Source organism: Glycine soja, chromosome 20 (genome assembly GCF_004193775.1).
Source record: "Glycine soja cultivar W05 chromosome 20, ASM419377v2, whole genome shotgun sequence".
Taxonomy (NCBI): domain Eukaryota; kingdom Viridiplantae; phylum Streptophyta; class Magnoliopsida; order Fabales; family Fabaceae; genus Glycine; species Glycine soja.
The window spans coordinates 9,469,281-9,541,369 of record NC_041021.1 but is presented as its reverse complement, the minus strand read 5'-3'; the positions used below and the strand labels follow the sequence as shown (position 1 = coordinate 9,541,369).

The following is a 72,089-nucleotide window of genomic DNA, read 5'->3' as shown; positions in this document are numbered from 1 at the left end:
ACTCCTCCAGCTGGTCCCTGATTTCTTGCGCCAGCTGCTCTAGGTCTTCGGGAGCCATGGACGAAGAACTAGGGGAGGTCCTTGGAGCCGGTCCAAAGTATTGTTAGATCGTGACACCTACTCTAGCGGTATGCACACGACTAGGGTGTTCTGGTTGCCCAATGGCAACAGTCAGTACATCCTAATGTCCTGTGGGGCTTGCTCCTCCAATGAATCCTGTAATGAACACATTTATTGGTTTACTGAATCACACAATAAACATAAATATTTGCAATTAACAATTGAAAGTGACTTACAATCTTGTCTGCAATTTCCTTTGCTGCCTCAGACGTCATTTGACCATTTTTCTTGGTGCGGGCCATTTTCCACTTCACGTGTCATCTGATGGGAGATGAAGGATCAATCACGGGGTCAGTGCTTCCAGATTGAGCAGCTTCCTCCAGTTGTTTCTTTTTCATCTCGTCCATCAACTTCTTTTCAAGAAACTCATAACCCCCACGAGACAACACGTGAGGGGCAGTGTTTTGTTTCTAAATGGCCTATGCCTTTTTTCGCACATCCTTTAACAATTAAACATTATCCAAAGTTATTATTACTAACAATAATAAGTAAATTTAATGTTTAAAATAATGAAAATGACAAAGTACCTCCCACGAAAGGTCTTTGCGGCTCTGACAAAATTGGGTTCACTTTTCCTTACTAATGTCATACTTTTCGCAAACAGTGTCATTGACACCGTCCTTGTTGGTTGCAAGTGCCCATTTCGAAGTCAAATCAGACTTAAACTGTCTCCACCGGTCCCCCATAGTCTGAAGTATTTTCTTTGTTGTCCTCATATCAGATGCTTTAGGGATATCAAATTCAGCATGACAAATGAAAATTACATTTTATTGTTACTAAAATACAATTTTATTGTTGATCAACAACATGCAACATTTAAGTTAAATACCTAAATATCCTCCCATATCAAATCCTTCTGGGCAGCAGGGACTTGTTTCCAATTCTTGTATGTCACATCTACCTTATCGCGAGCGACGATCCCTAAATATGTTCTTAACTTCTTTCTGTGGGGACCGTCAGCTTTCCCCATTGCAAGATCCACATGGACCAGAGGTCTCTCTGCCCTAATTGGCCTTGTCCGCTTCAAGGTATAAGGGGAATGTAGTGCTGCATCATTAGGATGAGGAAGAGGAAAACTGGGTGGTGTAGTCATTTGCCTGTAAAGAATAAAAAACATTAATTTTCAACATAATCACAAAACTCAATAACTTATGTAATTGAATGGACTAAAATGAAGTACATAATAAAAAAATTACATTAGACAATGTTAATTAATTCTCCTTCATCGTGATCATTACGATTAGCATGAATGTCGTCAGCTTCTTCTTCTCCAACGACATTAGGAGACATTTGTATGGACAAAGGAATAACGTAAGTATCAATGTATTAATCATCATTTTCAACATTAACACCAATTGTTTTCCCGTGTAGAACCACAGACCACCTTTCATCACAAGGGTCTTGAAAATAAAATACTTGTTTAGCTTGTTCTGCCATGATGAATAGGTCATTCTGGTAAGCGAGTTTCTTAAGATCTACCAATGTAAACCCCACATCATCGGTCCGCACACCGATATTGTTTTCAACCCACTTACATTTGAAAACACAGACGATGAATTTCACATAGTTAAGCTCCCAGAATTCTTCAACGAAACCAAAGTAAGAGATGAAAGCTACACAGGAATTGTCATCATGTACACTAGCGAAGTGTTAAGATTCAAACCTTAGGGTAACCCCACTGTTTTGCGTTGTACTTTTCTCATCTTGGGCTTTTGTATAGAAGGAATACTTGTTTATATCGTATCATTGCCAAGTTATAACATTTCTTTTAGGCCCATCTGCTAGCTTTTGTCATACCCTAATTTCGTCCGGGGACCATCCGTTGTTGGGATGCGACCCTCGTTTGACCACTTCGAGGTACTTGACACCCATTGTTAGGCAATTCGTTAAGTTCTGAGACATGCCGAAAGTCAAAAGAAAGTGTTAGTGTGCAATCCGTAAAGTTCCGTAACATCCCAGAAGCCAAAAAAAAAGGATGATTACGTGATCCGTAAGGTTTCATAATATTACGGAAAGAAAACAAGTATCGTTACGTAATTTGTAAGATTCTGTAACGTTACGGAAAAAGAATCAGCAAAAAAAGGCAAGGGTTGTATTTAGTAAACAGGGGGTGCAAATAGCAACCAGGCCCACTTGGGCCTTCCAAGAAGTTCTCCAGAAGGCACCGCCTTCTGGAGGAAGCAACCTAGCTCGCCTGGGCGAGCTGGGTGGCAAGCTCCTCCCTCATTTGCCTATAAATAGGGGGAGGAGGGAAGAACAAAAATGTTCAACCCTCCTAGTATCTGAGATTCACTTAAAATTAGTGAGAAAAATTGTTTCCATGAAGAAAATCCAAGCCGAAGCGCTTCCGTAACGCTTCCGTGACGTTTCCGTGGGTGATTTCGCGAAGATTTTCAACCGTTCTTCGTTCGTTCTTCGTCGTTCTTCGGTCTTCAACCGGTAAGTTCCCGAAATCGAACTTTTCAATTCATTCTATGTACCCTTAGTGGTCCTCATTTGTTTCGCGTGCTTTTATTTTTATTTCATTTATTTTCCGTACCCTCTTTTGACGTGTTTTAGTCATTTATTTAAGTCATTTTCTCGCCTAATCAAAAAATAAAATAAATTTTCACCGATCATTCGTATTGTAACATCTTTTAATTTCTGTTAAAATGAAATTTGACCGTTCGGTCATGCCGTAACCACGTTTAAAACCAAAAAAGGGCAAAATAATAATATAATAATCAAAAAATATCTTTTAGTAAAATAATAAAAAAAAAATCAATCGGACGTTTTTCTTTAGGATTTTTCTTTCTTAATCGAATTGACTAATAACCAAAGTAAAACTAAGGCCAAAATCAATTCATAAATTAAACTTTTTTCATCACCTAAAAAAGCCATTTTTTAAGGTCCAACACCTTGAAATGATCTTTTCCGCTTTTATTAGTTAAACGTAGATTTTCTAAAGGCCTAAGATCAACATGTAGCTTTATTACTTCTTTCAAAAAAAAATAATAAGAGATCATTAATGGTCCAAATGCCTTAATGTTTTTCTCTCCTTTTAAAAAGAATCAAAAGATTATTTAATGGTCCAACGCCTTAAATGACCTTTCATTCAATAAAAACATCTTGCAAAATAGGATAAAAAACAACTTAACCAACGCTTAGTTCTCGAAGAACTACGTAGGTCTGATTTCCTTATCACAATTGAGGAATACGTAGAAGCAAAGGGAAACACCCTTGTCGACCACAAAAAAATAAAAATATAAAAAGGCATAAAAAGATATAAGAACGTAAAAAAGGGAAAATAACATAAATTGAAGTCATATTTGCACATTTAATTAAAGGTTGTCATCTCTTGTGACGGACGTGTGGGGTGTTAATACCTTCCCCGTGCGTAAATACAACTCCCGAACCTTTTCACTTAAAGTTCGTAGACCACGTCTTTTCCGGTTTTTCCGACGTTTTCCTCAAATAAACGTTGGTGGCGACTCCGCGCGTATTCCTTTCTTAGAAGACGCACCCGCGAGTCACGCGTCGCCCTCCCGCCAAAGGGGAGGTTGCGACAGCTTTCTTAACATTTCAGAAGCATTATCATCAGCAAAGGTTCTATCTTTAAACCAATCCAAGAAAGTCTTGTTATGCTCTTTCAAGACCCAGTTCTTTGACATTTTTGGATTACTTTCCTTCACTAAACCTTCATGGCGAAGTATGTATGGCAAAACTTCATTACCATTATTCAATACATACAAATGAGCTTATTATAAACCTTCTACACTTGGAGTTATAACATGTAGTCCTCTTGAACCCTTACCTCTCACTCTTTCGTCATGCCGAGACTCAAGAAGCCCAACAGGCTTTGCTTTTTCAATGTACTCTGAACAAAATTCAATGGCTTCTTCTGCAATGTATCTTTCCACAATAGATGCTTCTGGACGGTGTAGATTCTTTGTATACCCTTTTAAGATCTTTATGTATCACTCAACCGAGTACATCCACCTCAAATTCCCATATGTTGCAAAGTCATTAATGGTACAAAAAAGCATTGCACGTAAATGAAAAGTCTCATTTTGAAACCCATCAAACACTAAAACCCCCTCGTCCCAACACTTTGTCAAGTCTTCAATCAAGGGACTGAGATAAACATCAATGTCATTTCTTGACTGTCTTGGGCCAGATATCATCATAGACAACATCATGTATTTTCGCTTCATGCACAACCAAGGAGGAAAATTTTAAATTACTAGCAAAATTGGCCACAAACTATGTTGAGTGTTGAAACTGCCATATGGATTCATTCCATCAGTGGCTAGTCCAAGCCTAAGATTTCTTGCCTCTTTGTCAAAACTCGGATACAAACAATCAATCTTCTTCAACTGGGAGGAATCAGTCGGATGACGAATCATTCCATCGCAGTTTCTCCCATTTGCATGACATGTAAGATCTTTTGCGTCATCTCCATTAGCAAACAAACGCTTAAACCTTGGAATGATCAAAAGATACCACAGCACCTTCGTTGGGGGGCCCTTCTTTGAGTTTTTGTCACTACTACACTCGTCATCATCCTTTACTTTGCACTGTGATACCCCACACCTAGGGCATTTGTGCATTTCTTGAAACTCATGTTTGTACAGTATGCAGTCATTAGGGCAAGCATGAATCTTCTGATACTCCATACCCATCAGACACAATATCTTCTTGGCCTGATAATAACTTTTTGGCAACGTGTTTTCCTCTGGAAGCATATCTTGCACTACTTGAAGTAGTGAACTAAATCTTTTGTCACTCCACCAATATATGGCCTTCACATTAACCAGATTTAACACCGCTGACCACAACGTCAAGGAATTCTTGCACCCTAGATACAAAGGCTTCTTTGAATCAGTTTCCAATGTATCACACATAGGGGCATGTGCTTGTTGAAAAGACTCTTGTCCAAGATCATGAATCGTATCCTCCAAACGATCTCCCATTTGTACATAAAACGGTTCAGATTGGGACCCACTCTGCATGTCTATCAATTCACCATGTCATATCCATATTGTATAATTCTTCTTAATCCCATCACCCAACAGATGCTCCCGTATGGCGTTGAGTATTTGTCGTCTCCCGTTTAAACAATTTATGCACGGACAAAAAAATTTCCCGTATTCATCCGGTCAACTTTTTTCCGAAGAAAATTGCAGGAACTATTCCACGCCTTTCTCATACGCAAGGTTCATGCGACTTTCATTCATCCAACTTCGATCCATCTAAATAATAACACCTTGATACTCCGAAAGTTATTTGATGCATGAAAATCTCACTTTTCCATTTAAGGTGTGGCCCTATCCAGTCCAGGAAGACATTTTTTTATGGTAGATTCATACGTCAAGGTTAGGCTTATTTTGTTAAATTTGACTAAATTTAGGCAGCATTTTGCATTGATCTCTAAGTACATGACATGAAAGCGGTGACATTAATTGCTTGACAATCAAGTATGCACTCAGAGAACAACTAGAAATGCATTGTTTTGAAATTTCATCAAATTCAACAAAATAATCTTAACCTTAATGCATGAGTCTACCATAAAAATATGACTCTTCTCAAACTTTCCAAACAGACAATTCAAGATTCAATACAACGATTAATGCAAACTATCCACAAGAATCATTGTATTCAATCTCAAACGGGAATCTAAGGTTCACTCGTGATGAACAAAAGTTGTATATAAAGCAAAGTACATTAATGGCAGACAACGTAACAAAAATAAGCATCAAAAGTTTATGAAAAACTTTCATATCTGTGATGATGATAAGTATAGTGTCCAGCAATGAATGTCATGATCACGATGCAAACAAGACAAATAGTGCCAACAAATTAAATATTTCAATGCTTAGTGATATATAACACAAACTTGGATATATCAAGTAAAATTCAATCATATATATATAACTATGAATTCAAGGTACAAAATTCACCTAAATTTATTAAAGTACATTTTAAGAGATACATTTTACAAAAAATATCACTTTATACTTAATTTAAATATGCAGTTGCTTCACAATCTTGAAATCAGATTCAATTTTAGGATTATGTTAGTCAAATCTGCATTTTCCATGAGTTACATCTCTAGAGTTAAAGTGATGTAAGCTCCATTGGAGCTTGTAGGCCTAGGATCTTCTTCATCAATGGATTCCTTTGCTTCTTGGAAGATGAATGGCAGCGGAATGGAGAAAGGAAGAGAGAGAGGAGACGCCACTTCAAGGAGAAGATGAGTCTAGAAGAAGCTCATCACCATAGGAGGCCATGGATAAGAGCTTGGAGGAAGAAAGAGATGAATGAAGGAGAGGGAGAGAAGAGCACGAAATTTTGTGCTCTAAATGAGCTTTGAAAATCTGAAGTTTAATATTCAAATGATCAAAGTTCCAAAAAAATGCACACACATGACCTCTATTTATAGCCTAAGTGTCACACAAAATTGGAGGGAAATTCAAATTTCACTTGAATTTGAAATTGAATTTGTGGAGCCAAACTTTGGAGCCAAAATTTCACTAATTATGATTAGTGAATTTTAGTTATGGTTCAGCCCACTAATCCAAGATCAATTTCAAGATTCTCCACTAAGTGTGCTTAGGTGTCATGAGGCATGAAAAGCATGAAGGACATGCACAAAGTGTGACTATATGATGTGGCAATGGGGTGTAGTAAGCAAATGCTCACCTCCCCCTCTAAAATTTAATTGGATTGGGCTTCTACCAATTCAATTAAATTTATTTCCAACCACACACATCAAATATCCACTTAGTGCATGTGAAATTACAAAACTACCCCTAATACAAAAACTAGTCTAGGTGCCCTAAAATACAAGGGCTGAAAAATCCTATATTTCTAGGGTACCCTACCTACATTATGGAGCCCTAAATACAAGGCCCAAAATTAATGAAACCTTAATCTAATATGTACCAAGATAAGTGGGCTCATACTTAGCCCATGGGCCCGAAATCTACCCTAAGGCTCATGACAACCCTAGGGCCTTCTCTTGCATTTTTGGCCCAATCTTCTTGGAGTCTTCTTGGAGTCTTCTCTAGAGTTAAAGGAAAGACATAGTTAGTTTTGGAAACTAGAGAGAGACTAAACTTATGCTAGATGGCTACCAATACTGAACTATGGTTATCTTAGAGGGGTGATGACATTCAATATGTTATCTAAAGAATACGTAGTCTCCATCTGTCAATTGAAAATATGCTGATATCCAGTGCAAAAACTCAAATATTCCATGCCCCTGACTAAGTTGGTCACTTCTTGATGAGGACATGACCAAGAGCAAGGGCAAGGATCCACTTGAAGGACTTGGAGGACCTAAGACAAGGGCTAGAGCAAGGAAAGCCAAGGAAGCTCTTCAACAAGTGTTGTCCATACTATTTGAATACAAGCCCAAGTTTCAAGGAGTAAAGTCCAAGGTTGTGAGTTGTATCATGGCCCAAATGGAGGAGGACTAAATGACACCACTTTGTCTCAATTTTTAGAGTGTTTAGTTTGTCTAAATAATGGCCCAATCCTTGTAAAGTTGGCTGACCAAAAATATGTTTTGGGTTAATCAATTAAAAGGGCTTTAGTTAGGTTTAGTTCAAGTTGTAATAAGGGCCCAATTGGCAACCTAGGCATCAGCCTTTTGGGAGACCAAATGGTGGCTGACTTGTTGGCTGTTGGGGGTGACTTTTGGTTGCCACAATTTCAGTTACACTCAGCCATTAAGTTTTTTTTAATTCCCTAGGTTAATGGCATTAAGTTATTTTAATTCTAGGTTAGTGGGTCATTACTAAAATCTGTTGTAAAGCTTCTATATAAGCTGAACCATTTTATCAATAAACACAAGTTGAGTTTTATTCAGAAAATTAGAGTTTATCTCTTTTATCTTAGTGAGAGTGATTCTCCTAAATTCTTGAGTGATTCAAGAACACCTTGGCTGTATCAAAGGACTTTCACAACCTTTGTGTGTTGCCCTCGCTGGAAAGAGTGATTCTTTCCTTCCTTTCATCATCACCCTTGTTCTTTCAAACCACAATTCCAGAAAATCCACCTCTGCCCAGAATTATCTCGTGGCCATAACTCCCATTTTACGCACTCAAATTAAGTTATTCTTGAGCCTAAATTGAATTTCAAAACGAGACCTTTCACCTCGTTTTGGAATCACCTCATTTGGAGCCCTGTAGCTTCAGTTATTGCCATTTCTATATTTCTGTTCAGCCACCACTTAACCTACGTTTTACCATCCCATTCATCCATTTTATGCCAAGAACCTCCTTATTAAGACCCACGAAATTAGCCACCTTATTTTCCATCCTTTCCTTAATCAATTTCCGCATTTTCCATCAAGGTTTAATCCTAGACGATCCTAAGTCAGCCCTTGTGCCATGTGGGTTCATATCACTTCTCCTTTCATTTTTCACTAATTCAAAAGTTAGTGCAGCATGAGGTTTCTCTTTAGTTGGTTCTATATCTAACATACTGAATGTCATCACCCCTCTAAGATGCCTACTGAGTTAGAAAACAATGAGCCTAATCACAAATCTGAAGCTATTTTTCTTGCCAACAATAGACATTCTACATACTACATGGAAACATTCTACATTTATTCCCCTACCCCTCCACCACCAAATTTTCTCCACTCCACTATCGTGACACATGTAATATTTTAAATAAGTAGGAAAATCATTTAAATTTGTAAAGTTGTTATCTTATTCAATGACCAATCGTGCAAACAATAAGATCTTAGTTACAAGCATGATTTTGAGTGTTCAGTAGCAAGTATAATAAACAAATCCAACATAAATGGATATAAATTCAGGTGGGTTAATTACAACATACTACTGCAATTGAAATAGTCCCAATGTAACACCAAGAGCAGTAGAGAAAGCCAAGTGGTTTGGCTTATATATATAAATTCTTGCAATAAAGAGATAATCTTCCATAATTGGCTTCCTATAGGAATAATTATCATTTAGTTTGAACATATGAAAGAATGTGATCATGACTTCCATTGGCAACCACACACACGCTCACTCTCATCTCTATTTACAATTTAAAAGCCTTTTCTGTCCAATGATGTTACACACACTCGTGGCAGCACACCAGAGACAAATCACACAACACTGGATTAAAGTCATAGAACTCTACTAAGGAGTAGAAAGCAAGTGTGGCCAGCCATGGGAATTAAAAATCACTAGCTCATAGGTAAATTTATTTAATAAAAAGATTATGATATTGTTGGGAAGCATAGGTTTGGGCAGGTCTATACTAGAAGAAATAGGCATGACAAGGGTATGGGCCATAATATAGGCCAGGTTGTAAATAATTCTGAAATAGCATAGGCTAAGAAGGGAAGTAGTTAAGGAGAAAGACTTTTGGAGGGAAAGTAGTTGTAAAGGCAAATATAAGAGTGTAACAGAAAGGAGGGTTGTTAATTTTGATCATTTTGTGGATTAAGCATGTAGGCAAAATGCACGGACAAATTCTTTTCAACTAATGCACCATTTTTAATTAAATTTTGCACTAAAAATTCTTTTATGCTAATACAACAACAAGCTATCATTTAAACAGTTGTAACTTTTTCACTATGGTAGAACGGGGGATTCTTCCTTTCTTCCTCAACAAGACATGCGACACATGATAAGTGTCAGGAACATAAAAAAACATTAACAGATTCCATCCTCTTGAGTGTCTTGATGAAGTAGATAGCAACTCGAAAGGGGAAGCTGACTTGTTGTTTTTCTTCTTGGATTTCTTAGGAGCATGAGAAACCCCTGCAGATGGGATGCCTTTGTAAATGTTTGATGTTGGTTGGATTCCTGTGGACACTTCAAAATTTGTTCAAAGGGTTCAAGTAAGGAATGATTATTATATAGAAAAATAATAAATAACATCCAAACAACAAATAAATTCATCGCACTAGGTAACCCAGCAAGATCTGATTTACATTTATATAGTTCCTACTCCAACAAACAATTTTGAAGAATATAAAAAGATGATATGTCTATTGCTCATTATTCTCTCCTAGAATTAGAAGGAAATATAATCACATTCACAAACAATGGAAATAAAATAAATTCTAGTATGTAACTGCATAATTGCAGTGGAATCAATAATGTACAGTGACTATAGTCAAAGGTAACATGGGTGGAAAACAAACAAATCCCGGAAAAAGAAAATCACCCTGCAGATAGAAAAGCTATTTTAAACACACAATTATGGTTAAAACTAATTTCTTAGCATATGAAACTAGTACTTCAGAGTTCTAAGCATAGAATACAGCTTTAAAATAGAGAATATCACTACATTCAGTACATTGTTTTTAGTTAAATTCTTATTTTTGAGGAATCAGATACTCCAAATGCACCAAAACCCACCCTTGAACATATTGCTTATGCAATAACACAGCCAATACTTTCCCCTTCAAGAAAGGCATAGTAGCTCAGATACCAAACCTCAAAGGTGAAGACTAAAGACAATATAATTAAAATTAAAATTTTCAAACAAAAGAGGGGAAAAAGAAAAAAAAATTATTTGACATAAAAGTAATTATATATTTATGTAACAACCTAGCTAGTTCCTTCATACATAAGATAAACTTATAGTATTGATCAAAATATGAAATTGTTTCCTCATGTTGAAGGTACGTAATTAACAGTACTCCCTTCCACCTCTACTCTACAATGGAGAGAGCTAGGGATTCCATCTTTCTAGCATATATATACTTAATTTGATGGGCCTGCAAAGTTTCAAATCAAAATGATTTTAAGTTAGTTGCAGATAGAGACAAGTATCTTAATGAAGCCAAGTGGACATCAAAATCATGTAACTAATCCTATTCAAAAACCATTCTTAGAAACAACAAAGTAAAACATTTCATGGAAATTTCACACACTAGGTTCCCACCCGAATATCTCACTTTCAAGATTCAAGTGTGAAGTGAAGGACATGCATCATGGGCTCCACCTGGAAATTTTGTTTGGGCCCCATGTCCTACATCTACTGACCTTCATGGGTCCAATATCATTCGGGGTTTTACCAACAAGGGAATCTATTCGGATTATCTCCTATTCCATTATTAGTTTCTTTTATTATTTATCAAGCACTGATCGTACTACAAGAAACAACACTAACTTAAGAATGTTAAGCTTAGTTGAAAGCTGGCTAATGGAGGCACCTTTTATGGGCCTTATGATGTCAAACTTTGATTACATTAAGCCTAGTAATTAGTAGTAACCTAGAATGGTAAATTAAGTAATTCCAACTCCAAATTAGGATCCAACAAACATTGTCACTAGCAACAGCTTCTCATACAAAAGCCTTTGTCTAATAGTGTGGACGTTAGGTGTTTAACAATAAATAGCTTCATAATTTATTTTCGACCTTCCCTTTTTTCCCTTCCCTTGAAGCAAAGGATAGTATTACACTAAATAAGTTTTTTTGAAAGCTATTAGTTCCTTTCAAACTCTTTTATCTTAATTTTATGTTAGGGAACTAATTAATTTTTCTAATTCAGATGACCTCATAATAAAGCCACAGGAAAGTTCTTGGTGTAATTGATGTAGTTCCATGTGGAGCTTGTAGGCCTTGGATCTTCTTCATCAATGGAGTCCGTTACTTCTTGAAGTTCAATGGCAGCATAATGGAGAAGGAAGAAATATGATTGGAGAAGCCACTTCAAGGAGAATATGATTCAAGCACAAGCTCACCACCATAGGAAGTCATGGATAAGAGCTTGAAGGAGGAGAAGATGAGGGGAGGGAGAAGGAGAGAAGGAGCACGAAATTCTGTACCTCAAATGAGGTCTGAACTTTGAAGTTTAATTCTCAAAATGATCAAAGTTGAAAAAATGCACACATATCGCCTCTATTTATAGCCTAAGTGTCACACAAAATTAGAGGGAAATTTGAATTTCTAATCAAATTTCACTTGAATTTGAAATTGAATTTGTGGAGCCAAATTTTAGAGCCAAAATTTCACTAATTATGATTAGTAAATTTTAGCTACGGTTTATCCCACAGATCCAAGATTAAGTTCAAGATTCTCCACTAAGTGTGCTTAGGTGTCATGAGACATGTTAAACATAAAGGACATGCACAAAGTGTGATTATATGATGTGGCAATGGGGTGTAGCAAGCAAATGCTCACCTCCCCCTCTAAAATTTAATTGGATTGGGCTTCTCCCAATTCAATTAAATTTATTTCTCAACACACACATCAAATATTCACTTAATGCATGAGAAATTACAAAACTACCCCTAATACAAAAACTAGTCTAAGTGCCCTAAATATAAGGGCTGAAAAATCCTACATTTCTAGGGTACCCTACCTACATTATGGAGCCCTAAATACAAGGCCCAAAAATAATGAAATCCTAATCTAATATGTTCAAAGATAAGTGGGCTCATACTTAGCCCATGGGCCCAAAATCTACCCTAAGGCTCATGAGAACCCTAGGACCTTCTCTTGCCTTTTTGGCCCAATCTTCTCGGAGTCTTCTATCCAATGCCCTTGGGGGGTAAGATTGCATCATTCCCTCCCCCTTGAAAAGAATTTGACCTCAAATCTAGATGTTCTTGAAACTCATAGATTCTTTCCTCAATACTTGTAAAAAAGAATAAAAACATATGTATTAGTGGTGTTGAGTATGTTAGAGTAGGGTAAGGACTAAAAATCCCTTTCCTTGTCATCTTCCCATGAGAGAACATGGTTCCTCACCAACTCAATGAGTGGTGCTACAAGTATAGAAAAATATGGCACAAACATTTTGTTAAAGTTTGTTAAGTCATTGAAACCCCAAATTTCCCTTATACTTGGTAGAGTGGGCCACTCAGGAATGACCTTTATTCTCTTAGGGTCCGTGGAAACCCCTTGATCACTATTTAAAAATTTAAGGAATGTAATGGAATAAAACATACCTTTTTCTTTATTTTCATGTTGATTATTCCTACAAAAAATTACGACAAACCTAAGGTGTCCCATATGAGTAGGCATGGCACCCGCGCGGGGTGGGGGCGGGGAGTACTCCCCCGCCCCCCGTCCGCGAACCTTACCCTGCTCCCCACTCCCCGTGGTCGAGGTCTTTTTTGCCTCGTCTATGGCAGCAATGTTTTCCAAGTTTATTTTGATGATGCCAAAGACTCAAGTCAAGAATCAAGAGTCAAGCAAGTTTCAAGAATCAAAGAGTCATTCAATCAAAGTAAGTTTCAAGAATCAAGATTAAAGTGAAGATTCAAGAGAAGACTCAATTAAGATAAGTATTAAAAGAGTTTTTCAAAATATTGAATAGCACAATTTTGTTCCAGAGAATTTTTCAAAGAAAAATCTTTTACCAAGAGTTTTCCTCTCTGGTAATAGATTACCAGTAGCCAACATTCTTTTCAAACTGATTTACAAAGCTGTAATTGATTACCATAAGCATGTAATCAATTACCAGTGTTTTAAAATGTTAGATTTCAAATTTCAAGAGTCACAACTTGTGATAAAATATTTTCAAATCATTTCAAACTTGTGTAATTGATTACACACTACTTACAATCGATTACCAGTGTTTCTAAACGTTTTGATTTTCAAATTTAAACATGAAGAGTCACATCTGTTGATGTGTAATCGATTACACTATGATGGTAATCGATTACCAGTGACTTATTTTGAAAAATAAATTACCAAAAGTCACAATTTTTAAAGTGACTTGTTTCTGAAGATTTTTTCAAAAGTCGCAACCTTTAAGTGACTAGTTTTCAAAAAGAGTCACAACTTTTAAAGTGACTAGTTTTTCAAAAGAGTCACAACTTTTAAAGTGACTAGTTTTTGAAGAAATTGTCAAGAGCCGCAACTTTTAACTTGGTTTTTCAAGAGCCATCAAATGGCTATAAATATGTGACCATGGCTCGAATTTCAAGTGACTGATTTCATTCAATTATTCTCAACATCTTTCTAAGAGTTTTTGTTCAATACTTTCTTTGTCAAGAAAATTTCATTGGCCAAAAACTTGTGTTATTCTTTTTCTTCATTCCTTCTCTCTCTTACCAGAAGAATTCAAAGGACTAGCCGCCTGAGAATTCTTTTGATTCTTCCTTCTCCCTCTAGTCAAAAGATTCAAAGGACTAACCGCCTGAGAATTCTTTTGATTCTTCCTCTTCCCTTTAAACAAAAGATCTCAAAGGACTAACCGTCTGAGATATCTTTTGTTTCCGCTTACAAAGATTCAAGGGACTAACCGCCTAAGAATTCTTTATCTTAACACATTGGAGGGTACATCCTTTGTGGTACAAGTAGAGCGTACATCTACTAGGGTTGTAATACTAAGAACAAGAGAGGGTACATCTCTTGTGGATTAGTTCAAGTGGAGTGTACATCCACTTGGTTGTTCAAAGAGAACAAGGGAGGGTACATCCCTTGTAGATCTTTGCTTGTAAAAATTTTTACAAGGTTATTGGAAATCTCAAGAACCGGTGGTTGCTTGGGGACTGGATGTAGGCACGGGTTGTTGTCAAACTAGTATAAAAACTTGTTTTTGTTTTCTTCTTCCCTACACTCTTTACTTTTCCGCTATGTACTTTTTATTTGCGCTTTACTTTTCTCTAAGTTATTGTTTCTGTTCTTTACTTTCTCATAACTCAGTAGTAAAGCCTAATTGAATCTAGTAATATTAAGAAGGATAAATTTTTAATTAGTCAAGACACTTTCATAATTAATTCAACCCTCCTTCTTAATTATTCCGAGGCCACTTGATCCAACACCGTCCTCGTTCCCCGGCTCCCCACGGGGACCTGTAGGGACCCCGTTTTACATTAAAAAATGTCAAAAATTATATAAAAAAAATACAATTCTTTTGTTTTATCTCAATTTTTCAACAATAATAAATTTAAGGTTTAATTCTAAGTTTAAAACATGACTAAAAATACCAAAATAAATCAATAATAATAGTAATAAAATCACACAAGCATAAAAGCATCCAAGAAATATCCAAGTACACATTAATGTTACAGTATTATACAATAAAAACAATAAAACTAGCATAACATTACAAGTCTTCATACAATAAATTAACATTATCATACTGAATCAAGTCTTCATACTTCCATCCAAGTGCAATGAAACATCTTCAACATCAAACCTACACAATGAAACATGTAAATATGTGTTTAGAAAATATAAAAAAGTCATGAATTAATATAATAATTTTTATACCGTTGGCGTTGTTGTGTTAGCATTGTGAACTATTGAGCAAAATTCCATCTTTAATTTTAAAGAACCTAATGACACAATTCTACAATCATTAAAATAAATTAATTGCTTAGAAGAAAAATTTACAAGTAAAATTAAATTTATTACCTTCAATCTCATTACGCAACCAATCTTGACAGCACATCAATGCCTTAACAGTGTCTTCATTTAATTTGCTATGATGTGGAGTAAAAAATTGTCCACCAATGCTAAATGCAAACTCTGAAGCAACCGTTGAGATAGGAATAGCTAGAAAGTCTTTAGCAATCGTTTGCAAAGTAGGATACTTGACTCCAATGTTTTTCCAATATCCCAAAATGTCAAAGTTACTAATATTTGATTGATTAAACAATACAAGCTCCTCCAAGTATAAATCTAATTCAGATTTAACACAATCACCAGAAGAAGTTTCTTGAACATATTTTAAAAAGTCAGAACTCCAATCAACCTTTCCACCATTATTATCCAAACCAGGCACTATTGAAGATGAAGTGGAAATAGAAGTAGTCCTCTTTTCCCTAGATTGATATTCAGAAACCAAATCTTCTAATAATTTTGTCACCTTATTCAATTGATTTGTGCTTTCACTTCCATACATGAGAGGGAAAAAATAATTTAGCAACTTCATTTTCAACCTAGGGTCCAAAATAACCCTTATTGCCATCACCCCATTGATCATGCCCCAATACTTCTCAAACTTGGCAATCATACTGTCAACTATACCTTGAATGGTGCTATTAGAAGAAAAAATCCATTCATTCAAAGCCAATCGAATTTCACACACTTTTGGAAAATAAACATTTGAAGTTGGATATTGTGTACCCGAAAATAACTCAGTGACTTTATAAAAGATTTCCAACTTCTCACAAATTTCAGTTGCCATTTTCCAATCATCATCACTTGGCAAAGACTTATATTGAGGCTCTCATTGAGTCAAACGCTTGAAAACTTCAAGATATGGCAATGCAGAAACAAGCATTAAATAAGTTGAATTCCATCTAGTTCTACAATCCATCCTAAGTTTCTAATGGAGCAATACTATTAACGGATGGATCAATAGGCGTACCCATTTTCTGTACAACAAAAAAGTAGCAAAATTTACAAATATGAGTCATGTAAAATTGTAAATGAACAAATCTGACTATTATTGCTAGATTATAAATTTTAAACTCAATGAATTAGCCAAATCAAAACATCACAATAAGCTAGCAACAGAACAAAGAATTGAAAATATAACAAAAATAAATAAATAAATAAATAAAACAGAGGAAGAACATACAACAGAGGAAGAACAATTTGAAGTTGCGAAACCCAAAAATGCATGGTGCGACTCGAAGAAGAAAAAAGTGCAACGAAGGCTTCCACGAGTTCACGGTTGAAAAGAACAGTGAAGAAGGAACGATGAAGAAGGAACGATGAAATGAACGGTGAAGAAGCGAAGAAGTGAAGAGGGTGAAGACAGTGTGAAACAGTGAAATGAACGGAGAAGAAGTGAAGAAGGAACGAAGGTGAAGCAGTGAAGAAGGAACAAAGGTGAAAAAGGAAGTCAAGGAACAAAGTCTGAATGTTTGATGCGACATTTTAGGGTTTGGGTAATGTTTGTGTCTTTGTGACTTGTGAGATATTACTTATATATATGATAATTTTATTTTGTATTTTTTTTACTAGTAAAATACTATATTAACCCTTATATTTATGTTATACATATTATAAGTTATGAGGGTATATAAGTAAAATTCTATATACGCAGGGATACGGGGACCCTACGAGGCGGGGAACATAGTCCCCATCCCTGAATTAGCTGTGGGGGGTTTTTCATCCCCATCCCCATCCCCGCAGGGAATTTTCCCCCGACCGCAGGGCCCCGAATGCGGCAGTCCCCGCGGGGATCCCCGAGTTGCGGGGAGAATTGTCATGCCTACATATGAGCACCTAGGTTTGTATTGAAACCAAAAATAAGAACAAACCTACCTAATAAGTTCCTATCTACACGAATCTTGAAGATGTTGGGCGCATGAGTGATTTTACAAAAGAGGGTTGCACCACTCAAAACATTCATCATATCACCTATTTTAGGGATTTGATGCCTAATAATACCTATTTTGGGCACCAAAAAAGCACAAGGATTTAAGCTCTTACGCACCAAACTCTCATCCAACAACTCCTTTACTTGAGGAATAATATCAAGCCCAAGAGGTGTGGCAGTGCTAACAAGTGTCTTGGACGAGACACTTACCTCCTTACACTCCTCCCTAACCATTAAAGGTTGTCCTTCTTCTTGGGGGTAGATTTCTTCGCTAGATCCTTCCCCTTTTGCTTCTTCACTTTCACTAAAGGAAGGTGAAGTAGTAGCCTCATCTTGGCTACTATAAATGTCTTGGCCCCTCATAATCATAGTTTTCTCCGTGGGCATTGAGAAGTAATGTGTCCTCTTCCAAGACATTTAAAGCACTTTATAGAGCTAGTCTTCTCTTGCATACTAGCCTTAGGGGGTTGCTTTTCTATTGTCTTCCCCTTATCATCTTTGGGCTTACAAGGTGCCACCCCTAAGATGCCTAGACTTTGGTCTTTCTTTAGATAAGAGTGAGAGCCATAAGATTTTGAAGTAGACTTTCTTTTAAGTTGTTGTTCTACCATTATTTCTCAATCTAAGTAAGCCTCTACATTGTCCTTCCCATGGAAGTGTGGGAGGTTAATGTTAGCCTCTTGAGGCTTTCTTTCCTTTTCTCTCCTATGGGAGTCAGGTCTAACATGTGGCCTATGCCTTCCTTCATAATAGTCACGAAGTTCTTCACTTATGCTTTACAAGAGTCATGACTACCATAGGTGGCATGTTTTTCTTTTCTTAACTCTTTTAGTATTTTCCTTCTTTCTTCTTCCCTTATTTTTTCTCTTTCATCTTGACTTATTTCTTCCACTCTTTTTTTTTCTTTTTCTTTTCTCTCTTGTTTTTCTTTCCATAACTTAAGGGATCTCAACTCATCTAATATATTATACAAGGGGTCCTTAGGAGTAGAACCCTCACCATTAACACTAGATGAAGAATGAAGACTCATGTTGGTTCCTAAGTTGTGGTTATTTCTTGTTGGGGGTTTGAAAACAAAAGGTAAAAGAAACTATGGTTGAAACTAGCAAAAATAAACACTAAAAGAGGTTTGAAAGATAAGGTAAAAACTAATTGGTAAAAGGCAAGCTATCTAGGCAGTTTGACAATGAAAGGTAAAGGAAATAAGCTATGAAAGTAAGCAAGAAATGTAAACTAGGCAGATCCTAAGAGTGTTTGGATGACCATATTTAAGGTTCCCAACAAAACACTCACTATCCTAAGGGAAAATTGCCTAAAAATTATAGAACACAAATGGAAGTTTGGTAACCTATTGGAGGCTCCCAACACACTTCCAATGAAAGGCCTTTTTGTTACAAAATTTGAAAGCAATGAAGGTACGTAAATTGCCAATTACAAAATTACAAAAAAGCCCTCAATTTTGGTGGTTGTGCTCTCTTTGGTGATTCACTCAATTTGGAGTGTTTCTTAGTCCAATAGCTCTTAAGGTGGTTGGCCCCTTGCTTCTTGACTCAAATTCTTCAAGGGATGGCACCAATCTTCCTTTCCAATTCCCTATATGGCAACTCACAAACAAGAAAACAAAGAGACAAGCAATAACCAAAGACCAAAAAATGAAATGAAAGTTAAACCAATAGAGTTTTAACAAGACAAATTTTCAAGGATTATTCAACAATTAAATCAATAAAAAGCACACAAAAGCAAGCTAGGATTCAAAGAGAAACCTAGAATGGCTCTAGAGCAGAGTAAAAAAAAACAAAAAAATAAGACTCAAGAAACCTCTAGTTTTGGCACTTGTTTTCAAACTAATTTTCAATTGAAATTTCAGAACTAAGATTGGTATAAAATAGGCACCAATTATAGAATAATTTTCGAGCCAAAACAACAAGCACACTTCCCGTTTACTTTTTTTTTCCTGGACACTGATTTTTCTGCCAACTTGTGTGATTTTTCGTATTTTTTTCCTTATATCCAAATCGGTTGGTTCATTTTTTATAGTTTTGGTCCAGATGTCTAGAAAATTCAGTAAAAATTATAGCTCAAAATTCGCAGTGACCACTTCCCAGTAATTTATACAAGTTCATATGTTCAAGCTGCTAGCACCAACAATTTCAACCTAGAAATCAAGAGTAGTGTTTATGTTGCTTAAGGCTTGGATAGTTACAATTTGTGTTTGCTTATGCTCAATTATCTTGAATAACACAATTAAAGAGAGCTTAAGACTTATTTTGATTCACAAATCCAGCCACAACTCATCACCACAACTCAACTTCATCATAGGCATTATGTAGGAAACTTAAAAAACAAAAAACAAAAAGTTCAACAACAAGACTACTTCTAGGAATTGATTTAGAACATGTTATGAACCAAATAACATGCATGAATTAGACTCAAAATTCAAAAGATAGGCTAAGAATGACAAGAATACATGAACAAATGTATCTAGAATTCAATCAACAAAATAAAAATTCAACACAAACTTAGAACATAATGTGACAATTATTATGACTAAACATGACTCTAAGACAACATGGATTAAGTGATTTACACTTAGATTTTTGTATTTTTTTTCTAATCAATATTTTGGAAGAAAAATTAGATCTAAAGGTTCAACACAAGAAGATTATGACTGAAAAAGGATAGAACCTAAAATCAACACAAAAACAAGATTCAAGAGTAGATCTATAAAATGTGAACCATTGAAATACAAGAACATGTGTAGATCTAAGATTTAATCAGTTAATTTTTTTTTAATCTACTTTAAACAGAACCAAACCACAAGACAATGGAGGATATAAATGGATGATAAGATGAAGAACAAGGAATTAAAGTGAATTGATCGAACAAAAAGATAGATGAAGCAAAAGAATATCACCTAGATGAAGATGCTCTTGATACCACATGATGTAGCTCCATGTGGAGCTTGTAGGCCTTAGATCTTCTTCATCAATGGAGTCCTTTGCTCTTTGAATTTCAATGGCAGCGGAATGGAGAAGAAAGAAAGATGATTGGAGACGCCACTTCAAGGAGAAGATGAGTCAAGTACAAGCTCACCACCATAGGAAGCCATGGATAAGAGCTTGAAGGAGGAGAAGATGAAGGGAGGGAGAAGGAAAGAAGGAGCACAAAATTTTGTGTCTCAGATGAGGTCTGAACTTTGAAGTTTAATTCTCAAAATGATCAAAGTTGAAAAAAAGCACACGCATGTCCTCTATTTATAGCCTAAGTGTCACACAAAATTAGAGGAAAATTTGAATTTCTATTCAAATTTCACTTGAATTTGAAATTGAATTTGTGGAGCCAAATTTTAGAGCCAAAATTTCACTAATTATGATTAATGAATTTTAGCTATGGTTAAGCCCACTGATTCAAGATCAAGTCCAAGATTCTCCACTAAGTGTGCTTAGGTGTCATGAGACATGTAAAACATGAAGTACATACACAAAGTGTGACTATATGATGTGGCAATGGGGTGTAGCAAACAAATGCTCACCTCCCCCTCTAAAATTTAATTGGATTGGGCTTCTCCCAATTTAATTAAATTAATTTCTCAACACACACATCAAATATTCACTTAATGCATGTGAAATTACAAAATTACCCCTAATACAAAAACTAGTCTAGGTGCCCTAAAATACAAGGGCTGAAAAATCATACATTTCTAGGGTACCCTACCTATATTATAGAGCCCTAAATACAAGGCCCAAAAGTAATGAAATTCTAATATAATATGTACAAAGATAAGTGGGCTCATACTTAGCCCATGAGCCCAAAATCTACCATAAGAAGGCTCATGAGAACCCTAGGGTCTTCCCTTACCTCTCTGGTCCAATCTTCTTGGAATCTTCTATCCAATGCCCTTAGGGGGTAAGATTGCATCAGTGATTATTGCTATTGAAAAGAAAATTTTAAAAGGAAAAGTTCCCTTCTCATCATAATAATGGAATCAAATGGTGGCTACAAGCAAACAGTTTCTAGTTGTGCCACGAACATCATCTTTAGACTTTAGTTATCTTTTGGATACACCAACCAATGAAATTATTTCAATGTCTACCAAGTTTTATTATTTTAGGCACCATTATTAATAGAGACAACTATCATAACCCTAACAGCATGTTCAATTCCCCATTCACATGACAAAATGCATTGCATCATCAAAGGCCAATATCAAGCTTATAAACAAAATGCATTGCATCATCAAAGGCCATTTTTAATTAAAAATGGTTTATTAGTTAAAAAACAGTTGCAGCAACTTTTTCTTTCATGTCGATTATGCACTCTGCCTAGATGCCTGATTCATTTGATTGAAATATTTAGGATTATAACATGCTGCTAAGTTGCTAGATTGTACCATAAACCACCATGGATTTAGACACAGTGATTGCCAATCCTATACTACAACAAAGTACATAACACAAACGGAAATTTTAGCAGTAAGACTTAAATTAAATGCATCAGTGAAATGGAAGGGAGAGCGTAAGAAACTTACCTTTCACTGTTGAGTTCAACTTAAAGCTTTCTCACAAATCGTAGCTCAGGAATGGTAACAAAATCACAGTTCACACATTTAACCTGTAATGTAAAACATCAACTACTTCAAAATGAGACTGGATTATAGGCATAGACAAAAAACTTAAACAACACAGTACCACACATAGAAACAAAACATATAGACATATCTACAAACACTTAAAATTATGCTAAAGTACTATTTTTAATGTTGGTGTGAGGTATCTGAATTTTTTTATCTCAATGGTTGGCTAAACATAAAGGTTTAGAGGTGCTTCAACTCGGTCATTGGAAACATTCACCTTCACACCACATTGAAGGAGGGAGTCAACAATTCCTATGATACTAACACACATCAGTTACCACACAGTAGCAATTATATCTAAAGCACTTAAAAAAAGAAAACAATAAGAGGAAGAAGAAGCAAACTGGTGCGAGGTGAGCCAATGTGTGGATAAAATAAAAACAAGAAGCTAAAACTCAGCCATGCGAGGTGAGCCAAACTCAGCCATGATATTGAATACAAAAAGATGCAGAGAAGAAGACAGAGTCACAAAAAAAGATGCAACAAAATACCTGGGTACAGTGGCGAGTTGTCACAGTGGCTATAGTGCAAAGGGAGATATAGTCGCGAAGATGAAGCTTAGACGAAAAAGAAGAGAGCTTGAGAAAAATAGGACTCATGTTCTAATATTTTTAAATGTAGCTTCAACATCAGTTTTCAATACAAAACTGATGTTAACCAAGCAATGTAAACGATAACATCAGTTTTATTGAAAAAACCAATGTTAACTTATCAAACGTTAATATCGGTTTTACAGATAATCGATGTTAACGTATTATTTACAATTATACCACCGCGTTTATGTAAACATTGATTTTATCAAAAATCGATGTTAACCTAACGATATTAAATCTACATTTTCTAGTAGTGTTTCACACAAAACAAGAAATGTATCATGCACAATCAAATGATAATTAAATGATTAAATGTAAACTTACTTCTATTTTTGCATTCAACTTGCTGGCTATTTAGGGTAGTTGAAGGTCAAATTGTGTAGTAGTTGAAAAAACTTTTAATACAAATTAAGGAAAATTCTTTCTTTATTCGCCAAAAGTTTTTGGCCTACTGGTCCTCGTAGTCATTCAAAATTTGACACTTGTCAAATGCATCTGACAATAGCATTGCTTTAATTCCGTTAAAGACAGATGATATTACTTGCATGGGTCGACTCATTGTATTCGGTTAAAAGTGACAGCATCTATAGCACTGCTCGCAAATTAATTATATGGATTAAGCTGGTATTGAAAACTGTCAAATTAACCCGATCAAATCCAAGTTAATTTTAGGTCAACTCATAGTTGCATAAAAATGCTAATAACTTTTCAAACCTCTTATAATTTATTTTTTGAAAAAAAACTGAACGTGAAAGTGAAAAGGAATCCAATCAAGTCAAGACCTGACGTGAATCAATTGGGTTTTTTTCTTTTATATTTTATCTGGCCTAAGATAATTATCTTTAAGAAAATTTAATAATTTAGGTCAGATCCATATTTAGTATTCGCATATGTATGGGTCAGTGTTAGAAACCAAGTTCAGATTCGAAAAGTTGAGTGCATATCAATCATAAAACATAAGATGCTAAATGTCACCTTGGAACAAAAGTCATATGAGATGCTTTTTTTTTACACAAATCATTTGAGATGTTATCCACTTTATTCTCGTTCTTTAGTTTTGTTGGGGGTGTTTTGTCATCATTATAGATATTTTTTCTTTTTCTTCTAGATGAATTCTTTTGACCACCTTCCACCACCCAAGTGCTTTAAGCCCGTGATGGCAGCTTTATTCCATGAGGCCGATACGTAACTACTAAAGAGACCATGTCACCAGTCACATTCACGTCCAAATCCACACCATGTTTGTTCTGTCCTAACATCAGGTTACCGCGATTAAAACAACTAAAGTTTAAGTTTTACACTTAATAATAAAAAAATATCTTTCTTTAGTTTTATAAAACAAAATGATCACATTTTCTTTAAAAAAATATCTTATGTTAGAAAAAAAATCTAATGTATAATTATCTTATTTAAAATATAAATGGTTTTCTTAAAATTTGTTTTAAACATTACTTTTCGTTGGGTCTTTCCCGCTCCACCTAATACTTTTATGTGATGTGGTGACAACAAAAGTTGTGCAACATTCTCAAGCATCGAGTGATTCAAAGAGAGCACACAATGAAAAGGCACTAGCGAATCCGCAGTGAGGGTGCTTGATGCATCACTTGTAAGATGGGACATAACGACAAGTAGCCGTACAATATTTCCTTAGCATTATTTGATGATAGAGATTTGAAAAAAAAAAACAAACTTTTTTTTAATTAAGTTAATTGAAAGAATTGCCAACTTATAGTGACTCAATAACGGCTTGTAGTGATTGTTCAAACTAGAAACGGAGAGAACGGGTATTATTTGCAAATAAAAGGGGTGGAAGCATCGCATATTATTAAAGTATGATTTGTGTTGTGAACAGTTTAGTGGAATGCTTATGAGTAAGGGGCCTTACACGGGATGGATTAGAACTAAACCCATTATCTAATCTGATTAAAATTTTATGGATTGAATTAGATTAGATTAAGTTAGATTTGTGTAATTTTATAGACAAATTCAATCCAAACCACTGATCATAAATAAATTCGATCAGACTGCATCAATCTAATTTTGAACATTTAAAAATTATTTTTGATTTTGTAAAAATTAATTTGTTTTTACCTAACGTTTTATAACTATATAATGACCATGTCTTTCAAAGAAACCAACTTGTGACTATATTTTGATTAATAGAATAGTTTTAATGCTAGTATTTTTTTTGCTGAATTTTTAATGCTAATACTATTATCATAAGAAAACACAAAATCATGAAAGAAATAAAAACATCTAAAAAGGAAAAGGAAAAAAATAATGAATGATTTAATTTAATAAATTATGTTTTCAAAATTTAGTGTTTTTATTTAATAATGTAATTTATATGTAAAAAAAAAATGTTATGGATCGGGTCATGAGTTCAAATAATAGGACCCGTGACCAATCCATAAATTGAATGAATCTAATCCAATTTGACCCAAACAAAACTAATTGGTTTCGGAGGTTATCCAAATCCATGAACGTTAGAGTCATTGCCGAGAAATCAATACGGTAAAAATCAACAGCTACTTCATAAGGAAGTTTTCAATTGCATTTTAGTTAATAAAATAGTTATAATTATTGTTAAAAAATTTGGTAAAACGCACAATGATTTTTTAAGCCTAACCCTATTGCTGTATAGGTATAATTGGCTAAATCGTACGAAAACACGCGGATGCGAACCATGAAGAGACCTGGGCAAAGTAAACCATGCATGGCCTTGTTGAATTTTAAATAAATTAAACAGTAATTAAAGTTAGAACCCGTCAACCGGTTATGATAGCAAATTTCATTCAACGCATCAGTAATATTATCATTCTATTAGATGTTTGAAATTTAAAACTTGATATCTCTTCTAGACTTTGTAATAAAAACAAATTTGCATGTGATATGAATATTAAGTTACCGTATGACTCAATTATTTTCTCTTCTCCTTGAAAGGAGAAATTGATATTAAATATATTTTCTGAAAAACACATGATAAATTTGGCAACTTGGTATTTTAAAAAAAATGAATTATCTTGATTTTCGAACTTCAACTTTAAAATCACTTTTAAGCAAAAATACAGTGCTTGTTAGTTTAGGTAATAATTCTGTAACCGGATGCCTAGCTTCACATTCGGAAAAGGAAAAAGGAGGCAAGGTCATTAATGATTGTAAAATGTTTGATCATTTAACAATTGATGAGATGAAACCAGTGTAGAGCACAACAAATTCCACAATTTAAACCCAAGCAGATTGCATTGAATTCAAAATGATCATAATAACAATCACATGGCAAAAGATATAAAATATTAACAGCATTAGCCACCCACATTTAAAAAAACACAAATGCATCCAATTGTTCTAGGTTCATAATAATAATAATAATAACCAAAAGAAGATGAAAACGGAGAGTAACAAAGCATGGTGAGACACAGCTACCGAAGCTACTAAAAACAAGGGACAGAGCAAACAAGTAGGATAACTAGGGAGCAGAGAAGTAGTAGCAATTAAAGCAAACAAGAAAAATAGACACTCAACTAACAAAACCTAATAACCCCAAATCAAGATGGACCTAATGGGAATAGAATTCTCATCAAAACTTATCTGCCCTGTCCCTCTTCTCTTTATATGCTTTTCAAATTTAGGTTATGGTTGGAATGGTCCTCACTTGGCCATCATGACTTTGACAAACTCCTCATAGTTGATCTGTCCATCACCGTCAACATCGGCCTCACGGATCATCTCATCCACCTCCTCGTCCGTCAGCTTCTCCCCAAGATTTGTCATGACATGGCGGAGCTCAGCTGCAGAGATGAAACCATTCTGATCCTTGTCAAACACACGGAAAGCCTCCTTAAGCTCCTCCTCTGAGTCGGTGTCTTTCATCTTGCGAGCCATCAGGTTGAGGAACTCTGGGAAATCGATGGTTCCGTTGCCATCAGCATCAACCTCGTTTATCATATCCTGCAGTTCTGCCTCAGTTGGGTTTTGACCAAGTGACCTCATAACAGTCCCAAGTTCCTTGGTAGTAATGCAACCTACAGAATGTTTACAAAATAGTTAAACACAAAAGAAAATGATTCAAACAACCTCACAAGAGAAATGTAGGACAAAGTTATGTTGAAAGCAAAGTTTCAAAAGAATAAGATAATTTGCAGCCAGGGGAGGGGGTATAAGCATGGAAAGTGATGAACATTATCAAGTATCATTGTATCAAAGGTACACCACAAGCTATATATTAGGTAACAGTTTTTCACAATAATGCTTATTTAACATTTCAAGTTATCAAAACAGGAAAACCGTCATGTGAAGATATTGTGAGTATCCATGCGAGTTGGGGTTGACCTATCCACTGAGACACTCACAACAAAAATAGCCACAGAATGTTACAAAGGTTAAAAATCCAGACAAAATGAAATCCATATTCCAAAACCAAAAATCTAAGCACACAAGAATGTCTAGCTATAAGAAACCAAACAATCCAATCCTTCAAAAGAATAAATATGCACATGAAACACAATCATACGCTACTTCGGTTGCCAAATCAAACCCCCATAATCTTAGTACTTTCAAGGGGCAAACTTGCACATTTCTGACTCCACAAATCACAGAAAACTCATTGAAAAGAAAAACAGATCCTCAATTAAATGCACCAAGGAAGAAAAATGTTTTCCCCAACAGTATAAGCAATCAAACACGAGTCCAAAATGCTGATACCACATTCTGGTCAGAGAAAAACACACAAGGGCTTGTCATAAACCAACCCAACAAGATGGCACCAACAGATCCACCACCAAAACACAATCCAACATTCCATTCTCAGACATCACAACAACAAAAACCCCCAAATTATAACACAACAAACTGCCACCCATAAAAAGGGAAAAGGGAACTCTCCCACATTCAGCTTTCTAAATCAGAATCCATAACACCAAATTCCAAATCCACAAAAAAAAAAAAAAAAAATTCTAACTTTTTACACGTGCATCAAACAAGAACAAAAGAAAAATCAAACACCGAATTCGAAATCCAAAAACGCTTAAAGTGCATTCCCAACCAATCCCATGATCCACATACACCCACTCCCCGAATCGTCATCACACACCGCCACATACCAATCACAAACCAACGAGAATCGAAGAAATTTCCACATCAACATCCACAAGGTCAAACAAAAACGAAACCCTAAATCACCCAGAAAAAAATAGTTTCAAGAAAATTCACCACCACCACCACCCCCCCCCCCCCCAAAAAAAAAAAACAAAATTAAAATTTTTTGCATGCAAACGAACACGGGACATGCAACAACTACAAACTAATTGCGAAAATCAGATCTAAGAAACACGCGAAAACTAAAACGAGGGTTAGAGAAAGAGAGAAACATAGAGAGAGGGATCTGAAGAGAGAGACCATCGCCGTCCTTGTCGAAGAGGCTGAAGGCCTCCTTGAACTCGGCGATCTGGTCGTCGGTGAGCTGGTCGGCCATTGGAGGAGAGAGAGGGGCGTTTGGGGAGCGAGAAAGTGAGGGAAAATGAAAGGAAACGAAAGGAAAATATGAATGTGGAAAAACAAGAACGAGAGGAATGGGGTATATATAGAGATAAGGAAAATATGAATGTGGAAAAACAAGAACGAGAGGAATGTATATATATATATATATATATATATATATATATATATATATATATATATATATATATATCCCTACTACATCCTCTCCCTCGTTGTGGTCTTAAACTTCAAATGCCATCTTAATAAATTATTTTCGTTTTGGTGAAAATAATTTATTTTTTTTAAAGTGTACTAGATAAATTATTTCCTTCATTTATTTTTTATTACAAAAAAGTTTAGGTGAGTTAGTGTATAGATAAATATGGTTGATTTGTGATCTTAGAAGTTTTTTTTAAAGTCTTTTTGTAAATAAATAAAGTTATCATTTGAAGAAAAATTTTGTGAGATTGATAATAAATATTTACATAAATGAAAATAAATTTGGTAACTTACTGATTGTTATACTACTAGTTAAATGTACTGCTTTTTATAGCAACACCAATTCATGATGGAACCAGGACACCTATCTGTGACCGAGCATGGAATCCTAATATTCCAATGAGTCCTCCAAGGTTGGTCCTAAAATCATTGTTCCTTGTTGAGATAATATATACCTTCTGCTTTAATAGAAAGATTCCTTCCTTCCCATTTGTATGCTAGGCCCTTTTTAAATTTATTTTTATCCAACTGGAAAAGGAAAAGATAGAATGTCCTAAACAGTATGCAGCACTATTAGTTAGTAGCATGTGATGTGTGAATTCAAATGATGAAAAAATGTTATTTAAGTAATGTTTTAAAAAATATTAAAAATTATCAAAAAAAAATTATTTATCAAATAATTAAATAATTTTTTTATCATCAAAAAAATAAAAAATAATTAAAATATCTTTTCTAACATAATCTATATCATCAAGTTCAGCACCTTACCCTCCTAGAATCTCAGGAGGGCCGCCTATGACTCCAGGCGCCGGTGGTGTGGACGTGACGACTCCAATTTTAGATAAGTTTGTTTTGTCAATCTATGAAAGACAAATTTATTATGTACATTTTCTTGTTTTGCATGGCTGATCTATTCGATTACATCATCAAATTGAAACTTCGTGATATTCTCTTCATCTATGATAAGTAACTTGTAAAGCTTGGTCCATGAAATGAAGGAGGACTGGTGTGGTAGGCTTACCATGGCCAGTGTTTGTGTGTGTGTCTTAATTGATTTACTTTCTTAATTACTATTATTCAACACTAATGTTGCATTTAATACAAAGATGATTATTGCTCTGCTCATAATATTTTGTTTGCCTCTTGTTTGTCTCCTCATGCATCTAATTTTGTCTCATGTGTCTATCATGCAGACAAACCCGTAAGGATAAGTGTTGACATTTCCATTTTTGTACCAAGCATAATCCTGGATCTCTATTACTTGTCCTAATTTGATTTGATTGGGTTGCATCATCAGAAAATATTTAAAATGTATTTTTCTTACATTAGTTTGGCAATTTGGCGGTTTAATTTTGTAGATGGGGACAATGAAGGGCCATGGTTTATGCCAGATATATTAGTCAATGTACAAAAGGGCGGAGAGGAATCTGTTGGGAGTTATAAGAGAGCTACTTCCGATATGGTCTACTAGCTTGCACGTTATTTTTTCATCAATTTTATTTATTTTTTATCTCGATCATACAAGGTGTTGGAAAAACTATCTAAATTGTGATCATTCTTAGATAGAGAAAATATATTGAAAGGTTCACATAGTGGATAATTATGCATAAAAGAAAACATGTTCAAGTCTCAAATGATTAAAGATAGTGTCGAGATAAATTATAAAAATAAAAAATAATTTTCACCTTATAATCGATTAGACATGGCAATGAGGCGGGGCGGATACGGGTATTGTCTCCTCAATCCCTTATCTGGACTCCCCAACATATCAACATACTCTCCTATACCCGACGGGTTTAAGTTTATTATCTCATCCCTGTCCCCATCGGGTATCGGATATCCCCAACCCCGTCCCATACACGATTTAAATTAAAAAATACTTTCTTTTGTAAAACAATATTAAAAATTTGATTTTAGAAAAATTAAATAGATTGTTAAACATTTATTTTTAACTACTTATATATCAATAAATTTATTAAATTATATAAAAAATCTAAAATTTTATATAAAAATTAACTAATAATAAAAAATTTATATAAAAATTAACTAGTTAAGAAAATAATATTAAATTATATAAAAATTCTAAAATAAAATTAACTAATAATAAAAATTTTATACCTTTTGATTAAATTATACAAAAATTCTAAAGATTTTAAGTGGCGGAACGAGTTCGGTTTCGGGGTCGGGATAGGTCCAGTAATCACATACCCTTACCCGTACTCGACTTTTGGTTATCGGGGAAAATCCGAACCCATATCCGGTCAACTCAGATATTACCCGTCAAAGTCGAGACAGATTCAGGTGGGTACCCAGGGTACGGGTTTTCTTGTCATGTCTATAGCCGATTTTGTAAGATTGAGTTAGACTCATAACTAACGTTTTAACATGGTATCAAAGTCTATCATAGATAGATCCCTTTGTGTGTCTTGCTTTGAGTAGGTCCTCTTGAGAAAATCTCCAAGTTGATAGATATGCCAAACTATTTGTTTAGTTATTTTGGAAGAATTAGTTCAACCATGATAGGCTTGTGTAGAGAAATTATTATCTTTGTCCTTAAATATAAAACTTTTTTTTTTATAAACCTAAATATAAAACTCTTTTTTCAAATTTATTTGTTTGTTTTACAAGACTCTTTTTATGTTTTCTCTTACATTATTTTTTTGGCTTAAAAACATTTTTAGTCCCTCCAACCTAGCATTTTTTTTTGTTTTTTTACTAACAAAATTATTTTCTTGTTTTTAGTTTTTGCAAATTATATTTGTTTTGCTTTTAGTACTTAAGACACTTTAGATAACACTTTGAACAGTGAAAAATAATTTAAAGTGTTATCTAAAGTGTTTTAAGGACTAGAAACAAAATAAAATAATTTGTAAAGACTAAAAACAAAAAAATGTTAAATTGCAGGGACTAAAAATATATTTAAGTCTTTTTTATATCAATATACACTTAATTACTTTACAATAAATTAATAAGATAAATTTATTTTCTCTTATAAGGATTTAAGAAGATGATTAACAATAATTTTAAGGGTAATTTCTGTAAAATAATACTAATTGTTAAAAAAATTTAATGCTACTAACTAAATTAATCAATTTTTATAAAAGATGTGAATTAGTTAAAAGAGTTTTATATTTAGGGACAAAAGTAGTATTTAATAGGCTTAATTATCAATTTGGTCCCTAAATTATTTAAATATTTTTTAATTTGATCCCTAAATTTTTAAAATTTTCAATTTGGTTCTTCAATTTTTAAAATTGCATCAATTTAATCTTTTCCACCAAATTGGATTGACATTGTTATGATTGTGAATTCCAGCAGTTTTCTTTTACAAATATTGATGATTTTTAACTGTCACTATATTTATTATTATTTTAATTTTTAAATTTGTTGGTGATTTTTGCAAATGCATTAAATTTTAGGGACTAAAAATATAATTAAGCTTATTTATATAAGGCAAGTATATGGAAAATTAAAAATTGTAACTTGTTACAAACATGTCAAAATTTTAAGGCTTGATCACCACAAATTGTCTTAGGACTTTGGTAACTCTTTTTAGGCAAATTTATACCCTGTCTCATAATATAATATTTTCTAGATTTAAATATGTTTTTGATTCTTGATAAGTACTTGATTTTTTGTGTTTGCTTCTTAATAAATTTTTGTTTAGTATTGAGTCTCTAATAAAATAATATTTTTGTTTTTTTATCTTTAATATTTTGTTTTAGTCTCCGATACTTTAGTGAATTTTATATTTACTCCTTAATAAATAATTGAATTTTTTTTTAGTCCTAACCAATAACAAATAGAATTTTTTTATTAGAAACTAAATACAAAATTCACTAATTCATCATCGACTAAAAATAAGTGTCAATGACCAAAAATAAAATTATTGTTTTATTAAGAATTCAACGTAAAACAAAAATTTATTAAGAAGCAGGCATAAAAATTGAATATTTATTAGAGATAAAAAAACATATTTAAACCTATTTTTTATTAATTTTTAAAAATTTTAATTTGGTTCTTCAATTTTTAAAATTGCATCAATTTAATCTTTTCCACCGAATTGGATTGACATTGTTAGGATTATGAATTCCTGCAGTTTTCTTTTACAAATATTGATGATTTTTAACTGTCACTATATTTATTATTATTTTAATTTTTAAATTTGTTGGTGATTTTTGCAAATGCATTAAATTTTAGGGACTAAAAATATAATTAAGCTTATTTATATAAGGCAAATATATGGAAAATTAAAAATTGTAACTTGCTACAAACATGTCAAAATTTTAAGGCTTGATCACCACAAATTTTGTCTTAGGACTTTGGTAACTCTTTTTAGACAAGTTTATACCCTGTCTCATAATATAATATTTTCTAGATTTATATATGTTTTTTATTCTTGATAAGTACTTGATTTTTTGTGTTTGCTTCCTAATAAATTTCTGTTTTGCATTGAGTCTCTAATAAAATAATATTTTTGTTTTTTTATCTTTGATATTTTGTTTTAGTCTTCGATACTTTAGTAAATTTTATATTTACTCCTTAATAAATTATTGAATTTTGTTTTAGTCCTGACCAATAACAAATAGAAAATTTTTATTAGAAATCAAATACAAAATTCACTAATTCATCATGGACTAAAAATAAGTGTTAATGACCAAAAATAAAATTATTATTTTATTAAGAATTCAACGTAAAAACAAAAATTTATTAGGAAGCAGGCATAAAAATTGAATATTTATTAGAGATAAAAAAAAACATATTTAAACCTATTTTCTATTAATTTAAGGCTTAATATAGATTTTGTAATAACTAATATGAAAGAAATGTAGCAGCAAAATTTGCAGCTAGTTGCACCATCATGATGTAAAGAACTACCATGAAATAACACAAAACTCAAAATTAATTCCAACAATTGGATAGCTAAAATAGTAGAAGTCCCAAGCTACATACGTGACTGAACTTTAACATCTAACTATGGAATTAACAATACATTACCAATAACAACTTGTCATAACTTATCTATCTCCATACTGTGGAGTAGATACCACAATATGGACCCTTTTTATTTTTGAATGAAGTGACCAAACAATTAGATATGACTTACGAGTGCTGCTTTGACTCTCCCAGCAAAGTAGTGCTCATTTCCCATCAATATTCTCATGAGTTTTTCAAAAGAAAACTTGCTCAACATGTAATTACAGCACAATGTTATGCATGATTTTCTGAAACCAAGAGAAATTCCAACTGATAATTTCTATATTTAATGGACTAATTTGATTTAGGAAAATAACATAAGTAAGGATCCTACAATCAAGGAGTGGTTGAAGTTTCATACCGATGAAGTAATGGCAGGAAGATTATCACATGCAGTTCTCCTCCTCTTGGTTCTGAAAAGTTGTTCACAGTTTTCTTCATTTTCATTATTGCAGCTTTCAACTCCAACTTCTTTTGCTCTTGGTTCTGACTCATTGTCAAAAATTTCGTTGCTGCTACTACTCACCAGCTTAAACCCGGATTCTGTCCCATATACTGGAAAGACCCCACATCCTTTTATGGTGTCTTTATTACCATTAATGTCAGCAAATATAAATGTCATGTTACTGAAAGGATCATACACTTCACCTGTTCCACAAAATTTGCTGGCATTATGATACCAAAATAACACATGATCTGAAATTAAATTTTCGCAGCCTATAAACCTGCGACGGTCACAACCTATCAATATGTCATCTCGATGGATAGAACAAGAAAACTGATGATCTGACACTGGACCCTTAGAAAGAATGATGACAGAAACATAACCCCGCAATTGAGACTTAGGAAGAGACGGAATAGTTATCGAACTCTCTGCTGTACGAAACCTACACAAGTCGGTGACATGGTCTCCTAGCGGGAAGATGAAATACCCATCATCAAAATACGCAGGATTGTAAAGATATTGTTGATGTATGTAGGGTATGCGGCTTTGTAACATGTGTTGTAACACTAGATCTTGTGTGATGTCTGTCTCCAGAGAAATACAGTTAAAGGCACTCACCTCTTTAACCGATGGTGGAAGCTCCGGCAGAGACACGAGTTTACAACAATCATTTAAATAAAGCTCGCTCAGGGATGGTGGAAGCTCCTGCAGAGACACCAATTTCCTACAATCATTTAACCAAAGCACTTTCAGCATTGAAAGGATTTTGATGCTTGCAGGCAAAAGCTCAATATTAGTTCCACATAGGTCTAACTCTTTTAAAGATAATAAGTGACCAATTGATGTTGGCAATGCAAATATAGCAGTGTCAGGTAACTCCAATACTGTCAATTTCTCTGATGTCACCGATAATTCCTTGAGAGATGAACAACCGATGAGTGTCAGTACACGGAGAGATTTTATATGAACACTAAGGCTTTCAATCTCTCTACAGCCACTTAAATACAAATATGTAAGCTTCAGGAGAAATAACATTGACGACAATAATGCACGTATAGCAGTCTGAGATAAGTCCAAATGTGTCATTTCCTCTGATGTCACTGAAAATTCCTTGAGAGATGAACAACCTCTGAGTCTCAGTACATTGAGAGATTTTGAATGAACATTAAGGCTTTCAATTTCTTTGCAGCCACTTAAAATCAAATATCTAAGCTTGGGGAGAGATAAGATGGATGGATGGAGCTGATGCAAGCTTTCACAACCAAAAAGAGACACTTTTTCAAGATTTTCTGCCATTGATAAGTCCGGGATCTCAATCAAGTCTCGGGAGTCATCAAGGTCAATTGTCTTCAAATTCAAAAGATTCTATAACATGAAAGATGCATCAATCACATTGTTCAGAAATTATTATGTTCATAATCGTGAGCTTCTCTAGAACTTTTACTAGATGGTACTCTGTCTCGTACCTTTGACAAGTTAAAAGAAAAATGTAATATGCATAACCAAATTCATACCTGAACCCCATCCCAAAGCTTTTTAACCTTGCTACGAAGCATGCGAAGCTCTACAAGTTGTTCAGCACAAAAGCTAGATGGCAAAGACTCAACATGGAATTCATCCCAACGAAGGTACCTCAATTTAGAAGATAATGATTCGAGACCATTTGGAAAGTACACATGAAATCGATTTGTCCGGCACGAATCATGAATTATAAGAAATCTCAAGTTAATCATCTCTGCGAAGGAATTAGAGCTCAAATTTAGATCCCCGGTTAATTTACACAAATCTAAACTTATGCCTTCAACAACATCGGTTCCCTGACAAAAAATATAGAAAATAGAATAATAATTAACATGAATATCATTCATAGAGGATATACATATTGTCAAAAAGAAATTGAATCTACCACTCACTCTTTTATATTTCAATACTTCTTGAACTTCCTCAGGTTTCCATAACCGACTTCGTTTTCCAGGGCTTTTGATGGATTGATGACGAACAATTTCTCTACCCATTTGTTGTATCAAGCCATGCATTTCTATCTTATTGAAATTGGATATTGTTATGAAAGCTTTATCCAAAAGGACTTCTATATCTGATACTGCAAAGAATTCACAAGCTTCCATAAGACTTGTTACCCATTCTTTGTCTTCTCCATTGAAGAAGCATGCAATGTCCAAAAAGATGTCCTGTTGAGAATCATCTAAGGCATCATAACTTAATTTTAATACATCATGAACTTCCGTATTTGGGATCTTTTGGAGTTTTCTCAATTCACTTTCCCATGTTTCTTTACTTCTCCGACGAAAACCTGCACCCAAAACTTTTAAAGCCAAAGGAATCCCTTTGCAATATGAAATTGCACGACTTGATAGATCTTCATATCCATGTGTAGGTTGTTTTTCTTCAAAAACAGTCAAACAGAAAAGCTGAAGAGAGTTATGAAAACTCAATTCCTTGACCTCATATACTTCATCAACTTGTCTAAATATTTGCTTATTTCTAGTTGTAACAATGACTCTACTTCCTTGTCCTAACAAATCATAATCTTTAATTAGATATTCTAACTGCTCTGAGGTAGCAACATCATCCAAAACAATGAGAACTTTTTTACATCCAAGCCTACGCATGACAAATTGGGACACTAAAAAGGGTGCATCAAAACAATGATTTTCATTCTCTAACAACTCAGAAAAAAGTTTCTGACTTAGAGCTTCTAATCCATGCCTTTTTGCATTTTCCCTTACATTTACAAGGAAGCAATCAGCCTCAAACTCATGAGACAGTTTGGCATAGAAAGCACTAGCAAGAGTAGTCTTTCCTATGCCACCCATGCCCCATATTCCAAGGGTTATAACTTCACTTGACCCAATCTTTAGTAATGATTCTACTTTTTCATAATTGTCCTCAATTCCAACCAGTCCTTTAAGTTGGTTTGGATATCTAGGAGTCAATTTTCTTAATACATCTCCAACAATGTCCTTAAGAAGTTCAGATTCAGTCCTAAAATAAGAACAAAGAAATAAACGATTTGTTATACATGAATACAAATGATTATACATAATCTATGCTCAATAAGGTAGTGTTGTGAACGACGGATCCAAAAAAATTCTTTAGTGGGACCAAAAAATAAATTCTATAATATTTTCATAGATGAAATACATTATGAGCTTTTAAAAAATACATCTTCTTATAAAAAAATTAAAAGGATAAAATTAGTATTAATTCATTTATTTTATAACTTTTTATGTTCCTTTTTTTTAAAAAAATTATCTTGTAACAACAATTCCTATTTTTTTATGAGTGCATAAAAATATATTTATTTAATTGGGGAATGAAAATCCAATGATTAAGAGAAGATAATCAATGTCTCTGTTTTTTTTTTTCTCTTTCTACTCAACGAACTTAAGAAAACTAACGTGAAAGTTGTTACACAACCAAATATGCTCACATGCATGTAACAGGATTAGAAGTTAGCAAGCACACATAGAAGACAATTAATGGAAAGGATAAAAGTTTCGAAATTTATAAGAGAAGTCAAGGTGTAATGGAGATATCAATGTTTATTTCTTTAAAGAAAAAATAGATTTGCAATATTTTTCAAAAGTAAATTTCATAGCAGAGGAGTAAACTGCAATAAATAATCATTGCTTGTCTGTACATATTACTTCAATGTGTGTTATATACTGTCAGGATATTGTTGTTCATATCATGAAAATTTAGTGAGACCTAGGAGGATTGGGAAAAAAATTTCTAAGCCACTTCAAGGAATTTTTTGTTAGTGAGATCTCTTATGCATTTGTTAAGTTTTGTTTCAATTACTCAACTATGATTAAAAAGAATTATGCTTTTAACTCTCACACAATTAGACACACTCATGGACAAATAAACTTCACTCCAAAAGCAGCAATTGCATGGATGACAACTATATCTGCCACTATTCACTTTTATATATAATTTGATACCTTATTTATGTCATAAATTTTATCATCCTTATATTTCTGTTGGATTTAGAATCAAATTTCACAACCTCAATTTAAAATAATACCCGCTTTGGATACTAGTTAATATGTTGAAATTCAGCTTGAATCTTTGGGGTACTACATGAATTCGATCCTTATTGAAAATAATTCTTGACTAGGCTTTGTTTATCTCCTAACCGAACTCTCAAGAGTCTTTTTCTCCTGATGAGCCAAAGAGTTAAGACAAAAAAAATGATATATTTCTTTTTTTTTTCTTTCAGAAAATTTAGTCACTCTCAATTCAGTTTACTTACCTATTTCTAGAGTCCCACCCAGCTAAATTGGCTACTTCGGTAAGAGTAGCTTTCCATTTGTTGCACTTGGCTTCTCCTTCATGTTTTGCAAACGCTTTCTCATAGCTTTCCATTTGTTGCACTTGGCTTCTCCTTCATGTTCAACAGACAGATTGTTTAGAAAATACTCTCAACTTTAAATACAAACAGGTATTGATTAGCAGAAAATGTAATATGGTTTGAGTTATTGACAGATGAATCTTATGTTTCAGCTTCTTTATAAATCAAGTGGTGTCTGAATTTCATTTGTATACCTGAAAACAAAGAGTACTCCTCAAACAGAGAACACACTTAGAATTCACTCCAATTTATATACTGCTTATATTGACTAGCCTGGAAATAAAACCTGAAAGGTGTTATAAGTTATAAACAATGTGTGCTTGATTTCCATAAACAACAAGAAATCAAATTGGACATATATCATTTCATCTTCAATTATTTCCATCCAGAAGTAAAATTGACAATAGAGAGAAAAACTTACCACAAACCCAATCCAACTTCTTGCAACCGAGACAAATACAAAGATTCTTTACTTCAACACGAGCTTCTCAGGTTCAACAGAGAAAAACTAGACAACAATTTTACAGTGCACGGAAATATGAGATCAAAACGTTTCCACTCTTTTTTAAGTGTGAAAGAAAAATTAGACAAGAGATGCAAATATCAAAACGTCATGTGCGTTTATCTATGATGCAGAGTCTTCACCTGCCTTCTTAGCAGGTTCCTAGTGGATCCCACACCCTGTGTAAAACCTTTCATGTCTTTTGACTTTTTCATCAGGCAGAGTATTAGAGCATATAGGAATTTTTGAGTTTAAGAATTCTTGTTCACCTTATTTATTATTATTATTGCTCAAGAGTTCTCCTTGGAGGTCGATTCCTAATGAATTTTTATTTTTCTATTTTTTTATTTATTGGATGTGTTTGTTTAAATTATCATTACTTAAAATCAATAATTTTATGTTTTTTTAAGAAGCAAATTATATCTGCTTATTAAAAAACAACTTTTAAAAAATATTTATTTTAAAGTTATTTTTCTAATTATAAACAAACTCACCCAATATTTTGGTGTTTCTTAATCTCAAGGAGAAGAAATTAAGGGTGAACCAAGAGTGTTCTAGGGAATACTTATTATAGCCACTAGTGATTGGGTAAAAACTTATTTTTAATTAGTTTGTGATTAGTGAAATCCTTTATAGATTTGATAGATAGCTAGCCCTCTCAAGAGTTTAAGTAAATCAATATAAATATTGTGTTTCGAATTCATAATAGCGATGTTTAATCATAAACAATTTATTTTACTGCATAAACTCAAGGTAGGGAATGGAATAAAAGATGCTTTATTTTCAACTAAATTATATTTTAGAAATTTGACTTTTAGGAATATAATTGATGATTAAAAGAAGATAGAAGATAGAAGATATTTGATTATTAATTAATCTTCATAGAAAAAACATTAAATTCCTTAAAAAAATTCATTCTCATGTTTGGTTCAACAAAAATATTAAAAAATACATACAATCTTAAACATTTAAGAACTACCTATCTTATATCAATATTGAACATTTGATTGTTATAGAAAATGAGTTGTACTAATTAATAATATTTTAGTGTCATTATGTTTTAAATTTGGTCAAATTTGTATTGTTAAAATTAGTTTTGAACCTTCAAGTGCAATTAGAATATAAAAAATGATTTTAACAATAAATTTTACACTAAAATATCTAAAATATGCGCATGGTGAGAAAACTAAATTTTGAAAGAAAATATATTGAGTAATTTAATTAGGTTCTTATTGACTAAATTATTTTCGTATAAGTATGTGTGTATAAGTTGATAATACAATAGTATGTTCCATTGCCTCGATTCCTAGCTAGAACAACAATCAAGAAGTCACTTTCAAAGACTTTAATACTCAAGTTAGTATGAGTTTAGGATAGTTGGGTACGGATTAGATGTTCGAGTAGTGTTTGACTTTGTTGTTAACATAGGTCACTCTTGATAAGATCGGATGGCTATGTTTGATAACACTAACCGATAAATTAGTTAAAAGCTTATTATAAGTTATAACACTAACCGATAATGATGCAATCTTACCCCCCAAGGGTATTAGATAAAAGACTCCAAGAAGATTGGGCCAAAGATGTAAGAGAAGGCCCTAGATTTCTCATGAGCCTTAGGGTAGATTTCGGATCCATGGACTAAGTATGAGCCCACTTATCTTTGTACATATTAGATTAAGGTTTCATTAATTTTGGGTCTTGTATTTAGGGCTCCATAATGTAGGTAGGGTACCATAGAAATATAGGATTTTTCAGCCCTTGTAGTTTAGGGCACCTAGACTAGTTTTTGTATTAGGAGTAGTTTTGTAATTTCAGATGCACTAAGTGAATATTTGATGTGTGTGGTTGGAAATAAATTTAATTGAATTGGTAGAAGCCCAATCCAATTAAATTTTAGAGGGGGAGGTGAGCATTTGCTTACTACATCCCATTGCCACATCATATAGTCACATTTTGTGCATGTCCTTCATGCTTTACATGCCTCATGACACCTAAGCACACTTAGTGGAGAATCTTGGAATTGATCTTGGATTAGTGGGCTGAACCATAACTAAAATTCACTAATCATAATTAGTGAAATTTTGGCTCCAAAGTTTGGCTCCACAAATTCAATTTCAAATTCAAGTAAAATTTGAATTGAAATTCAAATTTCCCTCCAATTTTGTGTGACACTTAGGTTATAAATAGAGGTCATGTGTGTGCATTTTTTTAACTTTGATCATTTGAAAATTAAACTTCAAATTTCAAAACTCTTTTAGAGCACAAAATTTTGTGCTCTTCTCTTCCTCTCCCTTCATTCATCTCCTTTTTCCTCCAAGCTCTTATCCATGGCCTCCTATGGTGGTGAGCTTCTTCTAGACTCATCTTCTCCTTGAAGTGGCGTCTCCTCTCTCTCTTGCTTCTCCATTCCGTTGCCATTCATCTTCCAAGAAGCAAAGGAATCCATTGATAAAAAAGATCCTAGGCCTACAAGCTCCAATGGAGCTTACTTCAGTAGGGGTTGAAATACTGAAAGCTTATAAAGAACACACCTTTATCTGTGGATCTTTGCACCATTCTTGGGAAGGACGATCCCATTTGCAATTGTTCATCCTTACGATAGGGTTCTTAAGATTTAAAAAATATTTTTTTATTAAAAAAACTGCAAGTGCAAATGAAAACAGTTTAAAATAGACTAAAATATATTTTTCGTTCTTATAAAATACTTGAAGTTCATTTTTAGTTCTACAAAAAAAATTGTCTATTTCATTTCCCACAAAATCAAAATGTGTGCCTTTTTGACTCGGAGTTAAGTTTGGATGAGTCAAAACCTACTTGACATTTATTTCTCCACAAAAAACTTGACACGTGTAGAGTTTCTCTTTCTCTTTCATTTTCCCTTTCTCTTTCTCTTCCACTGAAAACCACACTCTATAGTCACGATGAAAATGTTGGTCGTCACACTCCGTCATCACGATGAAACTGACACAGTCTGGATCTAGTTAGGAGGACTCTCGCAAACCCATATCGCTACTTCCTCTCTCGCAACTCTACAACGTCGTCTCCAAAGTCATCGCCGCCACCCTTCCCAACACTATCACAGCTTGGCTTGACCTCCTCTCCCTCCTCTTTTAGTGGGTCACCTCCCCTGACCCAAAACTCCCTTAGTTTCACTCCTTTGTCTCCATGAGGTTATTCTGGAAAACAGTGCCCTCAACTTGCTCCTCTACAAAAGAGAAAAATAATAACCAAAGAGGATTCGACATCACAGAGGAAAAGGAATCACAATGTTCAATGTTTTAGGTTTCCCGTTATTGACGATGGATTCAATGGCGTATAGGGGATTACTCTACACATTCTTCATACTCAATTTTTGTTTTCATCCGCCAACTCATTCTCTTTGTTGTTTCTCTCCCCCTATTTTATTTACTGTTTTTAGTACAATTTGATTGTAGATTGGTACTTTGCATAAGAAAGAAATGCATTTTCCATAGTACACATTCTTCATTTTTTTCCCAAGATATATCAATGCTATAAATAGATGATTACATGGTTAATCCATTGTTGAGAAGCGGGGTTCAATTCTTGCATTTAAAAAAATCGCACTATGTGATAGTTTTTAACCGTTAGAAATAATGTTATGATTTTTTTAGTTTTTTATGTAATTTGTAGGATTTTTAATCTCCAGAAATTGTATTTTAAAATTTAAATAAAAAATAACACGTAGGTTCGGACTCATTCGAACCTAAGTTTAGGCCAAAAAAGTCACAAATTTTTATTTTGCGGGGACAAAAAATGGACAACAAATTTTGCAAGGACTAAAAATAAACTTTTAGTATTGTGAGTGAAGTGGGCACCCAACAATTAAAATAAGGCAAAGGAAAGGTGAAGTGGGCACCAAACAATGTTCTTATTGGTTTTAAAAAGAAAAGTAATTTCTTTTTTTAAGACAAGCAAAGTAATTTCAATAGAACACCAATCAATGATTTATCGTGTAATAGTTTTATAGCTGTCATTGAAATTGTTTACTACCAATACATATGTTCAGAAGCCGTTAATCTTTACCGTTGTAATCATTGAAAAATAAAATGCTATAAATTTGGTTACATGCTTCATAACTTGCACAATATTTCTACTATTCAATTATTTTCTTGATCTCAGTTACAAAAAAAAAAAATCTCGACAAATCCTTTGTTCTTATTATTTTTCCATTGTTTTATTTATTGTAATTTTTATTTTCTATTTCATATTGTTTATGAAGCAGATCCAATTCAGTTTAATGCTTTCTTCAATTATATGCAGAATTATTGATCTTCTGGTAGTAAAAATTCTCAAAATTGTCCATTTTATCATATGATTCCAACACCACCAAACAACTCCACATTCAATTATATATAAAATTATCTACCTTCTATCGAAAATTCTCAAAATCCTCCATTTCTTTTGTTGTTTCCATCACCTACCACAAATGGAGGAGACATGTGACTTTCTAGGTATGTTAGGTTCAATTGATTTTATGTATTAGGAATGGAAAAACTGTCATGTAGCTTGGAAAGGTCAATTTATTGTAGGTGATCATCATAAACCAATAATTATGCTCAAAGTAGTTGCATCACAAGACTTGTGGATTTGGCATGCATTTTCTTGTGTTGAGGGCACATATAATGACATTAATGTCTTAAACCAATCTAATGTGTTTAATGATATTTTGCAAGGACAAACTTCAACGATGCAATATAAGGTGAATGCAATACAACATAATATGGGGTACAATCTAGCAAATGGAATATATCCCAAGTGGGCTTTTGGACAGCTACAATCAAGATTCACAATTGTATGTGGGCCAACATGTGCTTGACAAATGTTTCCATCCATTTTTCCCTATGTTTCCACCACCACCAAACAACTCCACATACAATTATATACAAAATTGTGTACCTTCTTCTACCAAAAATTCTCAAAATCCTCTATTTGTTCTAATGTTTCCGCCACCTACTACAAATGGAGGAGACATGTGGCATTCCGGGTATGTTGGATTCAGTTGATTGTATGCACTAGGAATGAAAAAATTATCATGCACCTTGGAAAGGTCAATTTATTGTAGGTGATCATTGCAAACCAATAATTATGCTCGAAGCAGTTGCAACACAGGACTTGTGAATTTGGCATGCATTTTCTTTTGTTGTGGTTGCATATGATAACATTAAAGTCTTAAGCCAATCTAATTTGTTTAATGATATTTTGTAAGGACAAGCTTCAATAGTGTAGTATATAGTGAATGAAATCCACCAAAATATTGGGTGCTATCTAGCAGATGAAATATATCTTGAGTGGGCTAGGTTTGTCAAGATTATCCCAATGTCACTAGGAGATAAGAGAAAATTATTCATCCAACGACAAGAGTCAATTAGAAAGGATGTCGAGTGGGCTTTTGGAGTGCTCTAATCAAGATTCATAATTGTATGTGGGTCAACATGTGCTAAACAGATGGATACAATGAAGGATATAATGTATACATGCATCATATTCCATAATATGATTGTTGAGAATGAACAACACATATGATGGTAATTTTGTTTGTTCTTAGATCATCTAGACAATGACATGTCAACCACTAAAATATCTAATGTCATCATTTTGATTTTGAAAGATATCTAACAAGGAGAGCACACGTGTAAAAAATAAAAAATTTAAATATGTTTTTGATCCCTAGTAAATATTCAATTTTCGTGTTTGCTCCCTAATACATTTTTTCTTTGTATTGAGTCCCTAATAAAACAACAATTTTATTTTTGGTCCTTGACACTTTTTTAGTTCCTGATAAATTAGCAAATTTTCTCTCTAGTTTAATAAACTATAAATTCCATTTTAAGTTGATAACCACATAGACTCAAAATTAAGGGAAATCACACATTGCCAAACCCAATTTGCAAAACAGGGCAATCACATTGCATGTCATAAATGTACCTTAATTTGACCTCATCTCTTAAGGGCTCCAACATAGAAGTTGTGGAAAATTTTGTCTAGTTTAAAACAAGACCAATTTCATGAAAACACAAATGGGTAAATTTTAAGATAAGCTCGAATAACTGAGACTGGTCCAAAGAACTTAATCTTCCAACAAGTCTCACCATTCTCATGTCCCCAAATTTCAAATTTCAAACGTGCAAAATTTTTGGAAAAAATTGGATAGAGTATTCTTTGTATTTGGATTTCTCCCAAAGAACAAACAAAGTAAAAATAAGAAGAAGAACATGCATGCAAACAGATTTCTATATAGCTTCACAAAAATAATTTTGCTCAAAGCCCTTTTTCTCTTCAGAAAAACTCAAGTTTATGAAATGTATGTACAAGGAGGATCATTACACCAAGGTCATCTCCTCCCAAATTCAGCCAAGGGATGAGAAAGAAAATGGGTTTTGTGTTGGCTTTCTTTGAGTGTGGCTGAATGGAGGTGAGAAAAGAAAGGATTTGGAGTAGCTTCTAAGTCACAAAGTGGAGAATTAAATGGTGGTTGTGGACTTGTGGTTGGTGTCTCTAGGGAGATAGTGAATTCCACATGGACATGTGGAGTAACATGTGGTCTTAGTTAAAAGAATTAATTGTAGAGAAATATATATGTGATATTGTAAATTTTAAACTTCGCCCTTATTAATAAATGTTAATTTCCTTTATTTTCTATAATTGCTCAGTTAATTATTTATTACATACAATTACTCAAGACACATTTTCTTATTAAAAAAAATAAATCTCAACCAACTCAGTTATGTATCTACTTACTGGGTTGAAATTTTGGAGTGTTACAATAGGTTATTAAAAAGTAGATGCATCTTGTTGGTATAGATAATATCAATTAATTTTTTTAAGCCATTCTCAAATGTATAATTTCATACCTACGTTGTCTCTGGATCCCTTAAATTCTAGTGTGATTCGTTCGGGGTGTTACATGTCCACTAGCTTCTGCCTTGTTCATCCTCGAACCACACTATATTGGTAAAGAAATATGCTCTGATATCATTTGTAACATCCATGATTTTTTACTACTCGACAACTCACACACTATGACACTTCAGATGATGACATTTTACTCAACATCCCTGTTGGTCAAAACCCTCCACCAGTTAGAACTCTCCACGGGTAGTCATTTCTGAGACCTTGACAATCTACTTCAATTGTTTTTATGATCAATGATTGTCCCCACAAACTAACATGAGACTTTTCAGTATACTTTGTTCTCACTCACACGTTTTCTGGGGAACTTCCCAAAAGATCACCCATTCCATAACTATTCTAAGTCAAACATGCTTAACAATGAAGTTCTTAAATGACAGGCTACCAAAAAATAGATATATTTTGTTGGTATATGTATTGCCAATTAATTTTTTTATGACATCCTTAATTATAGACTCTCATATGTTTGGGTGTCACACAACACTTATGTCCTGCCCGAGTTTATAATTGTTGTGCAAATTGGTTTTGTATGAACATGTTATGCTTATCATAATTGGCTAATTGCTCAATACATGTGAAACTTCACATATCTAAACCAACTTGAAATAAATTATTTTTATGTACTATTTTATAAATTGTTTAAAATTGTTATTAACTAGTATTTTTCTCATAAAATATAAGTTTAAGTATGTTTTTTATCCTTGATAAATTTTTTCTTCACATTTGCTCACTGATATTTGAAATTTTTTATTTTAGATCCCTGCTATCAATTAAATGATGATGTGTTTATTAAATATTTGATAATACAATTTGTAGTAGTTAAAAATTATGAGTATTTGTTTCAAAATCAAAATTTAAATTTTTAGACGATTAAAAATTTCAAAATCAATTAAAGTAAAAAAAAAATAGCCAACAACATTCGATTAGCTAAATTTAATATTCCAAAGGTAAGCAAACGATATGGCGTCCCTAAATTAATGACTGGTTTGATAGTAATGATTTAAATAACAAAAACCATGGTAAATTTTTTTTTTCTTTTTCATTTCTTTCTCTTTTCACCATAACAAGGTTTAGAAGGAAAATCCTCACTATAGAGTCCTGAATGCCCAGTTCACAACTCTATTCGGAGTCATTTCTTTCTTACCGCTCATAATCTCTAAACTATTTTGCTGTTTCAAAAGGAAGAATGTACCAGCCATTACTTTAGGTCGTCACGTGAAAATAAAAGAATAAAATACGGTCGATAAACTCTTTTATAAATAAAGTTTACTAATGCTTTCTATTCAAATAACAAGATTAAACATAAATGCATTCATCATTTAAAGCTGTCCAAAATATGGGAGTTTTACAAAATACATAGTGTCATCCAGAGCAAAGGTGTCCACAGTGATGGCTTCAGCCACATGTATACAATCATCAAATTCCTATACAACAGGTCTACCCATACAAAAACAAAAGAGTAAACCTAACAGTCAGTCCTAGATACACCCACCCGCAAAAAGTATATAAAACTAGTCCGAAGAGCTGTCCACTAGGATGAGGAGCCTCCGCTGATCGCCATCTCTCCAGGGCCACTATCCTCCGTAGAGTCTGCCTTAGATGCCGACATGACTTCCTCGGGAGAATCCACCTCAGGAAGGGGATCCTCATCACCCTCTAGAAAGTCAAGAGCATCCACAGCAGGCTCAGGAGGTAGCTCCTCAAGATCCTCCTCAGGGTCTTCCTCGGACGACGTTACCTCGATCACTTGGACTGGATCCACTAGACGATATGGTGTAGGCGTGGGTAGTATCCACTCTACAGTGCGCTGAAGCGTACGCGCGGGTTCATTTGGATGCACCAATGAAGTAGCCGTGAATCAGATTGTGCCCCGAAATCGGCACCTCGCGTTGCCTTCGCGGGTCTCCCAAGCTCCCTCTAGGCACTCCATCTCCACACGATCATGGATTAGTTGCGCCGCCATCGCGATCTACAAGAAAGAAAAGAGAGGGGTAGACTCTTTCACGAAAATCTAACTATGCCGCACACAATGCGTCTCATATCCACTACATGCAAGTAAAAGGGGTATCTTAAGGCTTTTCATCTTTGGTAATCGATTACACAGCCTTGGTAATCGATTACCAGAGGCCAAACTCGAATTACACAGCTTCAGGACATGAAAACCTGAAAAAGGCACTGTGTAATCGATTACACATACCTGGTAATCGATTACCAGTGACCCATTCCTCTGTGTAATCGATTACACAAACTGGTAATCGATTACCAGAGGCCTCCACAGTCTTCCAGTTCCCTTTTGAAGCCTGGTAATCGATTACATCCCCTGGTAATCGATTACTAGAAGCTCCCCTAGCTTCCTGATCTCGTTTTCAAGCCTGGTAATCGATTACACCCCTTGGTAATCGATTACCAGAGACTATTTTAGCCTCTTGTCTTTATTTTTAAGCCTTGTAATCGATTACCCACCCTTGGTAATCGATTACCAGAGGCCATAACCCATATATCACACAAGATTCACAGCTGGCCAGCCACCACACAAGCCTCCTTGCTTTGTGGTCTTTGTTCCTTTTATCTGTTGACTGCCAAGAGCTCGCCTGTTTAGGTACATCACAGGTTCTCACTGACTGACTATGCTCGGGTTGGGTCGGGATTGGTCAAGCTTGGTTTTGGGCAATAGCACCCCACCTGACGTCCCCAAGGTCTCCTGACCCCCACGACATATCTCCAGGTACCACTCTGTGGTCAACGAATAAAAGCAGGAAGTTTCACCCTTCTACACTTCCTCTTTTCAAGCTTGTAGGATTATGGGGTACCCATCACATGTGGTACTAGGTGGCGGTCGGGCGATGGTGCACAACAAGTTTTCCACATCCACAAATCGCGCATAAACCCCACCATCCCCTATTGCCCACCTCCAACTGAGCTCACGTACTCCCACGTAGCCCATATCCTCGTTTCTCTCAACACCGGGTCCCCATCAATCCTCCCAAGCTTCCCCAACATCCAGGTAATTCAACATTCAAACAACACAAACTATCACAGTCAATAAAACAGGGCAAAGGCAGAAAACTCTGCCCAAAACACCAACCAAAATCACAGCTTTTCTCACTTAAAGACTCCAGTAACATTTCCTTTGTTCCAATTCGTTAACCGTTGGATCGACTCGAAAATTTTACTGAAAGTCTCTAGTACATAATCCTACATTTTGACCGTTGGGATCTACTATCAAACATCCAAAACTCATTCTGAACTACTCTTTCCACAACTAGCAAATGCATAGCATTTTTCTGCACAAAGCCAAAATTCTGCTGTACCTATTTGACAACAAAATTCTGCATAAGTGCAGATTTCGAAAATCACACTTCCTCTCATCCAATCTTGCCCAAATAAAATCCTACAAGTCCCAAATCATGTATCAATCATGTCTAAACCAAAGTCAAGCTTCAAAACTCAGCAACACAGAATCTAGGTGTCCAATATCCCTCAATTCAATGGGTTTTCTAGGTTTGAGAAGTGAAATTGAGAATGAGGTAAATTTGAAGCAAACTCTCACCTCACACAAGTCCATAACATCAATTTAAACTTGTTCAAACTGGATTTACGCCTAAAATTTCACCGAATCAAAATTTGACTCCTCAATACCCAAATTTACCCTAGAAATGGCTCTTTGTTCACTTTGGTCATTTGTTTTTCTCTCTAGCATAGTCCAAGCTTTCTCATAAGTCCTAAATGACATTTCAAGCTAAAATTAACTCACTTTAACCTCCATTTACCACAGAATCCAGATTTAACCTTCCAACTCTCAAAGCCTCACTCTTTTTCCACTCATAACACCACATTCTCACTTTCTAACCCTAGGTTAACTCTACCTTTCATCTCTAACAGCTTTCCATGAGCAATTTCAGCACATAAACATCACAAGCATCATCATAAAAACCCTAAAACTGAATGGGTAAGCTTAACTCGTCCAAACATGGCAAGTTCAACATGCTTTTAACAAATTTCTTCACAAATAACTATCATGAAGCAGAAACTTAGCAAAACTACCCATCATATCTCCCAAAACCCCATACCCACGAAAATCAAGAGAGAAAGAAGTCCACCCAAACCTGAAAATTCGAAGTCCCACACGTAGAGATGCGCTTCACGACTCCGAAAATGCCCTCCTTTCTCGATTTGGAGCAGAAATGATGGCCAAAGGTTGGAGCTTTGTTTGGAGCTTCAATGGAGAATGAAGGAGAAAGAAAAAGCAACGTGAGGGAGAGGGAGAGAGAGCTTCTGAAAATGTGGGGCTGAGTGAGGAGAGAGAGAGTTGCTTTTTAGTTTTAAAAAGGCTTTTTCCTCTTTTCTTGTTATTTTATTTAAGCTATGCCACATGTCTCCATTTGAGTGGAGCAAAAGGCCCACTTTTTTCTTGATGTGACTCATGCTCAGCCACATGAAGAGAAAAATCTGACCTTTTGAAATGCCAAAATCCTGCCTCGGTTTGTGTGCCGTTCCTCTGGTTCCAGTCCCTCGCGTTTCTCTGCGCCCGTCGGGGCCAGTTTTCGAAAGTAGGCAATATATATATATATATCAAAACGCTCAGAATAAAACCCCGAGCGTAGTTCAGAGGTTGGTTTTGTTAAATTTTAAGTCGCACGCAAAACGATGATTTTTAGACTAATTAATTAAGAATTAACCCATAACCTCCAAGTTATGGATTTCTCTTCCTTAATTAGCCTAACCCGCATATCTTGCCCCCACTATTCCTACTTCTATCAAGAACATATATGCATATACACTGAATAATACTTATATATATATATATATAAAATCATTCAAAATACATCGTTTCCAAAAATTCCGGGTAGAAATTTCCAGGATGTCACAAACGACATTGTTTTTTTATTGACAAAAGAGTTTGAACCTTAGACTTCATGCAAACCAAGCTTTGTTCATGATTCGGTTCAACATAGAAATAAAAAAAACCAAACTATTTTTTTTAGTTTGGTATACGATATTCTAAATTTCAAATCATATTGATTTAAGATTACTAAACTAAAATATTTCTCTGCTCTAAACTCAAACCATTTTTGCGATTGAAACCGAACTGAATTATTTATGAAATATCTTTTAATTCACTGTAAAAATAAAATGTGCAACATTATTATAAACTACCCAAACCTCCACTACCATTGGATTATTTACGAAATCCCCCTCCAATTATTGCCCCTAACACAATTGCAACTTCCAACAACACCACCACAAGCCTTTCTGCACCAAACACCAAAAAGCGCTCCGCAGCGCGTGCCTAACACTGCCACACCTCAAAGTCTACTGTGGCTTCCACCCCACCTTGGCAACCTCCTCGACCTCATCATCCTCTCCTGGTTTCGCCACTGTGGCCACCGCAATGTTGCGCTCATCTGCAGCGCCACCATGCGCTTCGACGACCACTTCGAAAAATCCCTCGTAAGACCTAAACTTGATGTTGAAACCTTGGACATGAACCAATTGGGTATCTCGAACACCATTCATCAAATTCTGGGTCGCACTCAATATTCAAACTTGGTTGGTCCTAATTCTATTTCCTTAATTTGTTGTGATTCTGAATAACTATGATTGATGGAAGGTGTTGGTGTTTGGCTTAGATCTGGACTTGTGAGTGTTGTTTGGGTAGGTTAAGGTGGTGGTGATGGAGTTGGCATGGTAGGTGAAGGGTGGGGTTGTGGCGGCACGATGGTCCAAGTGGCCAGATTTGGTAGGCAGTGATGGTGGCGCTCGCGATTATGGCAGTCAGAGGCGTTGCGAATCAAATCTGGTCTCTTATGGTGGTTTGGTGGTGGTGGAGGGTCGACGCATAGGGAAGACGAGGAAGTCGACATGTGTTTTATTTTTTTTAATTCTGGACGTGTGTCGCAACCTACCCTTCGGCGGGAGGGTGACGCGTGACTCGCGGGATGCGTGTTCCACGAAAGGAATACGCGCGAAGTCGCCACCAACGTTTATTTGAGGAAAACGACAGAAAAATCGGAAAAGACGCGATCTACGAACTTTTAAGTGAAAGGTTCGGGAGTTGTATTTACGCACGGGGAAGGTATTAGCACCCCACACGTCCGTCCCAAGGGACGACAGCCTTTAATCGAATGTGCAAACATGACTTTGATTTTTACGTTCCCTTTTTATGTCCTTATATCCTTTATACCCTTTTTATATTTTTCTCTTTTTGTGGTCGACAAGGGTGTTTCCCTTTGCTCCTACGTATTCCTCAATTGCGATGAGGAAATCAGACCTACGTAGTTCTTTCTTATCAAGTGATTCTTTTTTACTCAAAAGGTGATCATTTTAAGGCGTTGGACCTTGAAAATGATCCATTTTACTTAGTAAGAAATTGAAATGATAAACTTCAAAAACCTATTTTTATGGACGAGCTTGACTAGGCGAGTTGATTTTAGCCTTAGTTTCACTTTAGTTATTAGTCAATTCAATCATGAATGAGAAATCCCAAAGAGAAAACGTCCAATTGATTTTTCGCTTTATTTTACTAAAAGGTATTTTTTTGATTATTATATTATTTTTTACCTCTTTTTTGATTTCCAACGTGGTTGCGGCACGACCGAACGGTCGGAATTCATTTTAACCGAAATTAACGGATAATACAATTCAAACGATCGGTGGAGATTTATTTTATTTTTAGGTTAAGCGAGAAATGACTTAAATAAAATGGCTTAAGCACGTCAAAAGGGGTACGGAAAGTAAATGAAAGCGAGAAGGAAAATACACGAAACACAATGTGGACCACCACAGGTACATAGAATGAATCGAAAAGCTTGGTTCGAGGTACTTACCCATTGAAGACTGAAGAACGATGAAGAACGAATGAAGAACGTCGAAGAACGGTCGAAAACCTTCACGAAATCACTCACGGAAACATTATGGAAGCGCCTCGGCTTGGATTTTCTTCACGGAAACAATTTTTCTAAGCAAATTCGAAAGAGAGAGAAATGCCTAAGGGGCTGAACCCTTTTTCACTTCACTTCTCCCCCCATTTATAGAAAATTGGGGGAGAAGCTTGCCACCCAGCTCGCCCAGGCGAGCAGGGTTGCTTCCTCCAGAAGCAACAGCCTTCTGGAGGAATCTGCTGGAGGGCCCAAGTGGGCCTAGTTGCTATTTGCACTCCCATTTTTACTAAGTACACCCCCTGCCTTTTTTTGGTGATTCTTTTTCGTAAAGTTACGGAAACTTACGAATTTCGTAACGATACTTGTTTTCTTTCGGTAATGTTACGGAACCTTGCGGATTACATAATCATCCCCTTTTTGACTTACGGAATGTTACGGAACCTCACTAATTGTGCAACGATGCTTCCATTTGATTTCCGGTGTGTCACGGAACCTTACGGATTGTGCATCAATTATTTTCTTTTGTCTTCCGGCATGTCCCGGAATTTCACAAATTGCCTAATGATGAGTGCCAAGCACCTCACAAGGACCAAACAAAAGTTGCATGTCATCAAGCAAAGGTCCCCGGACGAAATTAGGGTATGACAGTTGCCCCTCTTTACTTGTCTTTTATTGGAGATAAAAGGAAAGTAAAGATAAGACACTAATTTCGTTCCTCTCGGTTGACGAGAGTCGCGGGTGACCATAAAATCTCCGTATGCAAATGACTTGTTGTTCCCGGGGGAACAAAGGGTGCAGAAGACGATGTCAGTCTCTGCATGCTATCAAGCGTTCTGTCTTACAGATAGCAAAAGAATGTTTATACGGATAACCACTCGGGTATTTCTGCCCGTCAGCGTGACTCAAAAGTCAGTATGACAGATCTTGTGAGCGCGGAAGATGATGTAAATCTCCGCGTGTCAACGGGCTTGTCGGCCGCGATTGACGAAGGGCGCAGAATGACCATAATTTGTTTCTGCGTGCCATCGGACACAACTGTGTCTAAATGGCAAAAAGGTGTGCGGAATGACCATAATTTGTCTCCGCATGTCATCGGGCCCGCCGCCTCTAGATGACAAAAGGGCGCAGAATGACCATAATTTGTCTCTGCGTGCCATCGGACACGACTGTGTCTGAACGGCAAAAGGTGTGCGGAATGACCATAATTTGTCTCCGCATGTCATCGAGCCCGCCGCCTCTGGATGACAAAAGGGTGCAGAATGACCATAATTTGTCTCTGCGTGCCATCGGACACGACTGTGTCTGAATGGCAAAAGGGGTGCGGAATGACCATAATTTGTCTCCGCATGTCATCGGGCCCGCCGCCTCTGGATGACAAAAGGGTGCAGAATGACCATAATTTGTCTCTGCGTGCCATCGGACACGACTGTGTCTGAATGGAAAAAGGGGTGCGGAATGACCATAATTTGTCTCCGCATGTCATCGGGCCCGCCGCCTCTAGATGACAAAAGGGTACAGAATGACCATAATTTGTCTCTGCGTGCCATCGGACACGACTGTGTCTGAATGGCAAAAGGGGTGCGGAATGACCATAATTTGTCTCCGCATGTCACATGACCTCAGGGTCAGTATGACAGAGATTGTGGGGCGGCCGACAAAAGCAAGGCTCTTGCTCCTACGTATCCTCCAATGAGGAACTCAGACCTACGTAGTTCTAGATAACTTGTGAGACTTGAAAAAGTCTCCACTGGAAGATGCCGACATCTCCGGAAAGGGCGCAGATGACCACATTGGCCTTTGCTCATCAATCACACTTGGGGTCACTGAATGACGAGGTGCGGATAATCGTAAGGTGTCTCCGCGGGCTACCAGCTTTTGGGTCATGGTAACAAAAAGCGGTGCGGTCGACAAAAGCGAGGCTCCTGCTCCTACGTATCCTCTAATGAGGAACTCAGACCTACGTAGTTCTGGATAACTTGTGAGACTTGAAAAAGTCTCGGTGTTTTCTCCACTAAAATGCAAACATGCTTTAGTAAAGAGACAAATATTCCAACTGATTAGAGCAGCATATGCTTTTTTGAGTGAAAAACAATGCGTCTACCGGGGAAGGAGAATCTGCTGATGAAACCCCCCCATAATCATAAATGAGATTTTGGATGTTAGCATTTCGTTTCTAAATGACCATTTAGAGGAAACACTGGGTTCGACAAAAATAGAAGAAAATCACTCAAAGTGTATCAATCTCGCACAGGTAAGTGTTTCATCCTAATTCCGAACCATAGATATGTCATGACTTGACTTTGCAAATTATTTCCTATCAAATCAAAGATTACATGCGTGATCATGGATCAATAGGACTTCCCTTGGAAATGGGTTCTTTTGGTGGGTTTTTCGGCTTTTGGTTTTTTTGGCTTTTTCCTTTTCTGTTTTGGTTTAGTGCGGGGCGAAAAAGTCGCCGACGCACAGGATTTTGGTTGGTAATCAAAGGGAGAAGACCACTTTAGGTCATGGTTTCCTTTCCTTCTTTTTGTTCATTTGGTGACAATTCTGTATTGTTCAGATATTGTCTGGTCAAAAGACCTTTCTGCACATTTCTTCTGCTTCCTTGATCAGGAACTTTCTCTCCTTCCTTTTCCTTCTTCCTTTTTTACTTTCTCCCATTCTTTGGTTGGGAATTTTCTTTCTTTTCTTTTTCCTTTCTCCCACTCTTTGATTGGGAATTTCCTTTCTTTTCTTTTTGCTCTCTCCCACTCTTTGATTGGGAATTTCCTTTCTTTTCTTTTTTTTGCTTTTTTTTTTTTTTTTTGCTTCCGAGGGTAAGGATTGACATTCTCGCCCTGGGTCAAGGTTTATGGTGAGTTAGGATTTTGGCTCAAAGCTTGTAGAATGGCCAGACATGATACATGTCAGGGTTTGATTTGGTTCAAGGGTAAAAGGGATGCCCCACATTATTTCCATGACACAAATGCAAAAATGATGATTTGGAAACTTTATGCAAAACTGGTCATGCATGCACCTATGTGGACACTCAAGTGTCAAATTTTTATGGTCATGTGATGCTAGGGCTCAGGATTCATTTCCTCTATTTTAAATCAACCCAATGTTTCCAAAATATGTTCTTTTATCAATTTGTGCATTCATCCGAGTCCATTTTGGGCGTCCGGGGAAATTTCACAGCGTTCACCCTTCGGGTGTACACACATTTTTTCAAAAACCAGCTATGATCGGCGAATTTCCCAAAGAAGAGTTGGAAGTCATCTCTTTTCAAAAGCATGTCGATTTTTCAGCTAAACAACTTATTTTTCTTTTCTTTTTCCTCTCTTTTTCTTACTTGCTCTCTTTTGCCTTTACTTGCTCTCTTCTTTTCTTATTTGCTCTCTTTTTCATTCATTTTTTTTATTTTTATTTTTATCATGATTTTTGTTTGTTTTATTATTATTTTTTTTGGACGATGTTTCCAAACGAAGAACTCTACACGGTTCCAGAATTTCAAACATCATTGATAGTAATGATATAAACACTAACGCAACAATCGAAACAAAAATGTATGCGCTGTACAAATGACAATCGAAACAACAAAAACAAACATTAGTCTCTCAAGTCAAAACATAACATATAAATGATAAAAGAATATGAAAGAAAACATGAATCTGGGGATCTCCCAGTCATGTAGCTCCACTCCCTCCCAAGAAGTCAAGCAAATCGGCCATCTCCTCGTCCTCGTGGGCCTCCTCTCCATCGCCGGGAGCTTCTGGGGGCGCCTCTCCTGCTTGGGCCTCGGGCCAATCCCCGGGCCATGCGACCTCTGCCCTGAACTGGTCTGGAGTAGGGCATGAAAAAGAAGCGAAGCCCTGGCTCTGCATGCTGAGGCTCAGCTGGTACAGACAATCATGGGTCTGTACATGTGCCCGGTGGTTGGCCGCCTGCTGGTGAACCAAATGCCGTAAATACTGCTCCATGTCAAATGACCCAGCCGGGCCAGCCTGATGAAGTGGTGGTGGCGCGCCCGCAGCTTATGGAGCATTCCCCTGAGCCTGTCTCTGGGTGCAGTACTTCTCAATAAAAGCCCGGGTGATGGGCGGCCGAATCACCTTGGTAGGTGCAACGGGGACTCCAAACGACTGGCAGAGTCCTGTGATTAGTGCGGGAAATCCCAGGGCCCTGTTGGACTTATCTGGATCCAAAGGGTGCCTGGTAGGCGCCATACCTGCAAAAATATAGATGGCATCAGCGATTAACTGAGCCACATGGATGCTCATCCGCGTCAGGATGGCGTACACCAGCTGACACTTCGGCAGGGGGAGGTCGGAATTATGATCGGTGGGCAGGATGTTGTTGAGCAGCAAAGTCATCCATATCTGAGTCAGGGTGGTCATATTGGTGCGCATGATCCGCACCCGTCTTCCGGCAGCAGTCCGGGCAAAATCTTGCCCCGGTATACATAGCAACTGGGCAATGGCCTCCTCATTGAACCCATCAGACCGGTTCCTCCTCTGGCCATACTCGCACTCCTGGCCCTCTTCCAGCACTAACGGATATCCCAGGAGCTGGCCGATAGCATCTGCATCAAACGGGATCCACTGACCCCTCACCCAGGACCTCATGTCACGCACGCCCTCCTCTGTTGGCCAAGCATTGGCATAAAACTCAAGGACTACTTCTGGATCGAACTTGGCCATGGGGGTAACCAGTGATGCCCACTGCCGGCGACCTATCTCCTCCTGGAAATCAGTATACTCGTCATCCCTGAGCTGGACGCGTCGCTCCCGGAGAAATGACCATCCCTTGATGGCCTCGAAGCGCTGCTGGTGTACAGCGCTCCTAAAGCGGTGACTGTCATACTCAGGAGCAGAACTAGTTCCTTCGGCCGCCTTGTCCTTCCTGGACCTCTTTGAGGCAAGCTTCCTCGGGGCCATTTTCTGCGAAGGCAAACATTTGGAAAGTTAGTTTTACCAAGAAATGCTACTCTTAAAACAAAAATGGCATACAACCTCCTCCAATAAACACAAACATCAATGTAAATTTAGAGCAAACTCATGCACATACTTCCTTATGAACATTCACTCGCACAAGATATTCTTCTAACTAAAAAAAATGCACCCATGCACAATCAAGTGACCTTCGTTACCTAGATTATTTATATGTACTTCCAAGGTGTATTTGCTACCTACATCACATGCACTTCCTTGGCTAAATTTACATACATGCATACTCAAAGTATCTTGGCTACCAAAAATTGCACACGTGCACATTCTGGTATTTCTAATACCTATGCATATACAAACTTTGTGATGAATCTTGGCTATCTACACAATAAGGTGCTACATTTCATGCTTTATTCAAGTGTTTTTGCTACCTAAAGCCGCATGCAAATTCAAGTATATTTTCTTTTGCTGACTAAAATTGTATTCAAATTAAAAGGTATTTTTGTAAGGTATTTTCTTTACATAACATGCAACATATATATATATATATTTTTGTGAGACATTTTGACTACCAAAAATTACATGTACATACATCCAAGTATTTTGCTACCACACCCAAAGTGTAAATTGCCAAAGGTATTTTGCTACCTATTCTAAACCTACACATTTATGATGAGCAAAATTCCTAAACATCTAGGCGTAGGGAAATTATTGTAGCGTGGCTCATAGCTGATTGCTGGCCAAAAAGGGTAACTTTACCCAATATGCACCCCCTCTTGTGTTCTTTTGCATAAAAACTTTGGTTCCTAGGCCTAGGATATATGTGGGGTAATTACTCTAGCCCTTTCGGAACTGAATGCATGTCCCAAAAATTAGAAAATATGTGCAAACCAAAATGCCCCATGGGTTGTTTCCCTACGAAAATCACGCGCTAATGCCATTGAGGCATTTCACCGAACACTTGGTGGGCTCGCGTTTAGGCATCAATAGCAAGAGAACGGGGACAATGTGGCATGTGCCATTGCTTCAAAATGCATTATAGGCCTAGGGTCATCTCATACAAACCCCCAATTCAACCCAATCAAGCAAGAAAACAAACCAAAATTGCCCCATATATTTGAGCACATTCCCACAATTTAGAGCACCAAAAGGAGATCAAAATACACCAATGAAAAGCTAGAAAGCTTAAGGATGGAATACTTACTTGTTGGTGATGAATAAAAGCGCAAAACGGAATCGAAGAATGCGAAAAGTAGAGATCCTAGGGCTTCAAACTCGTAAATTCCGTGGGTATGGCTTTTGAAAGGGGGGAAAAGAAGTTTTTGAATGCAAAAACGTCCCCCCTTTCGTCACTTTTATATTTTGGTGCAGGGGTGGCTCGCCGAGGCGAGCTCTCGCCTCCTGCACTTTTTTTTTTTTTGAGAGGAACATTAACCATGTCCCCTCCTTCCTTATGGGTTAGTATTTTGCCTATTTGAGCCTACTCAAGTTAGAATTAGGCGTTAATTACTAAAAACAAACAATGGTAGTAAAATACTGCGAATCCAAAGGATACTGGGCTGCCTTGCGCGGCGTTCTCTGCTTGTTTAGCGCAGAGAAGGGGCAACGATCGGTCAGTTGTGACCCCATCCCCACTTGCATCCGTTCCTAAGTACTTGCAAGTAATAAACAACCAGGTATGGCCAATCTTGACCATGTCGTTGTCTTACCTTGATTGGTTTCTGCTGTTCATGTTTTGTCCCCACCCCAGAAGGTAGCTCAAGATGATCCTGCCCCTGTTTAACCACAACAATATGCATGCGTATGCGTATGCATGAATGTTTTCAAACACAGCAAATTTTAGTGAAAGTTGGTTTAGGTTCAATTTTAATTATGCGCTTGGGGCATCCCATGAACTGAGCGGAAGGGCTCAGGTGATCACAAATTAACGCAAGGTTTGAAACCAATGTGAGGACTAAAGCCTCGAATCCACGTTCATTTCTTTGAAAGATTGTAACGAGAGATACAGTAGACGGGGAATCCCTGGGGGAAATCCAGAAAACACATAAAGATAAAGAACATGCAGCGACATCCTTAATTGCCCCAGATTCTAAGCATAATATCGCTTGACGACATCAGAATTCACGGGTGAAGGTAGCTCTTCGCCATCCATGTTGGTAAGCACCAGGGCTCCTCCGGAAAAAGCCCTCTTCACAACAAAAGGCCCTTCGTAGTTTGGGGCCCATTTTCCTCGATTGTCCTTGACAGCATGGGACATTTTCTTTAGCACAAGGTCTCCCTCATGGAACTTGCGCAAGCGTACCTTCTTGTCGAATGCACTCTTCATTCTTTGCTGGTACAAGCGCCCATGACTCATGGCCGTTAAGCGCTTACCCTCAATGAGGTTGAGCTGGTCATAGCGCGTTTGAGCCCACTCTGATTCCTTTAATCCGGATTCCGCCAAGATCCTTAATGACGGGACTTCTACCTCAAACGGTAACACAACCTCCATCCCATATACCAATGAGAACGGCGTTGCCCCAGTTGACGTTCGCACTGAAGTTCGGTAACTGTGTAACGCGAATGGGAGCATCTCGTGCCAATCTCTGTATGACACGGTCATCTTTTGGATAATCTTTTTGATATTTTTATTGGCCGCTTCCACGGCTCCATTCATCTTTGGCCGGTAGGGCGTGGAATTGTGATGCTGGATTTTAAACTCCTCGCACATTTCCCCCATCATCTTGTTATTCAAGTTGGTGCCGTTGTCCGTGATAATCTTCCTTGGCAAACCATATCGGCAGATGATCTCTTTCTTAATGAACCTGACCACCACACCCCTCGTGACATTGGTATAGGAGGCCGCCTCGACCCACTTGGTAAAATAATCTATCGCTACGAGGATGAAGCGATGACCATTCGAGGCCTTGGGCTCAATGGCCCCGATGACATCTATTCCCCACATGGAGAAAGGCCAAGGGGCGGACATGACATTCAGAGGATGTGGTGGAGCATTGACATTATCTGCGAACGCTTGACATTTGTGGCATTTCCTCACATGGACACAACAATCACTTTCCATGGTAAGCCAGTAATAACCTACTCTTAGGATCTTCCTGGCCATAGCATGCCTGTTGGCGTGCGTTCCAAACGAGCCCTCATGGACTTCCTCGATCATGTGATTTGCCTCCCTGGCATCCACACACCGCAGGAGTGTCATGTCGTGATTTCTCTTATACAGTACGCTTCCGCTCATGAAGAAACCGGCTGCCAACCTTCTCAATGTCCTCTTATCATTGTCGGCAATCTCTGGCGGGTATTCGTTGCTTACGACATATCGCTTGATATCGAAATACCAAGGATTTCCGTCTCGTTCCTCTTCTACTTGGCAACAATGCGCGGGTTTGCCACGACACCAAAATTCAATGTAGGGTAGATCCCAATGCGGTGTTAGCTGGAACATAGACGCCAAAGTAGCAAGCGCATCCGTCATTTGATTTTCCTCGCGGGGAACATGATGGAAGAAGATCTCATCAAAGGTTTTAGCCAATTCCTTGATATAGGCTTTGTAGGGTATCAGCTTGGGATCTCTAGTTTCCCATTCCCCTCTCAGCTGATGGATTACCAACGCTGAGTCGCCGTACACCTTGAGTAGTTTGACATTGGAGTCAATCGCTGCCTGGACGGCCAGGGCACATGCTTCATATTCGGCCATGTTGTTGGTGCAGTCGAATCCTAGCCTGGCTGTGAAAGGCACGCATTGATTGTCCGGAGAGACCAACACTGCCCCAACGCCATGGCCTAGAATGTTTGACGCTCCATCAAACCATACGGTCCATTTGTCCCGATCTTCGTCCAATTTTTCCTCAAACAAGGCCATGATGTCCTCATCCGGGAATTTAGGATGCATGGGCTGATAGTCGTTAAGAGGCTGTTGAGCCAAATAATCTGCTAAGGCGCTTCCTTTTATCGCCTTTTGGGTGACGTAAACTATATCAAACTCGGATAGCAGGACATGCCACCGGGCGATTCGTCCCGTGAGAGCTGGCTTTTCAAAGATGTACTTAACCGGGTCCATCTTGGATATCAACCAGGTAGTATGGCTCAACATGTACTGCCTTAGGCGATGGGATGCCCATACTAAAGCACAACACGTTCTTTCGAGCAAGGAGTAATTCATTTCACAGGTTGTGAACTTCTTACTTAGGTAGTAAACAGCGCGCTCTTTCTTTCCGGATTCGTCATGTTGCCCCAGCATACACCCCATTGACTCGTCTAAGATTGTCATGTACAAGATGAGAGGCCTTCCAGGTATTGGTGACATAAGCACAGGGGGATTCATAAGACACTTCTTGATCCTTCCAAAAGCCTCTTGGCAATCCTCATTCCAGCGATCAGTTTGGTTTTTGCGTAAGAGCTTGAACAACGGCTCACAAATGGCGGTGAGCTGCGATATGAATCTGGCAATATAATTCAAGCGTCCCAGGAAGCCTCGGACTTGCCTCTCAGTACGTGGTTCCGACATCTCAAGGATAGCCTTCACCTTTTCGGGGTCTACCTCTATCCTTTTCTGGCTTACAATGAAACCAAGCAATTTCCCTGATTTGACCCCAAAGGTACACATGGCGGGGTTCAACCTTAATTGATATTTCTTAAGCCTTTCGAACAACTTCCGCAGGTTGACAAGGTGTTCTTCCTCGGATTTAGATTTAGCAATTATGTCGTCCACGTAGACCTCGATCTCTTGATGCATCATATCATGGAACAAAGCTACCATGGCCCGTTGATAAGTTGCCCCGGCATTCTTGAGTCCAAAGGACATCACCTTGTAACAGAACGTCCCCCACAGGGTGACAAAGGTAGTCTTTTCCATATCCTCTGGCGCCATCTTTATCTGATTGTAACCGGAGAAACCGTCCATGAAGGAAAATAAAGCGAAATTGGCTGTGTTATCTACAAGGATATCGATGTGCGGTAAAGGAAAATTGTCCTTGGGACTGGCCCGATTCAGGTCTCGATAATCCACACACATTCGTACTTTCCCATCTTTCTTAGGGACCGGTACAATGTTGGCAACCCATTCTGGATACCGAGCGACGGCCAGAAAACCAGCGTCAAATTGCTTCTTCACTTCTTCTTTTATCTTCAAGGATGTTTCGGGCTTCATCCTTCTCAGTTTCTGCTTTACCGGGGAACACTCGGGCTTTAGAGGTAATCGGTGCTGTACAATGTCAGAACTCAAACCGGGCATATCTTGGTATGACCAAGCAAAGATGTCTTGGTAGTCTCTTAGCAGGATTATTAATTCTTCACGGATAGGTGCGGTAATACCTGTGCCTATCTTTACTTCCCTTTTTCCATTGCCAATTCCCAAGTCTACTAGTTCTGTTTCTTCTTGATGAGGCCCCATTCTTTGGTCCTCATGGGCGACCATCCTTTCTAATTCTGGGGGGAAGTCCCACATCCTCGTTCCCTTCATCTTCCATTTGATTCGTTTCTTGCTCGAAGTTGATAGGCGGGTCCCAGGTATTAGTACCTTCGGGGAACTCGTCATCGGATCTGCCGTTTCAGAAATAAAGAAGTAAACATGCAAATGGATGAGAATGTGTAGAGACGTAGGAACAAATGAAGAAAGATCCTTGTATTATAAATTAAAAAACAAAATACACAAAGCCTTAACCAAATGAAAAACTCTAAAGCCTAGGCCCAACTATAGAGCTTTTAAAACCGTAAAGGTTTACATTATGCTCGTTGCGTAAATGTCGGGGCGTTCCTCCACTCGCCAATTTCCCAGCTGGAAATCAGGAGGGCATGGTCGTACCAAATCCAATGTACTCGGAACATCATCTTCGTATATCGCGACCACTTGACCTTCATCTCCCAGACCCGCGCTTATAAAGCTTCTACTTATGTGGCAGGGCGGGCTTCCTTCACTTTCTTGTCTCAACCGCGAGCTTTGACCACCGCTATTCCTTCCCGCGATGCTTCTCTTTATATCTGCCTGAGTGGGCTTATAGCCTAAACCATACTTCCCACGATTTCTTTTGGCATTTATCAGGCTAGTTATGCCGCCGTTGTCTTTGCCTAAACCCATTCCGGGTTCGTAACCGTTCCCCAACATAACTCGGGCCATCATTACTGCTGCATCGGACAGGCAAGGCTGCCCAGAGAAGGAGTCGACGGAGGAAATGCTTACCACCTCAAAAGACTGGAAAGCGGTTTCTAATGACTCCTCTGCGGCCTCCACATACAGCATAGAGGATGGGCAGCTCACCAAGATGTCTTCCTCGCCTGATACGATGACCAGATGCCCTTCCACTACGAATTTCAACTTTTGGTGGAGTGTAGAGGGAACAACTCCCACTGAGTGGATCCACGGACGCCCCAACAGACAGCTGTAGGGGGGGTGAATGTCCATTATTTGGAAGGTAACTTGGCATGTGTGAGGGCCTATCTGTATTGGGAGATCGATCTCTCCCCTAACCTCTCGGCGGGTGTCGTCGAAGGCACGAACCACCATTGAACTCGGCTTTAAGTGGGAGGCATTGAATGGTAGTTTCTCCAAAGTGCTCTTAGGCATCACGTTTAAACTGGAACCATTATCGATGAGCACTTTGGATACGATATGGTCCATACACTTGACTGATACGCGCAAAGCTTTATTATGCCCTCTCCCCTCAGCGGGGATTTCTTCTTCAGCGAAGGCGAGATAGTTGTTGGCAGTGATATTATTGACCAGCCCTCCGAAACCTTCTACCGAGATGTCTTGGGCCACATGGGCCTTGTTCAGAACTTTTACTAGCAGAGCCCAATGAGGCTCGGAGCTCATGAGTAACTCCAACAGCGAGACCCTGGCCGAAGTTTTGTTGAGCTGTTCGATAACCTTGAATTCGCTCTACTGAATTATACGGAGGAACTCACTGGCTTCCTCTAGCGACACCTCCTTTTTACCATCCCTTTTCTCCAGAAGACCTTTCGCCGGAATATCTTTATTCGAAGCGAGGGGTGCTTCGTCATCTTGTTCCTCCACCACTTTTCCTTTCCCCTTGACGTTCGCGGGTTGGACTGGTAGGTCTGGAGGCGCGAACACACGACCGCTACGGGTCACACCACTCAGTCCCGTGATATTTGTTACCTTAGCCGACAACGAGCTGACGTCGGTGGCTTCTTCTTCCTTCTCCCTCGGAGGTGTATATCTCCATGGGACTGCATGGCTATTTTGGTATTGGAAAGGAACAGGTTTAGCTGCTAAGGGGTGTCCGGGCTTTTGCGAAGCTGTGCCCTTGGTGAAGTATATCACCAAGGGTTTGGGCCTCGCAACACCGCTCCCATCCGTGGACTGCGTGCATATATGCTGCTCCTCTCTTCCTTCACTGCTAACTTCCAGTCGACCTTGATCTATCATTTGCTGTAACAATTCCTCTACTCCCAAACATGTTTCCATGTCATGCAGCTCGCCGAAATGCAGTAAACAGGAATCCTCCTTACGCCCACTATGAGGAATCACACCTCCCTTTTGTAGGGCCTCAAAGATAAACCTCCTAGGGGTTGCCACATCCCTTAAAGGTTTAGACCTGCGCGGCCTATCGGACTCAACGGCGTTAACCGCTCCCCCTCCATGATTGGCGAGCGGGTTGGTTCTCACATTGGGCCGATCCTCTTGGAAAGTCAGCCATCCATCATCTATCAAATGTTGGACCTTGTATTTAAGGGCCAAGCATTTTTCAATGGAATGCCCCGAGACACCCCCATGGTACTTGCAAGTTCGTTAGGGTCATACCACTTTGGGAAAGGGGGTTGGAGGACCTTTCTGGGAGTTACCACGGCCAAATGGTTGGCGATGAGGGACGACAAGAGGTCTTCGTACGTCATTGGGAGTGGGGTGAATTCTTGAAATGGCCTCGGAGGGAACTTCCTTGTTGCGTTGGAATTACCGGCCGGGCGAATTGTGTTCGGAGTTGGAACTTGGGGAGCTTCCCTCTGGGTGGGTGCCTTAGGCTGCACAGGTGCTAAACTAGAGGCGTTCCCGGTATGAGCCGAGAAGCTCGGGTGATGTTGCGCGTACTGATGAGTACCATGAGGTGTCTACGGGGGTTTGACCCACGCGGGCGTTGAAGAGACGGCATGGGCATCTCCTTCCTTCCTTTTTGCCCCCGTTGTCCCGATTCTTTTGGCATTCGCACTCGTGGAGGAAACGTAATCGAACTTTCCTCTTTTCAACCCTACCTCGATTCTTTCCCCGGCGAACACTAGGTCCGCGAAGCTGGACGACATGTAACCTACTAGCTTCTCATAGTAGAACACTGGCAGCGTGTCTACCATCATGGTGATCATCTCTCTCTCAACCATAGGAGGAGCCACTTGTGCCGCCAGGTCTCTCCACCGCTGTGCGTATTCTTTAAAGGTTTCGCCCTCTTTCTTGAACATATTCTGCAGCTGAGTGCGATCGGGAGCCATATCGGAATTATACTGATATTGCCTTAAGAAGGCAGTAATCAGATCCTTCCAATCACGGATACGGGAAGCTTCCAAATTAGTGTACCAAACTACCGCGGCTCCGGCCAAGCTATCTTGAAAAAAGTGTATTAATAGCTTCTCATCCTTAGAGTGTGCGCCCATTTTGCGACAGTACATCTTGAGATGGTTTTTGGGACAAGTCGTCCCTTTATACTTGTCGAAGTCCGGTACTTTGAACTTCGGGGGGATAACAACATCGGGTACTAAGCAAAGATCCATCATGTCTGCGAACGGATAGTCCCCAAATCCTTCCACGGCTCTCAATCTCTCCTCGAGGAGATCGAGCTTCCTTCTTTCTTCAGTTGCCGGGGGCGGTCCTTCCGTGGACAAAACTATTGGTTGTGTCTTGATGTTGGGCTGAGGCAACGTGCTGGGTGACGGCCCTTCGGGGATCGGGGGATAGAACTCGACATCCCTTCGAGCATAGTCTTGAGGGTCTTTGTGGACCTCGTCGGGCTGTTGAGGAGGCTCTCTTTCAAGGACGGGAGAAGCAATATGGCCCGCATCGTCTTGCAGGACGGGTGGTGAGTAGTTGGGCGGCAATCCATAAGGGTAAGCCGCTCGGTTGTATCCCAGATGAGGGTTGCCATCGTGCCCCAGTGTGTCCCTTCCCCGTCCTACTATGTTTGAGGTAGGATGGTGCGCGGTTGCCAAGAGAGATGGGTCTGCTTCGGCAGCCGAACTGACAACGGCAGCGGTGGCCACGTTTTTCTCCATGAGCTGCCTCATTCCTAACATGGCTTCCATCATGGAAGCCATTTGTTCTTTCAGAGCCGACATGTCGGCTTTCATCTGTTCCTGTGTCTCCTCTTGATCACCCATCGTTCTAGATTTGGATCTGGTGCGATAGGGATGCCTTGTGGCGCGTTTAGTTATGGTGTTTTTCCCCAAAAAACCAAACGTGAGGAGTGGGTAAAGAAAGAAAAAATGCATGCTAGAGATAAAATGCAGGAGTGATTTGATTCGCACAAGCTTTTTGGAGTAGAAACATGGGACCAACTCATTTTATTTCAGAAAGAAAGTCGTATCTAGTCAAGGTCTGAGAGACCATACAAGTTTCCTAGCGATTTCTAATTATGTGGGCCCTTAAGTCTATCATATGCTGACAATAGCCGAGAAGCCCATGAATTTCTTCGGGGGCGGAGTAGGTGTCCGCCATCGCCTTGGCCTTGGCTAACAATCGGGGAAGTTCTTGACTCCCGTTCAAGGTAAGAGCAAACCGATCCATCCACATGGTTGCCTCTTGGTGTAAAGAGTCGATCACCCTTCCTCTAGCCTCTTTTTCTGCGTATACTTGGGCATACTCGTCCGTGACCCTATGCTCGTGGGCCGTGGCTAGACCTAACTCTTCTTGGTACTTGGCGATGATAGCTAGCATGTTGGTCTCCGTCTCGAATAAACGCTGAGACAAGCTCCTTTTGGACCTTGAACAGGCAACTAACTCCTCTTTCAAGACCATGCTATGTGCTCGCGACTGGTCCCTCTCTTCCCTTCGCAGCTTGAGTTCATTGTTGCTACCCCACAGAGCTCCGCGAAATTTGTTACGGCCATACTCTTCCCTTTGAGCCCTCTTGGCCTCTTGTTCAAGGGCTCTTGCGGTAGTTGCATTCTCTTCCCGTAATCCGACACACTCCTTCCGGATGTGTGTAGCGGCCAACTTGAACTTCTCCTTGGCAAGTTTCGCCTTTCCTAACTCGCTTTTGAGAGCTTGGACTTCTTCGTCCTCTTCCGGTGCTTCAAAACTCTCTTCGCTGACGACTTTTAACTTGGCGAGCCAAGCTAAACCTCGTATATGAACTTTCAGCCATTCATGGTAACCACCAATGATGCCATTACGAATGCCCCTAAGTTCTTGATCTTTCCTTAACGGGGTTTCCCATGCCTTATGGATTCTTTGTATAGCCTTGAAATTTTGCACGCCGAAATCCCTCACAAGCAAAGGAGACATGCTTTCTTCCATCGGTGCTCCCCTCATGGGGTACCCTAGTTGTCTTATAGCGAGCGCGGGATTGTAGTTAATACAACCCCTCGTTCCTATCAGCGGAATGTTTGGGTACCCTCCACATGAGAAAAGGACTCCCTCCTTTCCTTCCTTCCATCGGGGGAACCAATTGATCGTTCTACCTCCTATCCCAGCAAAAAGCTGGTCCCAATCTATTCTTCTCTTTTCAGTACACGAGCGATGGCTCTGGAGCCGACATAGATGCCTCGTGTCTTGCTGGAACAGGTGTGAAACCAACCAAACACAGAGGGCGGGCAAGCAACAGATGATCCGTGCGGTACTCTTTTCGCACCTTCGGTTAAATGTGTCAAATAAATCTGCCAAGACAGCTACCACCGGACTTTCCTTGCTATGGTGGTATGCAAGGAAAGCGTCGATTGCTGCTAGGTCCACCAAACCATCTACGTTTGGAAAGAGGACGACCCCAAAAATTAGCAAAGCTAACACATCCATAAACGGGACCCAATCTCCTTGATTGGCCATACCCCTCGCCTTGTCTTCTAGGTACTTCCGTGGTAGGCCCGCTATGCCGTTTCGAGTCTGTTTTATGCGGTCCAAACCTCTTGCTGAATCCTTGACCACAGTCGCAATTCTGCTCAAAGAGGGGAGACACCCGGAGGAAAGGTATGGTTTTCTTCCCCCGAGAGGACATCCTAGAATTTCCTCAAATTCTTCAATGGTTGGTACCAATTGGAAGTCTCCGAACGTGAAGCATCTCAAAGGCTGGTCATAGTATTGGGTGAGTGATGCAATGGCTTCTATGGATACCTCTGCTATGGTCAACTCTAAGATCTTTCCGTAAGTCTTGCAGAAGGCTTACATTTGGAGAGGTTCCATCAACCGTCCTAACTCCTTGATGCTGGTGGTATCTAGGCCTTTAACCTTGACTTGGTAAAACCTCTTGCCGGTTGGATTTGTCCCCATGCTTACTAAAGTGAGACAAAAAGCTGATGCAAATCAAAACTCCGATATCTCATGGGTGGAATGGATGAATGCATGAAGGAATGCATATGACACAGATGTATTTTAAGAATGCGGGTGCCCGGGACATTCTCTCCTTCTTAGACACAACGTCTAGGGGTAGCAAAGTGCCCCAACGTATGTATTTAAGACGGTGACCCGGACCCTCCGTTGATTTGTCTATAGAGGGGATCAAGACAGAACCCATATGCGATGCATATGCAAAAGGCGCAATGCGGGAATGTACATAGTATGACAATGTTCACTAAACATAAGCAAAAGGGTATATGATACTTATGCATGGCAGTGTGAAAAATGGCACGCAGCGTGTTTGCTCCGTGCCCCTATTTACGGGACCTATAAGGGATAGAGCTAACTAGGCATTTAGTGATAACCCCCAAGGTAGTCATATCTCTCTTGATGGTTTCTAGAGGTATTATCCCCTTCGCAGAACATACAGCAGCAGTAGGGACTACTAGCAACAATATGTTTTCAAAGAGGAAAACTCTAGATGAGGGTTCACTGTAATCAAGCAAGTCGGAGACCTAGCATGATCACAGATTCACCTCCACTCCTTATATTCCTATGAACCCGGGTATAGGGCCCTTTTTCAACTCACAGTGTGTGCAAATAGTGTTGGTGTTTGTGTGCATCAAATGAATAAATTTTTACCTCATGCATACATTTTAAAACGCACTAAAAGCAACAAAGAGTTTATATACACAAGAACATAAGACAAATAAATGGAAACCAATCAAAGGAGAAAGTCATGATAAAACATTGCACAAGATTAAATGGCCTAACTCTCTAAAAATAATCCCCAGTGGAGTCGCCAACTGTCGCAACCTACCCTTCAGCGGGAGGGCGACGCGTGACTCGCGGGATGCGTGTTCCACGAAAGGAATACGCGCGAAGTCGCCACCAACGTTTATTTGAGGAAAACGACAGAAAAACCGGAAAAGACGCGATCTACGAACTTTTAAGTGAAAGGTTCGGGAGTTGTATTTATGCACGGGGAAGGTATTAGCACCCCACACGTCCGTCCCAAGGGACGGCAGCCTTTAATCGAATGTGCAAACATGACTTTGATTTTTACGTTCCCTTTTTATGTCCTTATATCCTTTATACCCTTTTTATATTTTTTCTCTTTTTGTGGTCGACAAGGGTGTTTCCCTTTGCTCCTACGTATTCCTCAATTGCGATGAGGAAATCAGACCTACGTAGTTCTTTCTTATCAAGTGATTCTTTTTTACTCAAAAGGTGATCATTTTAAGGCATTGGACCTTGAAAATGATCCATTTTACTTAGTAAGAAATTGAAATGATAAACTTCAAAAACCTATTTTTATGGACGAGCTTGACTAGGCGAGTTGATTTTAGCCTTAGTTTCACTTTAGTTATTAGTCAATTCAATCAAGAATGAGAAATCCCAAAGAGAAAACGTCCAATTGATTTTTCGCTTTATTTTACTAAAAGGTATTTTTTTGATTATTATATTATTTTTTACCTCTTTTTTGATTTCCAACGTGGTTGCGGCACGACCGAACGGTCGGAATTCATTTTAACCGAAATTAACGGATAATACAATTCAAACGATCGGTGGAGATTTATTTTATTTTTAGGTTAAGCGAGAAATGACTTAAATAAAATGGCTTAAGCACGTCAAAAGGGGTACGGAAAGTAAATGAAAGCGAGAAGGAAAATACACGAAACACAATGTGGACCACCACGGGTACATAGAATGAATCGAAAAGCTTGGTTCGAGGTACTTACCCATTGAAGATCGAAGAACGATGAAGAACGAATGAAGAACGTCGAAGAACGGTCGAAAACCTTCGCGAAATCACTCACGGAAACGTTACGGAAGCGCGTCGGCTTGGATTTTCTTCACGGAAACAATTTTTCTAAGCAAATTCGAAAGAGAGAGAAGTGCCTAAGGGGCTGAACCCTTTTTCACTTCACTTCTCCCCCCATTTATAGAAAATTGGGGGAGAAGCTTGCCACCCAGCTCGCCCAGGCGAGCAGGGTTGCTTCCTCCAGAAGCAACAACCTTCTGGAGGAATTTGCTGGAGGGCCCAAGTGGGCCTGGTTGCTATTTGCACCCCCATTTTTACTAAGTACACCCCCTGCCTTTTTTTGGTGATTCTTTTTCGTAAAGTTACGGAAACTTACGAATTTCGTAGCGATACTTGTTTTCTTTCCGTAATGTTACGGAACCTTGCGGATTACATAATCATCCCCTTTTTGACTTACGGAATGTTACGAAACCTCACTAATTGTGCAACGATGCTTCCATTTGATTTCCGGTGTGTCACGGAACCTTACGGATTGTGCATCAATTATTTTCTTTTGTCTTCCGGCATGTCCCGTAATTTCACAAATTGCCTAATGATGGGTGCCAAGCACCTCACAAGGACCAAACAAAAGTTGCATGTCATCAAGTAAAGGTCCCCGGACGAAATTAGGGTATAACAACGTGTTTTTTTAATTCTCCATGTTTTTTTAATATATTTTTTAAATCAAACTTTAAATACTGACATTTTTTTTATTGAGATAAATATTAAGAAACAGATGTGAAGAAAAAAGTTTATTAAGGATCAAAGTCGAGTATATATTAGAAATAAAAAATACATTTAAGTTTAAATTATATATAAATATTTATTTTATATAATTAAAATTAATAAAGAATAAATATATTTAAATATACTAATTATATTATGATTAAATTTATCATATATATATATATATATATATATATATGCATATATTCAAATATATAAATGGAAATTTAAATTTATAATGAACAATATAAATTATAATTTAAATTTTTTTATGATCATTGAAATCTTTTTTAAACACTATCAAAATTTAATTTGAAGTAGAGATAAAAATAATAAATTAAAATAAATAATTGAATAACAAGTAGGGGTAGAAATGAGCCAAGCCAAGTCAAGCTTTACTAGACTTGAGCTCGGCTTGAGCTCGGCTTGAGTTAAATACGTAAGGCTTGAACTTGGCTCATTACCTGTCATAGGTTGTTTTTTTAAGACTCGACTTACATAAAAGCCTGGCTTGACCTACGAGCCTATTTAAAAACTTGCTTAAAGACGTCTTTGATTAATTAATTATTTTAAAACCTAGTGAAATACTAACTAAAAAAAGAAACTTATAAAATTTCGTATAAGTAATGTACAAATCCAAAAATAATTGATAAACAAAATCATATTAAATTCAAGTTGTTAAAGCACAAAATATATCAAAAGAAAATAAAAAGAGAATAATATTAAAAAATGTATGGATTAGAGATGA

At 37.4% G+C, this 72,089-nt stretch overlaps 2 protein-coding genes across 4 annotated transcripts; both read right to left on the bottom strand.

Moving 5' to 3' along the window:
* Positions 1-25,854: 25,854 nt before the first annotated feature.
* LOC114403182 (calmodulin) lies at positions 25,855-28,200 on the bottom strand. Its single transcript, XM_028365974.1, has 2 exons — positions 27,989-28,200; positions 25,855-26,616 (listed from the first exon to the last, which is right to left on the bottom strand). The coding sequence occupies exons 1-2, from the start codon at positions 28,062-28,064 to the stop codon at positions 26,243-26,245; spliced, it is 450 nt and encodes a 149-aa protein (XP_028221775.1). The 5' UTR covers positions 28,065-28,200; the 3' UTR covers positions 25,855-26,242.
* Positions 28,201-33,163: 4,963 nt separating this feature from the next.
* Positions 33,164-38,770, bottom strand: LOC114403741 (TMV resistance protein N-like). Of its 3 annotated transcripts, none has more exons than XM_028366885.1 (7): positions 38,507-38,758; positions 38,280-38,371; positions 37,987-38,118; positions 35,624-36,713; positions 35,225-35,527; positions 33,627-35,075; positions 33,164-33,513 (listed from the first exon to the last, which is right to left on the bottom strand). In XM_028366885.1, the coding sequence occupies exons 3-7, from the start codon at positions 38,097-38,099 to the stop codon at positions 33,487-33,489; spliced, it is 2,982 nt and encodes a 993-aa protein (XP_028222686.1). In that variant the 5' UTR covers positions 38,100-38,118; positions 38,280-38,371; positions 38,507-38,758; the 3' UTR covers positions 33,164-33,486. The 3 variants fall into 3 exon arrangements, with proteins under 3 accessions (XP_028222686.1, XP_028222687.1, XP_028222688.1); XM_028366886.1 differs by having other exon boundaries at positions 38,280-38,358; XM_028366887.1 differs by lacking the exon at positions 33,164-33,513 and having other exon boundaries at positions 33,994-34,177; positions 34,329-35,075; positions 38,507-38,770.
* Positions 38,771-72,089: the final 33,319 nt, after the last annotated feature.

Bases quoted from the DNA above. Each gene is read 5' to 3' on its own strand.
- LOC114403182 (XM_028365974.1), bottom strand. From the start codon at position 28,064: ATGGCCGACCAGCTCACCGACGACCAGATCGCCGAGTTCAAGGAGGCC. The intron at 26,617-27,988 runs GTCTCTCTCTTC...AACATTCTGTAG, and splicing joins CTTCGACAAGGACGGCGATG to GTTGCATTACTACCAAGGAA.
- LOC114403741 (XM_028366885.1), bottom strand. From the start codon at position 38,099: ATGGAAAGCTATGAGAAAGCGTTTGCAAAACATGAAGGAGAAGCCAAG. The intron at 36,714-37,986 runs GTAAGTAAACTG...TTCTTATTTTAG, and splicing joins GGGTGGGACTCTAGAAATAG to GACTGAATCTGAACTTCTTA. The intron at 35,528-35,623 runs GTGAGTGGTAGA...ATTTTTTGTCAG, and splicing joins AAGTATTGAAATATAAAAGA to GGAACCGATGTTGTTGAAGG.